Source organism: Leptodactylus fuscus, chromosome 5 (genome assembly GCF_031893055.1).
Source record: "Leptodactylus fuscus isolate aLepFus1 chromosome 5, aLepFus1.hap2, whole genome shotgun sequence".
Lineage (NCBI taxonomy): Eukaryota > Metazoa > Chordata > Amphibia > Anura > Leptodactylidae > Leptodactylus > Leptodactylus fuscus.
Genome location: NC_134269.1, coordinates 18,177,049 through 18,233,476, shown reverse-complemented (window position 1 = coordinate 18,233,476; position 56,428 = coordinate 18,177,049). Strand labels below are relative to the sequence as shown.

The following is a 56,428-nucleotide window of genomic DNA, read 5'->3' as shown; positions in this document are numbered from 1 at the left end:
TTTGACACTGTTGACCATCAACTTCTCCTCACTATGCTCCGCTCAGTTGGCCTCAATGACACTGCGCTCTCCTGGTTCTCCTCTTATCTCTCAGACCGCACTTTCAGTGTATCATTCGCGGGCTCTGTTTCCTCCCCTCTTTCCCTTGCTGTTGGGGTTCCTCAGGGCTCGGTCCTCGGCCCCCTGCTCTTTTCTCTCTACACAGCCCCCATTGGACAAACAATCGCCAGATTTGGCTTCAGGTACCATCTTTATGCTGATGACACCCAATTATACACATCTTCCCGTGACATCACCCCTGCACTCATACAGAACACCAGTGACTGTCTCTCTGCTGTCTCTAATATCATGTCCTCGCTCTATCTGAAACTAAATCTCTCTAAGACTGAACTACTACTGTTTCCACCATCTAACAGATCTGTCCCTGATATATCCATTGCAGTCTCAGGCCTTACTATAACTCCTAGGCAGCATGCCCGCTGCCTCGGGGTCATATTTGACGCAGACCTTTCCTTCACCCCTCATATTGAATCACTCGCACGTTCATGTCACCTCCACCTCAAAAACATCTCCAGAATACGCCCTTTCCTTACCAGAGATACACTAAAGACACTTACTGTCTCTCTGATTCATTCTCGCCTTGACTACTGTAACTCCTTACTAATCGGTCTTCCCCTCACTAAACTCTCCCCTCTACAATCTATTCTGAATGCAGCGGCCAGGCTCATCTATCAGGCTAGACGCTACAGCGATGCCTCCGGTCTGTGCCAGTCACTACATTGGCTGCCTATTCATTATAGAATAAAATATAAAGTTATTACTCTCATCCACAAGGCTCTCCATAATGCCGCACCTCCCTACATTTCTTCCCTCATTTCTGTCTACCGCCCAACCCGTGTTCTCCGCTCACTCAATGATCTAACACTTACATCCTCTATTATCAGAACCTCCCACGCTCGTATACAAGACTTCTCCCGAGCTGCACCACTTCTCTGGAATGCTCTACCCCGGACAATAAGATTAACTCCCAACTTCTACAGTTTCAAACGCAAACTAAAGACACATCTTTTCAGACAAGCCTATCACAATTCCTAATGCACAAAATTGTCTGAACACTGTATAAGCAATGCCGCCCCTGCTACCTCTTGTGTCACCCCCTCTACCTCATAGATTGTAAGCTCTTTTGAGCAGGGCCCTCAGTCCCATTGTGTGAAATGACGTTCTTTGTTATGTATGTCTGTCTGTATCTGAACCCTATAAATTGTACAGTGCTGCGGAATATGTTGGCGCTATATAAATAAAATGTATTATTATTATTTGGACTGTAGATCAGCCTGGAAGTGTGAAATGCACTGCAGCAAAAAAGAATGTTATTTCTTTGTTTAATTTTTTTTTTAAATTGTGAAAAGTTTATTCAGAGGGTCATTTATTATTCAACCCCTCAAACCACCAGAATTTTGTTTGGTTCCCCTAAAGTATTAAGAAGTAGTTCAGGCACAAAGAACAATGAGCTTCACATGTTTGGATTAATTATCTCTTTTTCCAGCCTTTTCTGACTATTTAAGAATCTCCCCAAACTTGTGAACAGCACTCCTACATGGTCAACATGGGAAAGACAAAGGAGCATTCCAAGGCCATCAGAGACAAGATCGTGGAGGGTCACAAGGCTGGCAAGGGGTACAAAACCCTTTCCAAGGAGTTGGGCCTACCTGTCTCCACTGTTGGGAGCATCATCCGGAAGTGGAAGGCTTATGGAACTACTGTTAGCCTTACACGGCCTGGACAGCCTTTGAAAGTTTCCTCCCGTGCCGAGGCCAGGCTTGTCCGAAGAGTCAAGGCTAACCCAAGGACAACAAGGAAGGAGCTCCGTGAAGATCTCATGGCAGTGGGGACATTGGTTTCAGTCAATACCATAAGTAACGTACTCCACCGCAATGGTCTCCGTTCCAGACGAGCCCGTAAGGTACCTTTACTTTCAAAGCGTCATGTCAAGGCTCGTCTACAGTTTGCTCATGATCACTTGGAGGACTCTCTGGAGGTTCTCTGGTCTGATGAGACCAAGATCGAGATCTTTGGTGCCAACCACACACGTGACGTTTGGAGACTGGATGGCACTGCATACGACCCCAAGAATACCATCCCTACAGTCAAGCATGGTGGTGGCAGCATCATGCTGTGGGGCTGCTTCTCAGCCAAGGAGCCTGGCCATCTGGTCCTCATCCATGGGAAGATGGATAGCACGGCCTACCTGGAGATTTTGCCCAAGAACCTCCGCTCCTCCATCAAGGATCTTAAGATGAGTCGTCATTTCATCTTCCAACAAGACAACGACCCAAAGCACACAGCCAAGAAAACCAAGGCCTGGTTCAAGAGGGAAAAAATCAAGGTGTTGCAGTGGCCTAGTCAGTCTCCTGACCTTAACCCAATTGAAAACTTGTGGAAGGAGCTCAAGATTAAAGTCCACATGAGACACCCAAAGAACCTAGATAACTTGGAGAAGATCTGCATGGAGGAGTGGGCCAAGATAACGCCAGAGACCTGTGCCGGCCTGATCAGGTCTTATAAAAGACGATTATTAGCTGTAATTGCAAACAAGGGTTATTCCACAAAATATTAAACCTAGGGGTTGAATAATAATTGACCCACACTTTTATGTTTAAAATTTATTAAAATTTAACTGAGCAACATAACTTTTTGGTTTGTAAGATTTATGCATCTGTTAATAAATCCTGCTCTTGTTTGAAGGCTCTAACTTATTTGCATCTTATCAAACCTGCTAAATCTGCAGGGGGTTGAATACTACTTGTAGGCACTGTAGGCTTACCATAGTTATAAACGGGATTCTAATGATAGAATCCCTTTATTGGCCAGACCTATAACAACCTTATATTGACTACGCTGTTTTCTTAGCAATTTTGTACACGTGACAATTTTAACAGCCTTAAAGCGATTTTCCGGTCAAAAAAGTTTGTATAAAAAAAATGTACGCATTACTGGGTTAATAGATACACATATATATATATATATATATATATATATATATATATTATTTTTTTTTGTAGATTGTGAGCCCCATATAGGGATCACAATGCACTTTTTTTTCCTATCAATATGTCTGTAGAATCCACGCAAACATGGGGAGAACAAACTCCTTGCAGATGTTGTTCCTGGCGAGATTTGAGCTCAGGGCCCCAGTGCTGCAAGGCTACAGTGCTAAACACTGAGCCACCACATTGCCCCCCCCCCCATATATCTTTAGCCATGTTTTGAGTGATTTCTGGGTGTCTCTGGAGGCTCTTGGTGTCTCCTGAATTTGTTTACTTGCTTCAGCTTCCTGTTATGTAACTTCCTCACTAACCCCTACCACCTTACTCCCCCTCCCATACACCCCTTCCCTGTCTCTCTAGCTATCCTACCCTTCCCTACCTACTCAACCTAACCCGCGACCCATATTATATACTTACTCTCTACGCTTCTTCCTGTGAGGCGTCTGTCTGTCTCTGCGCCCTCTTCTCCTGTAGTGATGATCCGACCTCTACTGCGCATGTGTGGATGTGCAGTAGAAGTGAATTATAGGCAGCAGTGCGCACAGCGCTTAGAGAAGAGAGCGCCCCCTGCAGAATCAGTATGGAAGGAGTGGTGGTATAATGGGGTGCTTGGTGGAGGGAGTAGTAGTGACAATAAATTAATGGAAATGGGGAAAAGGATCGTCTCCAGCTAATCAGAAAATGTCCCTGGGGTGGTCACATGACCAATATGGGTATTAATTATGTTATTTAGAAATTAGGAGGGGGGAGGGTATTTAGATTAGTATAGGGATTTCTAGTTATCCCGGACAACCCCTTTAATGGCCAGACATAAAACAACCTGATATTGACTCAACTCTTTAAGTTTTGCAATTTTATGCACGCGATCATTTCATCAGTCTTAACTTTTTTTTTTTAACAAATTTATTTTCTTACATTTTTTTTTATTTGGGAAAATTATACAAAGTTAAAGTAAAAATATTTTTTTTCAGATGCTTTTAGTCTCTTTAAATGTACAAATGCTGCCAAAATAAATGAATAAAATGGTTTCTTTACAATACTTGGTGCTTATCTGCACAGAGAACTAAATGATCCTGAGCCTTTCTTTTTCTTCCTAGTTGCTGTGACTCCTGGTATCTTTTCTATCTGCTATGAGATTGTATGTGTTGTATGTCAGTGACATCGCTGAAACGGCTTTCATATATTTTTAGTGGACAGAGGGTTTCCTTTCTGAGCCTTGTTGGTGTGGCATTAGGTCAGTAGCCTCGGGGTAACAAGGAGTGCGTCCCTAATATAATAATAATATATACATCTAATAGCAAGCCGCATCAGAAAATGCTTTGATGTGCAAATTTTGATGATAGGTAAAGGTGTAGTGAGAGAATATATGACTACCTATACACTATCTGTACACAGACACACAACAGCACGTTAGTGGAGATGAGCTTAACCCCTTAGTGTTCGGCCGCTCACACAGAAACCTATGGCGGGGAGGTATTCGATCGAATACTACTTGCTCATCTCTATTAGTGTTACGTATCTGTGTTCTCTATATACTGCTTAATACGGGTGTTTTGGGCACGGTTTTATGTATTGTGTATAGTTTGTGTAATGACAGTCACCTCTATTACAATATTGTCTGACCTCTGTATAAGCAATGCCGCCCCTGCTACCTCTTGTGTCACCCCCTCTACCTCATAGATTGTAAGCTCTTGCGAGCAGGGCCCTCAGTCCCATTGTGTGAAATGACTTTCTCTGTAATGTATCTTTCTGTCTGTATTTGAACCCTATAAATTGTACAGCGCTGCGGAATATGTTGGCGCTATAGAAATAAAATGTATTATTATTTATGTATTGTGTTCTGGGACATTTTATATTTTGTAACATAATAAACGTGAAGTTTTATTGAGAATTTCTTTCACCATTGTCTCCAATTAGGTTCTTTCTGTGAATATAAAAAAAAACCAAAAAACTAAAAAATGCCTAAATAAATTGTTATAAACCCCACAAAAATATACGCTAGGACTGTTACACCACCATGTACCAACATGGATAAGATGGGTCTGGTTAAGGGTTAATATAGCCACAGATGCTGTTCCCACAGAGGAGATTATCCAGCTTTCCCAGGAACCTGAACGGCAAATACCCACAGCTACTTAACTAGGCAGATCTGCCATTCAGGAGGCTAAGAAAGCTGGATAATAACTGCTGTGAGAGCTGTGTCCATGTCTATATGGCGCCTGTATTATTTCCAGACTGATCGTCCACTCTTATTAGATCACAGCCCGATCACAATACAGAAGAATGGCTTCGGTTTTGCTCGGTCGCCTCTGTATCTGCAGCCCTGAATGAGTTCATCACTCGGCGATCGACTTCTCAGTCCTTTGTTTGCATTTTCCTTTCTGTCTATTCTTGGCAGTTCGATGCTCCGCTTGTTTCCCCTGGGTGTCTGCTCTATGATTCTGGGATCGCTTAGCCGTTCTGCCTATGTCGCTCGTTGTCTACTCGATGACTCGGCGTTCCTTTCCCTCCGCCCTCTGGGGATGAAGTCTGCTCGATACTCTCGGTCATCCTCTTTTTCCCTCCAGTGCGGGTCCTGAGCTGGCCCCGCTCGGTATTCCATTGTGCGTCCTGGTTAGTCTGTCTGGTGGATGGTATCTGGGATCGTTCTCTCTCCCCTGCCTATGTACCCATAGTCTGGGGCTCCGAGCTGCCGTCTGACGAGCTCCGGTCCGTCTGCTTCTCGCGCTAACGTGACCGGCCTGCTAGTAAGTGCCGCTGTCTTCACCTTTCTCTCCCGTTACCGAGCAGTGCTGCTCGCCGGACGTGCCGGTCCTGTCCGTAGCCTCTTTGCCGTTCCAACCATCTTGCCTCCCGCGCCCCTCCATGTCTCCTCACTTTCCCTCCTGACTATTCCTTCCCGTTTCTTTCCCCCCCGCGACACCTTTTTATTCATCATTTGAGTCTCCGGGCTGCCTCATTCATATAGGTACTCGATTCATCTCCCCTGCTCGTCGCCTCTCCCCCTCCTACTGTCTGGCTCGTTTCCCTCGGCGCTCATCTATTGATGCCTGTCTATCTCTTCCCATAGTCTGGCTCGTTGTGATCGGCGCTCGTTGGCTCTTCCCTGTGACTGTGGTGTTATCGGCGCTCGGCAGCTCTCCCCTTGCTGGCGATGAATGGCCGCTGTTGCTCACGGAGCCGCTAAGACCCGAGCACCGGAAGCGGGAACCGGGGGGAGCGGACCGCGGTGAGAGCAGGAGGACCGACTACACGGGTATGTGGCTCTTGTGTTATGTTGTGTGGGCTGAGGGATGATCCGGCGCCGCCATCTTTATTTACCCCATTCTCAGAGGAGTCCTCGGCTGTACAGTGGGAAAGTCCTCAGAAGAGGGGCAGAGGGTGTAATGTGGAGGTTCTACCATAGAGGGCGCAATGGACAGAGCCGAAGGCTTCATCTCCTGGATTATCATCTATATGGGACCCCTCCCCCAACTATATATAGGGGATCTTGTGGAACTTACAGTATAATGTACAGATATACAGTATAATGCGCTGCCTGTGGCCGGCATCTTTATCATAGGGCCCTGCTGCAAGAGATATCCTTATGTGTGCGCTGTAATATTATACAATATAGTATATGCAGAGCGGCCATGATCCTCAGTACAGACCCCCCCCCCATAATATCCACAAGTCTTATCCTTATGAGTGCACTGTAATATAATATATATATCTAGTGCGGCCATGATCCTCAGTACAGACCCCCCCGCCCCCCCATAATATCCGCAATTCTTATCCCTATGTGTGCGCAGTATATAATATATATATCTAGTGCGGCCATGATCCTCAATGCAGACCCCCCCCCCCCAATAATATACATAAGAGTTATCCTTATGTGGGCGCTGTAATATAATACAATATACTGTATGTAGAGTGGCCATGATCCCCAGTACAGACCCCCCCCCCCCCAATTTCCACAAGTCTTATCCTTATGAAGGCGCTGTGTATAATAAATATATATATACGGCCATGATCCTCAATGCAGACCCCCTCCCCATAATATCCATAACAGTTATCCTTATGTAGGCGCTGTAATATAATATAATATATCAAGTGCAGCCATGATCCTCAGTACAGACCCCCCCCCATAGTATGTGTAATAATTATCCTTATGAAGGCGCTGTAATGAGATATATATATATATATATATATATATATATATAATATTATATTATATCTATCTCTAGAGCAGCCATGATCCTCATTACAAACCCCCCCTCATAATATGCGCAAGTGTTACTCTTATAAAGACACTGTAATAGAATATACTATATGTATTGTGGCCATGATCCTCAGTGCAGACTCCCCCATATTATCCCTAATTGTTATCCTTATGATGGCACTGTAATATAATCTATATGTAGAGTGGTCATGGGATTTCTCCCCCCGCCCCTGCCCATAATATCCACAAGTGTTATCCCCATAAAGATGCTGTAATATAATATATCTAGAGCGGCCATGATCCTCAGTACAGACCCCTCCCCTCCATATTATCTATAGGTATTATCTATATGCCTTTTGAAGACCCTGTGATACTATATAATATCCAGTGCGGCCATGACACTTTGTACAGTACAGTGCCCCCTACCCTTTTATCCAGAAGTAATCCTATAATACAGTATTGTAGAGCAGCTGTGCTCCCTAGTACAGGGCATAGTTGGGAGAGGCACAGTATAGCTTGTAGACCATGGTGTACCCCTCCCCCATTTCTCAGGAAGCTGCAGTAGAGAAAGTAGGTGGACTTAGGCGGACCCCTGCAGATAGTCTTTATAATCCAGATTAGGCCTTTTAGAGGGGGTTGGAGAGGTGGCCCTTAGTCCTCAGAGAGTAGCTAAACTTATAGACCGGGTGTAACTATCTGGCGGCAATAATAAATGATAATAATAATACATTTTATTTCTATAGCGCCAACATATTCCGCAGCGCTGTACAATTTGTAGGGTTCAAATACAGACAGAAAGATACATTACAAAAAAAGTCACTTCACACAATGGGACTGAGGGCCCTGCTCACAAGAGCTTACAATCTATGAGGTAGAGGGGGTGACACCAGAGGTAGCGATGATGTGATATGCGGGATGTGGAGGGGTTTGCCAAGCCACCGACTCGGCGCCTCAGACTGACCCCAACTCCTTCACAAGTAGAGGACAGTCCTGATCGGTCAGAAGAAGTAAAAAATCTCGCTATTAATTCCTATGAAAGTGAATCTGTAACACATTCTACATGTAATGATATTAATAGAATGTCAAATGAATTCTTCATGTTATCTTGAAGTTGAACTGGGATCTTTCTTCCTGATTCTGACTCCACAGTCCTGGTAATATACTTTATTAATACATTTAGTCTCCTTTGTGTGACGTCCTGCCTTGTTTCTGTACAGAGAGCTGTCACTGCTTCACTGTCTACGGGCTTGTAGATAAGAGGCTATAGGGTGATCCGGTAAGGTTTGTCACATGGCAAAGCCATGCGTTTCTATGGTGTAGCATGCGACATGTTGCACTGCACGAAACTCCTGACTATGTTACATGCCATTGTTCATGTGACCATGTGGTCCTAGCCTTATACAGTGATAAGGGTGGGGGAGGGTCACTGCAAACTGTCAGGGCTATCTGTATTACTTCCAGAGGTATCACTGGTTGAAAATAGTCTGGATTGAGATATTTATCTACAGGAAGTATCTATGCTCACAATGGCCGGGGTATAACTGTATGAAGTGCCCCCCTCCCCCACATTACACATAAGTCTGTACACAGTGAGGAGCAGGGGCAGCTCTCAATAGAGAAGCCAGGGGAAGAATAATGAAATGCAGTGACCACCTCTGGCTTTCATATAAAATAATACTTTTCAATGATATTATGAATATTATATAATTATCCACATGTATAGCGTGTTACATATTTACTTCCATAGGATTCGATCCCTGTCTTTATAGGGAATTAGAGGATTTTACTCCTTGTGACTGCTCCTGGTCATCCGGAGTGAATGGTTTGGCCTCCTGACTCCGTAGCCCTGCTCTCCGGGTCTGTAGCCCCTTCTCTCCTATCCACAGGGCAGGGTCTGACCAGTCATGAGTCTGGGGTCCTCCTCATGGGATGGATCATATTCACATGAGATCAGAGTTCCTTCTGGGCTACATTCATCTCTATGAGGTCTGATCTGATATAATGGGCCGGCTCTATAATTATCAGATCGCCATGCTTGGTCCATGAAGCCTTACTGTACAATGTGGCTGCATACTGTATATATGTATACTGCTGTGTGTTATTATAGACCTATGGGCTGTGAAATCTAAGCATATCTGCATACAGTGAGCCTCGTGGACCTGCCCCGTCATTGACTACTTCTAATTTACTTTGTGCTTCAGGTTGCCATTTTGACTACCTTCTGTTTGTTGTCTGTGAACCAGAATCTGGTCTATATAATGCGTAGAGGCAAAAGCAGATCTCTCCATGCCCTGTGTAAGGATAGGCTAGGGTTAAAAAAACAAATCCTGGACAACCCCTTTAACCTTTCCTGCCCCCGGGCCTATCTGGTGTGGGCCTCTGCTATGAGACACCTTCGGGTCCTGACTAGTGATGTAACATACAATAGTTATGGCTCATAGACTGCCATGAGGAGAATGTTAACCCTTTCCGGGGTTCTTGGGGCCACAAAGGGGGGTTGTCTGACCCTTTTAAACATTTGCCACATAATAGGAAACCCAATAAAACTAAGTAAACATAGGCCTCTCCTTCTGTAGGTCTTCCCATTCTAGAGGATCGGCCCCCACTGAAGGTGATACGTGTATGTGACGTTTCACTGGCCTGTGTGCGTGAGCGGCCTGTGACCACTGACATCATGTTATGTCATAATGGCCCCCGATCCTGCATTGCTGGATCGGTCGGGCGCTTAGAAGTTGTGTTTTGGGGTTTTTTTTTGGTCCCCCCCCCTACTATGAGGCAAACATGCAAAATATTGGACACCCCCTTTAAATGTCTAAAGGAAAGCTTCATATTTTAAGAATAGAGCTGTCTGGACTTAGAGAGATTTTCCCATCTTAAAGGGGTTGTGCAGGATTAGAAAACATGGCTGATTTGTTCTTCTTAGGAACGACATGTCCTCACGTACATTGGTCACATGAGCTGCAGTACGGCCATGTGACCAATGGACATGATATCAGTTCAGCCATGTTTTCTTACCTTGTATAGGCCCTTTAAGCATTTATGGATATCTTGAGTCCTCACTGGTGCCCTGGTATAGTGTTGGTCAGCCTGACCTATTGTGGGACCCCTGCTGTGGCCCTTGACTCTATCGAAAGGCCACACGTCTGATCTAGGTATAGGCTAGAAATCCGAATGTGGATCTCCATACAGCCCTCCATGATGTATATCCAGCATGCCTAGTTACTGGCCACCTGTCTGTAGCCACAGGGGCTTCACCTTCCTATTTTCTGGTGTCTTGCTCTGTTTTACACCTTGATCTTGTGCCCAAATTTAAAGAAACCTCTGGTTGTGTAAGTGTTAGAGCAGAGCTTGTGGGTCCATTGTCCGCCATGTTACTGCACAATGAGAGGGATGGTGGGGGATTGTAGGGGAAAGCCAGAAATGATCATACACAGACCTGGTGCCCAAGGTGGTGGTCCTATAACGGCTAGTATGGCTGACGGGAGGTAGTCACTGCCTTGTGGATGGATAAAGCGATCAGATGTAGGACTGGATGATGATGATGGAGAGCTGAGTGCGTCTACTGTCACATCCAAGGAATTGTCTGTCTTGGGTGCCCACGAGTGGCATTAATGTAGACTGAGTAGGGATTGCTGGTCCTTATGCCTGGCACCATCTCTATGTCTGCTGCCATATAGCCCTTTAACTAGGATCTGAAAACTTTGTAGTCCACAAATCAGGCGGCGTACAGGCCAGGACTGGCATCATGAGGCGACCATAACAGTGGTGGGCACAAGATACAAAGAGCCTTATGGAGCCAGATGAAGGGCCTCACCAGGATAGACCAGGCCACCCTATAGGTCTGCCGATCACCCTATAGGTCTGCCGATCACCCTATAGGTCTGCCGATCACCCTATAGGTCTGTCTTATCACCCTATAGGTCTGTCTTATCACCCTATAGGTCTGTCTTATCACCCTATAGGTCTGTCTTATCACCCTATAGGTCTGTCTTATCACCCTATAGGTCTGCCGATCACCCTATAGGTCTGCCTATCACCCTATAGACCTATCAGGATCTCTGCTTGATGTCAGAATATGCTAACTTTTCTTTTCAAAGCTAAAAACCTGTTCAGACCTAACGCTTCACAGCTGAGGGTTTGTTACAAATGTATCCAGTGCAGTGCAAGCTAAGGCCCGATTCACATCTGCATTCGGATTTCCATTCGGAGGGAACCTATATGCATTAAAAAGTGTTTACCTTCAGCGAACCCGCAGACCCCATAGACTATAATGGGATCTGTGTAGTTTCTGCTCAGTTTTCGCACAAAACATGCAGGACTTTTCTCTCCGCATATTTTGTGCAGAAACCACACAGATCCTCCACTATAGTCTATGGGGTCTGCGAGTTCGCTGAAGGTAAACACTTTTTAATGTCTATAGGTTTCTGTTCGGGTGGGGGGTCCCCAAGCAGCCTCCCTGAACGTAAACCCAAATGCAGATGTGAATATGGCCTAAACAAGTCAACAGCACAGAAGTATCCTAGCCAAATTGTTTGCTACAGTGTATCAGTGCACTTGGGTTCATGTGTGTTGTTTAATACATTTTGGGAACAGGAGAATGGACTAAACATTCAGATGGATCTGTCTGACAGACAGTACAAGCCTTCCTATATTGTGTCCTAGAAGTTGTTTTGCTGCTAATAATTGTTTTATGGCTGCAGCACATTTTCCCTTTGTCTCTGAAGCTTTGAGCATGTACAATAAGGAGCCGTCTGCCCCCTCCCCTATTTATTACTGATAATGTTCTGCCAGGAGAAACTGTACAAATAACTGAGAAAAGCCCAAATGACTATAATATAGGAGATCCAAGAACAGCGAACTGTGAATATAGGGAAATTATATGCAGGCACGACACTGGATAAGAACAGTCAGTAAAGTTGTTGCTGTCTGTGGATAATATCCTATCTGTACAAGTAGCCACATACAAGTACATGGAAGACTTTACTTATGCGCCTCCTCCTTCCACTTATTGTAATGCTGTCTTGCTTTGTAATGTATCTATGGACAGGCCTTACTTAGTAACAAGGAGTGAACGGCAAATTAGCTTGAAGGGAGACACCTAATGGCGGGTTTTTCAGGACCAAATCAGCCACATTTTTAATTACATTTCGGTCCAGAATAGTATGATACATGAAATGAGATTAAGGGCAGGTTCACACCAGCGCCCGATCTCCGTTATGCAGGTTTCCGTTTTCTGCCGGCAGAAGATTGAAACCTGCATTCACTGACGGCCCATGAGCGTCTTCTGGTCTCTGCAGCGAAACCGTTTTTTTTTTTTTTTTAATCGGACACAAAGTCTTGCATGTCCAACTTTGTGTCCGGTTAAAAAAAAAAAAAACAGTTTCGCTGCGGAGAGGCAGAAGACGCTCACGGCCGGACACTTTGACAACTGACTGCCGGGTTTCCGTCTCCTGTCCAGTTTCTTGGGCAGGAAATTGAAACCTGCAAAGGGGAGACCGTGCGCAAGTGTGAACAAGCCCTAACCCATTTATGCCTGAGGTTGGATTGGATTTGAGTTCTAATAATGAAACTCTAGGCATAAATGGGTTAAGTTGTCTGAAAAGTTATTGACCATGCCATGAAACCTGTTCATACTCTATCCATAGTATACAGTAGAAATGTTTATTGATGGGGGTTTGACCAACGAGACCCCCACTGATCCTGAGAATAGGGGGTGTGTTACCCACAGGACACATCTGCGTACACTTCAGTCGGCTCTATGACATAGTTTGCACCTAGTTTCATCCTTAATCATTCGGAGCCATACTTAACATCCTTTAATCTCATTTTCTGCCAGATTTGCATCTTTCTAGTATTTGTAATTTCTCGTGTAAAGTGAGCACGGCCTTCATGGTGCTGAGAAAGTGATGAAATATTAGTGACCTAATAACAAAACCAAAACCTTTCTAGATGCAAAGTCTATCTCGACCCTGACGTAAAGCACTAAAACGTTGCATGCTGAAAAACTTAGAGGGATCTTATCATTAAAGTCAAATTTTTTTTTTTGTCCCTAACACGTAGGAATAGTCTTAAGAAAGTCTATTCTTCTCCTACCTTTAGATGTCTTCTCCGTTCCACCGTTCCGTAGAAATCCTGGTTTTCGCCAGTATGCAAATGAGTTCTCTCGCAGCACTGGGGGTGGGCCCCAGCACTCAAACAGCATCCGTCTTCTTCAAGAACGGGTCTTCTTCGCGTCTTCTTCCGGCAGTGGCTTCAAACTTCTAGGCCTCTGGTGGTCAACTGCGCATGCCTGCCGGCCAGAAGAAAACGGTCGCTTACAATACTGTGTAAGCGGCCATTTTCTTGTGGCCAGCGGGCATGCGCAGTCGGCTAGGCCCGAGGCCTAGAAGTTTGAAGCCACTGCCGGAAGAAGACGTGAAGAAGAAAATGGAGGCGGCGCTGGAGATTTTTCTGACAGCATTGGGACCGCCCCCAGTGCTGTGAGAGAACTCATTTGCATAACGGCGAAAACCGAGATTTCTACGGAATGGCGGCGCGGAGAAGACAACGAAAGGTAGGAGACGAATAGCCTTTCTTAAGGTTCTTAGGGACAAAAAATTTGATTTTAATGATAAGATCCCTTTAAGCAATTTTTGCGAACCCAGCGAGGAGCCGACTTTAGCGCAGGACGAGCTGCTACTGCTGGTGTGTTTTGCTCACAGAGCATTGTCCCCCCTTTCCCCTTTTTATTTAGTTCCCACCATATGATGAACCTTCATGAAGATGGCGCCTGCACAGCGGCTGAGCCGTCACAAGAGGCTAAAAGTAGAAAGTCTTTCTATCTTCTTATATAAGTGTATTTTGTTTCCCTTCTTCTCCCGCAGCCTCTATATCGTCCGTCTCTCACTTCCCCCCCCCCGATTTAGCATCATGTCTCAGACTCTGCAGATGGAGATCCCTAACTTTGGGAATAGCATCCTGGAGTGTCTGAACGAGCAGCGCCTCCAGGGCCTGTACTGTGATGTCTCCGTCGTGGTCCGCGGACACCAGTTTAAAGCCCACCGGGCCGTCCTGGCTGCGAGCAGCTCCTACTTCAGAGACCTCTTCCACAACAGCAAGAACCCTGTGGTGGAGCTGCCCGGATCGGTCCAGCCTCAGTCCTTCCAGCAGATCCTCAGCTTCTGTTACACCGGGCGGCTCAGCATGAACGTAGGAGATCAGTTCCTCCTCATGTACACGGCCGGATTCCTGCAGATCCAGGAGATCATGGAGAAGGGAACAGAGTTCTTCCTGAAGGTTAGCTCGCCCAGCTGTGACTCCCAAGGTCTACACCCTGAAGAAGCTCCCAACTCTGAACCTCCCAGCCCAGCAGCGGCAGCAGTGGCGGCAGGAGCCACAGCGGTGGCCTTACTGTCATCATCATCGTCATCTTACTCTACGTCTAGACCACCCCGGGTGAAAACAGAAACTCAAGAGTCAGATTCAGTGCAGTGCACTCCGGTGGCCAAGAGACTCTGGGACGGGGGGCAGAAGGAGGCCGGAGGGGTGAATAGAAAGGTGCCACGCTTCTCTCAAGGAGCGGCTGGTGGGCCATCGGGGGCTGTGGCCCCACTCGGATCAGAGAGGACGAGCCCGGGAACATCCAGTGCGTACACAAGCGACAGCCCTGGATCTTACCATAATGAGGAGGACGAGGAAGAGGAGGTCGGCGAGGACGGCACTGAAGAGCAATACAGGCAGATCTGCAATATGTATACAATGTACAGCATGATGAACGTCAACCAAACCGGTGAGCTCTGTGTGTGTGTGCTGTCACTATATATCGCCTCGGGTATGTGAGTCTCTCCATGATTTGTTATACTCCAGAGCTGCATGCAAAATTCTGTTTACAACGGACTTGCCTTTCTTAGAGAAAACCCATCCCAAAACAGGTCAATGATAATACACAGGCGCCATAGGATATGATAATAGGTCAGCACAGTGACTATGCACACGGTTGTGTATCTAGGGCCTAAGGCTGCGGCTACACTGCCACTTTTTGTTTATGTACACAGTGACTGCACCAGCAGAATAGTGAGCGCAGCTCTGGAGTATAATACAGGATAAGTAATGTAATGTATGTACACAGTGACTGCACCAGCAGAATAGTGAGCGCAGCTCTGGAGTATAATACAGGATAAGTAATGTAATGTATGTACACAGTGACTGCACCAGCAGAATAGTGAGCGCAGCTCTGGAGTATAATACAGGATAAGTAATGTATGTACACAGTGACTGTACCAGCAGAATAGTGAGCGCAGCTCTGGAGTATAATACAGGATAAGTAATGTAATGTATGTACACAGTGACTGTACCTGCAGAATAGTGAGCGCAGCTCTGGAGTATAATACAGGATAAGTAATGTAATGTATGTACACAGTGACTGCACCAGCAGAATAGTGAGCGCAGCTCTGGAGTATAATACAGGATGTAACTCAGGATCAGTAATTTTTTTACTCGGGTAACAAGGAACATGGATTTTGGTTATGATTGGTACCAGGTATACCCAATGGCAGGTGTTACAGTACTGTGCATCATCTCTAGGGTGGGGGGTGTCTGTCGTGGGTTATGTATTACAGTCTTTTCAGCTTTGTAATATAACGTGTGCCTGTCCTCTTGTCAATAGAATATTCTTTGACTTCTTCAGCCGAGAAGGTGGAGGCTCTGCCGGACCCCGTCTTTTCGGACTCCAGGAACCGCATGCGTGTGAAGCAGGACCTGGCCACCCTCCCAGCGGAGCTTATCAGCCAGATCGGCAATCGCTGTCACCCAAAACTCTATGAAGAAGGAGACCCTGCTGAGAAGATAGAGCTGGTGACAGGTACTTCTGCAGGGCCTTGCTTAATCCCTCTGCACTGCTGTTTTGTACAGTTCAGATGCTCATGTATGTACTATTGAGAATGTCCATTTTGGGTCTCTGTGTACTGTCCCTTTTCAAATGCATTAACAAAGTCTTCATGACCTGAGACAGGTCCAGCTTCTTGGCTCGCCTCCAAGTTGTCCTGATCTCCTCCGGTCTGTGCCCATGTTCAGACTGTGGTGCAGTTACACAACACCTCTGGTCATGGCTGTCTGGGACTAGGATGTCACCTCTTTGTATAAGTGATTGCATGTCCGTGTACATAAGGTATTTGCTTCACTGACCTGCAGAAATGGTAGGAGAAGGGCAATGGTTGGGACCTTACATAGGGAGCATCAAAATTGGGTCCCTTGGGGTATGTAGAGATCAGAAGAGGGGGGTCTAGACCTTGTAATTGCTCCAGGCTCACTGCTGTATATGCCCGTGTTATCCTCAGCCCTCTGTCGCCTTGTTCCATCTCATGGCTGCTGGTTACTGATCCTTTTCCTCTGGTTTCAGGGACTAACGTGTTTATCACCCGCGCTCAGCTCATGAACTGTCATATCAGCGCCGGGACGCGCCACAAGGTTCTGCTACGCAGGTTGCTGGCTTCTTTCTTTGACAGGTAAGAAGTGGGAAGGGTTAATGATAGAGACCCACTTTGTTATGAATGTGTGATGTTACTAGTATCCTGAGGAGGTATTAAAGGGGTTGTCCTTAAGATTAGCTTACTTGATCTAGCAGACCCCCGTGATGGGAACCAGCGCTCCAATCTCCAGATCACTCCATCCTTCCCTCATCTCCTCTGTGCTATGGGGGCTGGCTGATGGTCCGCCATAGCGTTACCTGTGAGATCAGGGAAGCGGCGGAGCGACTCAGGGCTGATCACATGACCAAGGCTCGGAACTAGACCGGAACCCCCAGGTCTATAATCAAGTAAGCTGATCTTCAACCCCCTCCCAGACCACCCCTTTAAGGGGTATTGTAAATCACATGACATGACTTTGCTATTATCCTCCACGTTCCTAGGAACACTCTGGCGAACAGCTGTGGCACCGGAATCCGCTCGTCCACCAATGACCCCAGCAGGAAGCCTCTGGACAGCCGGGTCCTGCATGCTGTGAAATGTAAGCTTGCTCTTTTGCGTGATTGCTATAAGCTGTTTCCCCTCTGCCCCCTGTAGTCAGCCATTTTGTTGTTTTCTGGTCACTCACTCACATTTTTCTGTGTTTGGCAGACTCGCGTACATTGATTTCTATTCTTGGCTCAGTACAAAAGGGGAATGCCGTCCTACATTGAGGTCGGGGCATCCACATATATCTGAGCTGTAGATGTATACAGTGCTGCCTGGGGGGGGTCATAAACATAAAACCATTACTCGCTTCTCCTCGGGCCTTTATTACCAGTGGCAGCAATTCAGCCTTCAGTTTACAGGTTCCTGGGCTTAGTGTTGGGTGAGCGCTGCTGCCAGGTACGTGTCAGCAGTCACATCCTTAGAAATGGCAGGTGACTGTTGTGACATGGCTATTACTGGGGCCAGTGATTGGCTACAGCGGAATGTCACTGGTAACACCAGTCGGGGGGACCTGTATACAGAATGGAGCCACCATCACTAGAAACAGAAGCGTGGGGAGAGGTGAGTAATGTTTTGTTTTTTAAGTTCATTGCCCCGCAGCAGCCTTCTTAAATAATGAAAAGCATTAGTCAGAACACCCCTTTAAAATCTTCAAACGGTTTCCCCTCATCTCGCCCAGTTGTCCCCTATCGGTTGCAGATTGTTTGTCGGTCTGATCACTCAGACGTCCTCGGATCAGGAGAAGGGAAGTGTTTGTGCCCAGTTGTGAATGGAGCTGTATTTGGGCAGTGAGCACCGCTCCATTCACTTCAATGGGAGTGCAGGGTGCTGGACAAAACATTCCTGTTCCCCTGACTGGTGGGTTTGAGCAGTCGGACCCCCACCAGTCTGCAAATTATCCCTTGTACTATGAGGTAGAAGGCAACATGTTGAGATGGGGGAAAAAAAAACTATTTAGGGGTAATCCGATTTCTAGGATTGATGGTCTGTCCTTGTATTAGGTTTGCAGGGTCCATCACCTGGGACCCCCACAGACCACCTGTACCGAGGTGGCATGGGTCTTGGTGCAAACTGTAGCGGTGAGTGTAGATATTGCAGTGTTGCCCCAGTGAAGTCTATGGGACACTCGCTACTACAGTCTATGGGACACTCGCCACTACAGTCTATGGGACACTCGCCACTACTGTCTATGGGACACTCGCCACTACAGTGTATGGGACACTCGCCACTACAGTGTATGGGACACTCGCCACTACAGTGTATGGGACACTCACCACTACAGTCTATGGGACACTCACCACTACAGTCTATGGGACACTCCCACTACAGTCTATGGGACACTCACCACTACAGTCTATGGGACACTCACCACTACAGTCTATGGGACACTCACCACTACAGTCTATGGGACACTCACCACTACAGCCTATGGGACACTCCCACTACAGTCTATGGGACACTCGCCACTGCAGTGTATGGGACACTCGCCACTGCAGTGTATGGGACACTCACCACTACAGTCTATGGGACACTCACCACTACAGCCTATGGGACACTCACCACTACAGCCTATGGGACACTCCCACTACAGTCTATGGGACACTCACCACTACAGTCTATGGGACACTCGCCACTGCAGTGTATGGGACACTCACCACTACAGCCTATGGGACACTCACCACTACAGCCTATGGGACACTCACCACTACAGCCTATGGGACACTCCCACTACAGTCTATGGGACACTCACCACTACAGTCTATGGGACACTCACCACTGCAGTCTATGGGACACTCACCACTGCATTGTATGGGACACTCGCCACTGCAGTCTATGGGACACTCACCACTACAGTCTATGGGACACTCACCACTGCAGTGTATGGGACACTCACCACTACAGTCTATGGGACACTCACCACTGCAGTCTATGGGACACTCACCACTGCATTGTATGGGACACTCGCCACTGCAGTCTATGGGACACTCGCCACTACAGTCTATGGGACACTCACCACTACAGTCTATGGGACACTCACCACTACAGTCTATGGGACACTCACCACTACAGCCTATGGGACACTCCCACTACAGCCTATGGGACACTCCCACTACAGCCTATGGGACACTCACCACTACAGCCTATGGGACACTCACCACTACAGCCTATGGGACACTCACCACTACAGTGTATGGGACACTCACCACTACAGTCTATGGGACACTCACCACTACAGTCTATGGGACACTCCCACTACAGTCTATGGGACACTCACCACTATAACCCTGTACGGCATGTGAGGACTCCGGCTGACTGTATATAAATATTACCGAGAGACGCCCTATCTCAGTACAAGTTATCTGCGGGGTCTTAGGTGTCGGACCCCCACAGATGTAATATTTGTATAGGCCTAGACTAGAAATCGGATAACCCCCTTTAATACTCCTCACACTTCCGAGCCTGTAAGCCATTGACCACCCCTCCTTCTGTCTTCACAGTCTACTGTCAGAATTTCGCGCCCAACTTCAAGGAGAGCGAGATGAACGCCATTGCGGCAGACATGTGTACGAACGCCCGGCGCGTGGTGCGCAAGAGCTGGATCCCGAAACTGAAGTTGCTGATGGCCGAAGGAGACGCCTACACGTCCTTTATTAATGACACCGGCAAAATGGAGCCTGATTTGATGGGAGGAGGCACCCAGGGAGATCATAATACAGGCTTCGATGGCGAGCCAGGAGAGGGGATGCCCTGATGGTCTTGCACGATCCCCCCTCCCCCCTCCATTAAAAAATATGTAAATAACCCTCCCCCTCTCCCTGTTTAGCAAGGAGGGGCGGGAGGACGGACAATATGGCACTCAGGAGATGGGCTATCATCTGTATGCCGTAGTAGGTGGTGCTACGTATGACTGCACGAGCTAGGGGGCGGTGCGGAGGAACTCGGTATCACTATACACTGCTGCATGAGATACTCGGTATCATTTATACAGCGCCACCTCTCCATTATCAGTATGCAGTTATACTACGCCGTGTCATTATATAGCGCCTCCATTATCAGTGTATAGAGATACTCGCCATTGTCATCCAACTGGAACGGACGTTCCATTCGCTGGGGGAGGGGGGGGAAGACTTGTAAATATTCTGCATTTTATGGTGCAGCCGGGGTAGAAGCTCCATAATCTCACCGGCCCTCTGATAACCCAGCTCCTGCGTCCTGGGAGGAAGAGAGACATTTTCTTTTCTTTTTAGTAACTTTGCTAAAAAAAAATTTTAAGACTCCCCCACCCCCGTTTTCCCGCCCCCTGCTGGAGAGGAGCGCTGCTTACCACCGGAGCGTAATAAGTTATAATTCCCCCGTATCGTTCGGCAGATGGGAGATCAATGCTTTAGATGAATTGGGGGGAGATTTGTGAAATGGGTAGGAACCAATGGCGACGCTGCTTTCATTCTCAAGAGCACTATATAGAAATGAAAGCCGCGTTGTCATTGGTTGCTCTGGACCGTTTTCATAAATCTGCTCCAGTAGGTCCTAAGCAACCAATCAGAGTCTTTGTTTTTCTAGAAAGTCCGATCTGATTGGCTGCCAGGGACAACTTTATTTGCACAGCTACTAATTGCACATTTTTTTTTCTATTATTTTTAATGTTTCCCCCCCTGTTTCTGTTGTTGTGTATGTAGGGGCTTCACCATTTTTGGGAATTGAGGTTTCCCTTAGGTTTTTTCTTTTTTGTACATTTTGCATGGTATTAGAAGGTTGTAGTTTACGGAGGGCGGCCATTTTGTTGGCAGGACGTGAGGCGCCATGGAGGGGTCGAATAGGTTAAATCAATCCTAGACTCTGAAGGCCCCTATATTGGAGGGGCCGTAAAGTCGTCCATTGTTACATGGGTAATATAATGGTCTTGTCCTGTTAAAGGGGTTGCGGGGGATCGGAGAACATGGCTGATCTTTGTCTCTGGAAGTGACTTCATGGTCACATAGCCATGTTGCAGCTCAGTCCCATTCATAAGGGACATGTCCCCTCTGTTCCGGGACATAAGGTCACGTCCTCAAAGCGGCCATGTTTTCCATTTCTTTACAATCCCTTTAATTATACACAGTGACCCCCCTAACGGTCGTAAAGGACCCAAAATGGCTGCCCTCCATTGTAAAGGACAAGCACACTGTAATGCTATCCTGATGGAGTCGGGAGATTGCCCCCTGGTGGTAGTTTCTCATATTACAGAAGTTTTTTTTTTTTTTTTCTTAATTTTTTTTTGTCTAATTGGACTTACTTAGCATTAAATGGCTCCTTAAAGTGACGGTAGCACAAGACGGATTTCTAGAAGTATTGATTTTACTGTATTGGACGAGTCACACTAATTGCGATGTATGTAGAGCGGCTCACATACATGTAGGCAGGCGCGTCCTGCGTTTTGACTGTTTTTAGTATTCGGCTATGTCAGCGGTGGTCCGATCAGGCCACTCGGAGAGATGGATTTAGTCAGGGAGTTCCAGCGAGATAGGCAGACATAGAGTAAGGCGCTTCCATTCATGCCAGGCTGAGGCGCTGTGCCCCCAACTATGACGCGCTCTCCCATAACTCCTGTAGTAACGCATGAGCCCTGGTGGGGGCTGTGTGTGCCCGTCACACATTGAGATTTGCAAAGCACAAAGTTAGTATTTGTGATTGAACCTGTATACAGCAGTATTGGGCTGTATACACACTATGGGTATGTATAGGTTGTGATGTAAGGCCACGAGCGACTTACTGTGATTTCCCCATGTCCTTACACATTAGACATATCTGCAATACCAGACACTGCCACAAGAGTGGTGCTGTGAAGGGGGTGTCCTGCTTCACCCCCCGAGGCTCTAGGCTAGGTATAACCTAGGAGTGTTCCTTTAATTCCACCTTTATCTTTTCCTGCTACATTTGATTTCTAGTAGAATCCCCCATTTCTGTGCCCATTGGGTCATAGATTGGGGGCCTTCTCTATGTCTGAGGTTCGCTCTGTACGAGCGCCCAGGGATTAGAACAATGGCCTTTCATCTAAATCAGTGGTTCTCAACCTTATCAAGTCAAGTGTCCCCTAGTGAAAAAAAAAAAAAAAAAGCCCCAACTGAGCGCCCCCAAAGTAGGGACCACCTATAGATTAACTTAACCAAAGCTGCCTTTTATTATGTAACCCCCCCCATGTGGCATACTGTCCCTCAAAGTAAGTATGGCCCCACCTGTGAAATTCTGACCATCAAAGGGCCCCTACACTCAGTGATGTGATAGGCTGCATCCATTACTTACCCCGGGGGCAGATTAAGGGGCCTTAGGCTGCTTAGAAAACATGCCACCCCCTCTCTATTCATACCAAAGATCCCTCCACACAGTATAATGCCCCATAGCCGCCCCTCCATAGAATATAATGCCCCACAGCGGCCCCTGCACACAGTATAATGCCCCAAAGCGGCCCCTCCATAGAGTATAATGCCCCACAGCGGCCCCTGCACACAGTATAATGCCCCACAGCGGCCCTTGCACACAGTATAATGCCCCACAGCGGCCCTTGCACACAGTATAATGCCCCACAGCGGCCCTTGCACACAGTATAATGCCCCACAGCGGCCCTTGCACACAGTATAATGCCCCACAGCGGCCCCTCCATAGAGTATAATGCCCCACAGCGGCCCTTGCACACAGTATAATGCCCCATAGCCGCCCCTCCATAGAATATAATGCCCCACAGCGGCCCTTGCACACAGTATAATGCCCCATTAGCAGCCCCTCCATAGAATATAATGCCCCACAGCGGCCCTTGCACACAGTATAATGCCCCACAGCGGCCCTTGCACACAGTATAATGTCCCACAGCGGCCCTTGCACACAGTATAATGCCCCACAGCGGCCCTTGCACACAGTATAATGCCCCACAGTGGCCCCTGCACACAGTATAATGCCCCACAGTGGCCCCTCCATAGAGTATAATGCCCCATAGCGGCCCCTCCATAGAGTATAATGCCCCATAGCGGTCCCTCCATAGAGTATAATGCCCCATAGCGGCCCCTCCATAGAGTATAATGCCCCATAGCGGCCCCTCCATAGAATATAATGCCCCATAGTGGCCCTTGCACACAGTATAATGCCCCGTAGCAGCCCCTCCACAGAGTATAATGCCCCACAGTGGCCCCTCCATAGAGTATTATGCCCCATAGTGGCCCTTGCACACAGTATAATGCCCTATAGTGGCCCCTATGCTAATAAAATAAAAAAAATTAACAATTTTGCTCCCCACAAACTCTTCAAACCCTTGTTACTCACCTCCTCTGGACTCTGCTCTTCTTTGGGCCTCTGGGATGATGTGAAGGTCGGCTGACACCTGTGATATGAGCTCAGCAGTCCTTGACATCACAGAGGCGGCCAGATGAGGCCCAGGGGAGGTGAGTAACACTTATACTGATTATACTGAGGGTATGGAGAGACCCCAGCGTATAATAGTAGTTTGTAGGTGGCAAACTCCACGAACCATGGTGATGGTGTGGGGGGATTTGTCACCGCAGTATGTACCTCTGTGGATAGCTGGGCATACCCCAGGGGTACATGTACCACAGGCTGAGAATCACTGATCTATATGGTTGCCAGGTGTCAGATACAAGGTACATGGCCAGACAACTTCTTTAAGTCGTGCTAACCCCACCAACACTTCCCGTAGAGTTGTATGGGAGAGCTGTAGTGTCCCTGCACAGCGCCCCCCGCTGGGCGTGCAATTCCGTGTTTATTTTGTAAATAGATGTATAGCTTATCCTGTAGGAGGACGGTAAAGCCGGTAGTTTCTAGTTTCTGTTCAGAGGACGAAACTGGGATAGAGAGGGAACTATAAGGATAACACTGTAGTCTAAGGCTGATACACTGATGTGACGGAGAGCGCCGGTTGCTGTGTAAACCGGCTTATTCATATTCTTGGCAACGACAGACCCTCCCCTCCCCCATCCCATGATTCATACGTCCTCCCCCTCATCTTCCCGGTTCCCAGCATCACGTATAACCCATACATTGTGTTCATACTGAGGAATACGGTCTGTATGGAGTATACGGGGGGGGGGGGGGGGGGGGGGGGGGGGTGTTTTACCCATCCTCAATATGCAGTGACGGATGAATCGAGTACAAGGGCTGCCGCTGAGTCTGAGCTATATCTCGCCAATGCGTGCTTGATATCAGTGTACATATATATGTGTATATATATATAGTGACCCCTCTCTTCCCACGTAAAGGCTCTCTGGTCGTAGGGCGACGCCGGGCTGTCATGGGATGTAAATATTTGAAGTAATATTTTTGCAGGCAATAGGGGGTGGGAATGGAGAGACTGAAAGAAGCAGCCCTTGAAAAAATCCGTTGTGTGTATGTGTATATACAGAGGTGCGTGGGGTGGCACAATGTATATACCCCCTCTTCCTTTTATTTTTTAGGCAGATCTCTTGTTTTAGCTTTCATATTTGTAGGATAATATTCACATTCTCACCATTTCTCGTCATTATTAAGGGAGATTTCACCGATTTTAAATTCATATTTTATAGGCCTGTTCCCCCTCGAAGAACCTCTCGTCGCTGTAGTACTAGCTTGCGGACGCTAGGTGGTGCTATTTAGCTTTACGTAGATCTTAGTGCACCACCTACAGGCCGCCGCTGGGTACTACGTTCATTTGAAATTCCCCTTTTTACCCCAACCTATAAAATATTGTTTTGATGAAGGATAAAAGTGATTCCTCCCTTGTTAGCGGGCAATACTAATGGCATCTTCACAGACAGACTGGTAAACTCGTAGAACGATACACTAGCAGAGAGGAGGGCTGCACACTTTCCGCTGTTTTTATTTCCATGCCCCTGGGGCTGGTGACTTTTTTTTTTTAATAATTTTATTTTTTAACGGTAGAAAATTAAAATTGAAAAAAAAATAAAAAAAATTAAAAATAATCCATATTTCCTTCCGCCATAAGAAACTTCTCACTACTTTGCACACTTGATTGTGATTCGCAGATTGCTTGACAGACCCTCCCCCATCCGCTTGTTCACTGCGCAGCGGGATGGGGGATTTTTTTCGCAATTTTTTTTTTCCAAATCGCTCACTTTACATGTCCCCTCCCCTTCTGCTCTCTTAAGTGCCAAGATATCGCTGTGTGTTCCCTTAACTGTGAGACAGGAGCATTGCACATTATGGAAAAAAAATCTGAAAACATATTAATAAACGTTTTTAACAAAAAGGGAAAATGTCTGCTTGGATTTTATTTCCTGTCACCGCTATTCCGGATGTCACTACTACTCCTGTCATGTGGAGGAAAGTGGCACGATGTCACTACTACTCCTATCATGTGGAGGAAAGTGGCACGATGTCACTACTACTCCTATCATGTGGAGGAAAGTGGCACGATGTCACTACTACTCCTATCATGTGGAGGAAAGTGGCACGATGTCACTACTACTCCTATCATGTGGAGGAAAGTGGCACGATGTCACTACTACTCCTATCATGTGGAGGAAAGTGGCACGATGTCACTACTACTCCTATCATGTGGAGGAAAGTGGCGCTGATTCTGGCACGGTAACTCGCGTAAGAGTCAGCGCTGAAAAACAGACTCCCATTGACTTCAATGGGTTCCATTTTCCGCACAGAAGCCATTGAAGTCAACGGGAGTCTTTTTTTCAGCGCTGATTCTTACGCAAGTTACCGTGCCAGAATCAGCGCCCCTTTGCTCTGTGTGAATGGACCTTTAGGTTCCCCACAAATCCCTTGTTGTGGCGTTATAGACACGTATCCCTTGCCCTGTAGATAGGGGATAAGTGTCCCACTGCTTAGTCTCCCAGTGATCAGGAGGGGAGATTGAAAGTCACCCTAAACGCCTCCTTATGAATGGCGTGTCAGTGCACTTGCATGATCGGCGCTCCATTTGCTTCTAGGAATAATCTCTGGCCGCACTTGCAACCCCGTGGATGTGAATGAAGCATCAGTCACGCATGAGCCCTGGCGCTCCATTCACAAGGACTTTCATCAACTGACCAGACACTTCTTCCCTGTCCTGTGGATAGGGAATAAGTGTCCATGACTGAACACCCCCTTTAAATAGTCAATTAATTTTCAGACAACTTAGTCTCGTTTCATAGATTTTCATTCTGGACGAAATTGTAATGCACTTCTTTAATTAAAAATGTGACTACCTTCTGCCTGAAAAACATCTCTAAAGTACCTGCCACTAGGTGTCTCCCTTCTAGCTAATTTGCTGTTCCATTCCTGCTACCAGGGAAGTTTGTCCATAGATACGAGATCATAGGCAAGATTGAAAGCTAGTGAGTGGAGGGGGAGGTGCTTTCCATTCTTTACACAGTGAATGTAGAGGGGAGGGGCTGATTCTCCTCACAGCTGGCCTCTGTGCAAAGGACTGAACATTCTGCAAATCTTATGCTCTCGGTCATTCAGGTCTGCTGTTTTAGCAGTTACACCTGAACACCGGGAGACCAGATTGACTATAATGGGGTCCGTTTCAAAAGTGAAATCGGCAGAGAGAAAAGTCCTCTATGCAGAATTTCTCTCTCTGTCACATGTGAACCCAGCCGTACAATGTGTGAAGTCTTGTACTTGTGGTTTCAGATGGGATATTCGGACAGCAGTAGCTTTACTGACTGCTCATAATTTGCTTCCCCTCCCCCCTTGTGTTTTATCTGCTCGGCTGCATGTATCTACGTTCAGTGTTCCTGCATCGCCTAAAGGCAGACCAGTGTCAGTAATGGATAGAGGGGGGACAGACTGCTCCTTATTGTCCATTCCCTCCGCTATAGAGACTACAGTGAGAAAACCTCTCTGGTCCTCCATCACTGGCCATGTTCGATTCCATTACAAATCTGCCACCTATTACAAAGGGTAGGTTCGCACTACTGTGTCTGTTCAATGGCCGTTGCTCTTATCAGTCATGGGATGTACTAGCAGTAGTGTGAACATGGCCTCACACTGTACAGTCAATGGGTGGTGGAGAACACCCCCTCCTGTCCGTATGTACCCAGATGACAACCAATATGACCACGTGTACCACTCTTTTTGATTTTGTCCTTTGGTTTCCCGGAGTCCTGAACTGCAAAACTGATTGCAGTAGATGTGTATATAGCATATTTGTAGATCAGGGCTCTGGGAAAGCTGGGTGGTGACACCTGAGGGATCATAAAGCCACAAGTAACTGATTAGATTCTCAACTTTATAGACGTAATAAGGTCTTAAACACACAAAAATATCAAAAATTGATTTTAAAAAAATTGTATTGAGCGCAGTATAAATCAGGTAAGTGGCTTTTGTTTGGCAGCTTACAGAGAGGCACGTTCAGTCTTCGTCTTCCAGGGAGGGAGACCTCCTTCCCCTATGTAACTCGTAGTCTCCATGTATACAGCATCGGGCTGCTCAGATCCCTCTTGTCCAGGAGTCCTTTCATTAGGGTAATGTGAGCAGCAGTATCAGTACAATAAAGAGCACAACCACCAGGGCGGCGATAGCACACCACTGCCGGCGGTCTGTAAGAGAGAGACACGGTGTTATTCCAGTCCAGGAGGATGTTGTCTCATTCATCCAGGACAACTCTACTGCTAATAGTCCATTCTAGAAATTCAGAAGCACATTTGCATGAAAGCTGCTGCTGCAAAAAAGCACCTGAATGGGTATTTTTTGTGTCTGCGCTGCTTACAATCACTGCATTGCATAGGAGTAAACCCACAGCAGAAACTGGCATGTGAATAAGTGTTAAGATGTCATCCACCATGTTGCCACTTTACAATGCAGTGGATTAGTCACCAGCGTCTCCCCTGACAAACTAACATACTGCATGTGCAACCCGTGTGGACATGGCTTACGTTACCCCCACCCCCTCTATGGATGAACGTTACTGCTAATATGGCCCCTGACCTTGGGGGCCCAGTAGAAATGTACGAGGGGGGACCCAAAAGTTTCCAGAAAAGTTGTTTTTGAAGCGTGTATTTATTTTTTTGTACAAAATTCCTTCAATCTCCTTCCCAGTCCTCTCCTTTAACGGTAATACACTTGTCAAATCTTGTCTGCCATTGTTCAAAACATTTTTTTAAACTCATCTACTTTGATGTGTGCAAGCGCCTTCGTTGTTTTCCGCTTCCCATATCGGGTGAATAGGATGGGTGGGGCAAGACAGCCATGCCGTTTCTTGCCATGAAAGTGGTCACCGAGATGGCGGTATGGGCTTGGGGCATTGTTGTGGTGGAGAAACCAATCACCAGACTGCTACATTTCGGGCCTTTTTTGCCGCACACTGTTGTGCAACCTCTTGAGAACTCCCAAGTAGAAAACCTGGTTGACGGTCTGACCTGTTGGAACGAATTCCGAGTGCACAATCCCTTTTGCATCGAAAAAACAAATGACGATTGTCTGCACATTGGACTTCACTTGATGAGCCTTTTTTTGCGCGGGGTGAGGATGGCGTCTTCCAGTGGCTTGATTGTTGTTTGGTTTCCAGGTCGTAAGTATAGCACCAAGACTCATCTCCCGTAATAGTTTTAGAAAAAGATTCTGGGTCAGTTTCGGCATGTTCTTTCATGGCACAGCATGTTTCGATGCGACGCTCTTTCTGTTGATCAGTCAACAGCCGCCGCACAATCTTTGCAGCGAACCGTGACATGCCCAAATCCTCCAATAAAATGCACTGAATCGAGCTCCAACTCACTCCAGACAACTCTTCGAGTTCCTCAATGGTCCGTCGTCGATCTTCACGCACAAGCTCGTTGAGTTTTTGGACACTTTTGTCCGTTCGGGAAGTTGACGGATGTCCAGAACGCGCTTGATCATCAATTGACATTTCACCATTTTTAAAGCGGGTGAACCACGAGTAAACTTGAGTTTGACACATAGCGTCATCCGTGTAAGCGGTCTTCAGCATTTGAACAATTTCCGATGCTTTTTTCCCGAGCAGAAAGCAAAACTTCACAGCCGCGCGCTGCTCATAAAACTTCTCCATGAACAAAAATGACGGCTGGACAAATCAGCTCTTGCAAGAAAATTCACTGCGGGTAGACGAAACCTTCCGCATCAACGCCACTTGGCACACTGACTGAGAAGATGTGGTTGAACTAATAACTAGCTGCAGAATCGCGTACTACGAAAACTGCGCGCGCAGCAGCCTCATTCTGGAAACTTTTGGGTCCCCCCTCGTATAGGGGTCCTGTCAGGCCTCACTACCAACAATGCTGATCCCCAAATGGTGGGTCCCTCAGCAGTGACTCCTGTCAGGGGAGCCTGTAATGACAAGAAAGGTATCCAAACCGGGCCCTTCCCCTGAGCTGGAACCAGAAAACCTATGAATGACTGACTATGGTGGAAAGTGAGATTAGGAGAAACCAAAAATCAGACCAGATTCTGAGCCGCTGGGACATTTACGTAAAGGGGTTATCTGGAGAATAATAATTTACTAGTCCCAGGGATCGCTGATGAAAGATGTCACAACCACCAGGTCATATATTTGGAGGCAGCACTTTGTTCCCCCTCCTTCCTCAATATCACAGGTAATAATTATCTGTAAGAATGGGGAAGGAGAAGTGGAGCGACCTGGGGTCAGAACACTGCTTCGGATCACACAACTTGGTCCACCATCAGCGACCCCTGGAACTAGGTCAGTACATTACTACTACCTGGACAACCCTCTTTATCTGGAACTCAGACTTTCAATGTATCCCTATGGCTATAGACACTGATCTCCAGCAGCGCTGAGGGCGGTCACGAGGGGAAATATATCTGCAAAATAATACAACTAGTAAGGTTTAAAACACTTACTAGTATTAGTGTAATATTGACATATATGATGTTTAAAGAGGTTGTACCACCTATCCTACGGGGCTGACTACGGGACCCCCACAATCACTACAATGGATGCCCAGGGCCCCATTCACATGAGGTTTGAGCAGAGTGATAGTTGAGCAAGCACGCTGACACTATTCAGATATAGGGGACTGACAAAAAAACTAATCCAACTTTACCCGGGGGTCCCTGATGTCCACAGTATAGATAATAAAAGATCTTTGTGACATTACCCCTTTAAGATCCTATAATGCTGCCTTATGATGAGCAGCCATCGCCCCCTGTCCTATATTCTTACCACTAGTCATATGTGACACTTTGGCCATTCTCTTGAGGACTGTGTCCATGCGGCTTTGAGTATTGTCCATCTCATAGGAAAACTCATCAAGCATCCTGCGGAAGACATAAGGGCACAAGCGGTACATCCCGGTTTAGTCTTGTGTGTATACATGTAAGGTACCATGCACATGACCATGGGAACTGGAACGGAGAGCAAAGGATGGCATCCATGGACCTTATCAATACAATAGACCAGATTGAGCCACAATGTACAGGACCTGCAGCACATTTTGTGGCTCTTTTCTACAGCCCAGACACTAAGAGTATATGGCGCCATAGAAATTAATGCATCCCCATATAGCAACATGATGGTTGTGTGCATGAAGCCTTATATAAACGTATATAGTAATACAAGGACAGTGACTCACACAGCCTGCTCGTCCAATTCATCTCCAATCTTCCCTGACATGTTCTTCAGGACCCGGATACTGCCCGACACCAGCTCCAGCTCCTCGTCCTGAGCATTCATAATCAGCTGAAGAGAGAACAGACAAGTAATGTTTTATGTCACCTGTGGGTGGCGCTCAATCCTCTGTGCACATGCCGGTAACGTCTATGCTGCCATATTATAGTGCATCTACCATTCCCACATCTGATACTACTCACTTTCTTGGTACAAACCATTGCAAATCAGGATGTAAAATCTCAAGAAACATTTCATACCACTAGGGGGCGAGCTTGAGCAGCTATACATGGCTCCTATTAACCTGGATAGGATAATCCTATAGACAGGTACGTAAGAGAACAGAGTCGTGGCTGACGTCACCCTCGCCTTACAGTTGTCTGAAAATTCTCAACCAACAGGGTCTATAGTGCCCACTAAATGGAAAAATCAGGGCGCTAAGTACGGCGTGGCAAACATGTCATCTCTCTGCAAGCCGTCTAGCCAAGCTGGATAACCCGCTGGTCTCCTACAGATAATAATGGCGGACAGACCTGCTGCTGTGCTTGTTGCTCCTCAATGTAGCGCGAGTTTCCTGACATGATCTCCTCGTCCAATCGAGAGAAGCGATCAGAGGTCAGAGGTTGAGAGACGCCCAACGCCTGAGAGAGGAGAGAGCAGAGATGAGAGTGCCGAATGTATAATGTGACAACCCCATAAAGAGATCCCCTTACCTCTCGGTTCTTCCGTTCGGTGAAGGCTTGAGCTCTGGGACTAGAGATGTGATCCCTCATTTCCTGAAAATATACACATGGTAATTGCGTAAGAACAGAGAGATGGGTCCGAGAGCCGCCATGACGGTGCCCAGGACTTGTATTCTGCTGTTTGTTATAAATCCATTAATAGGACAGATGGGTAATGCCTATGTGACCGCTATACCAGTGCCTAGGGGTACATGTAAAAGCCCCTGCGCTCAGCTTTTGTGCCACATTCCTGGACCCAATGCAAAACCTGTACCAAGCCCCCAACTATAATGTATTGTTTATAAGAAGAGGACCAGAGGTCCGTTATGGAAGAACCGCGCTCTCTGGTATACAGAAGAGGATGGAGGACCAAGATCCAAACTTTAATTTTTTATTGTATAACACACAGTACAGCACGACGCATTTCAGGCCTTACAATGGCCCTTTCTCAAGTGCAAAAAGGAAAGCTGATAAAATTCTCGCAGTCAATTTCTTTGAAGGTTTTCTGTTGTTGCCATGTGGAACCTTTGCTTGCTTTTACATTACTTGCAGCTCCTTCTTTCACTTATTTACATGCAGTGAATCTGTGGACAAACTTCATTTCCCATGATGCATCTGCCATCTGTGCGCCCCTCCTGTCTCCACTCTCACCTGGTTTCCTCAGCCAGGCATGGTAGCAGACAGCCAGAAGTATAAATGATGCTCTAGCTAGAGGTCTCACAAGGCAACAACAGAAAACCTTGAAAAAAAATTGGCTGCGAGAATTTATCACCTTTCCTTTTTGCACTTGAGAAAGGGCCATTATAAGGCCCGAAATGCGTCGTACTGTACTGTGTGTTATCCAATAAAAAATTCAAGTTTGGATCTTGGTCTACCATCCTCTTCTGTATACCAGAGAGCGCGATTCTTCCACAACGGACCTCTGGTCCCCTTCTTCTGTCGTCTCTCTAATTTGGATTATTAGATGAGACTCCATATATGCTCCATCTATAAGTTAATATACAATTCTTAAAGGGATCCTATCATTGGATACCCTTTTTTTCTCTCCCTCCAACAGGTAGGAATAGACGTAAGAAAGGTTATTCTTCTCCTACCTTTAGATGTCTTCTCTGTTCTGCCGTTTGGAAATCCCGGTTTTCTTCAGTATGCTAATGAGTTCACTCGAAGCAACGGGGGTGTCCCCAATGCTGCGAGAGAACTCTCCAGCAACGCCTCCATCTTCTTCTGGAACGCCCTCTCCCTGCGTTACTGTGTAAGCGGCCATTTTCTTGTGGCCTGGGGCCTAGAAGATTGAAACCAAGGATGGAAGAAGACACAGAAGAGATGACGTTCCAGAAGAAGACGGAGGCGGCGCTGGAGAGTTCTCTCGCAGCATTGGGGATGCCCCCTGTACTGTTTGAGCGTTGAGGACCGCCCCCAGTGCTGCGAGAGAATTCATTTGCATACAGAAGAAAACCCGGATTTCTACTGAACAGCGGTGTAGAGAAGACATCTAAAGGTAGGAGAAGAATAGCCTTTCTTTAAGGCTATTCCTAAGTGTTAGAAAAAAAGGGAATCCAATGATAGGATGCCTTTAAATATCACCTTTAAGGAGCTCCGCGTCTTCTCCACAAACTCCCTCCTCTCGTTCAGTTCAGCCTCCGAGATCTTAAACTTCTTCTGATTCGATTCAACGATGCCCAAGACATGAGTGAAGGAAATAACAGAATAGGGGTCTGAGATAGAAGAAATGGTGGGAATTGGGGTCAAGCGGGGCAGACACTACGACAACGCCATGTTAGGATACTGATCGTCTCTTCCAAGTCCTCCAGGTCCCATTCGATGCTGCGCAGAGAATTCCGAAGTTCATTGGTTGTCCAATCAAATTCTTCCACACTGGTCACCTGACTCTCCTGAAGAAGCTCGCACCAGCGCTGGTATAGCCCCCGGCTGGTGTTCAGAGCCTTCTGCACCTCCCTGTAGAATACAAGTGGTGGTAAAGGGGAGAGAAGAGGGCAAGAGGAAACCAAGATGGCAGCCAAGAGCATGCTAGGAGTTGTAGTGCAGCAATATCAGGGGAGCCACAGGGTAAATACTATCCCCCGCCACATCTCGGTTCCCCCGTCTCTGCATACTGGCCCCCATGTTAGCACCGGCGTGGTCATTGCTGGAGGCGAGTATATAGAGTCCGAGGGAATGGATGGGGGTCACAATGTCTACTATTTTTTTTTTATAATTTAATATAATCCTAATCCCTTTAATTATAATATGAGACAAAACATAAAATGAAAGGAGACGATTAAAGAGGAAGTGCAGGGACGGTTTGGGGAACTTTTTGTAGATTGTCTACATTTGGTTTTCCGGTGGAAAAAAAAAATCAGAGGCGGCATTAAAAGGGATTTCTGGCCCATCAGTAAATTTCATACTGATGACCTGTCCACAGGGTAGATTGTCAGTATGTGATCTGTGGGGGTCTGACACCTGAACCCCGCACAGATCAGCTGTTCATGCAGCCTCTGGGTGGAGCGCGGGAACCTGGAAGTGGAATGGGCGAGGTGAGTGTTACTATTTTATTTTTTTGTTTGTTTATGTGATCCATTATACTGTGGGCGCACCAGGGAGGGGACATTATACTGTGGGCGCACCAGGAGAGGGACATTATACTGTGGGCGTACCACGAGAGGGGACATTATACTGTGGGCGCACCAGGGAGGGGACATTATACTGTGGGCGCACCAGGGAGGGGACATTATACTGTGGGCGCACCAGGAGAGGGGACATTATACTGTGGGTGCACCATGGAGGGTACATTATACTGTGGGCGCACCAGGAGAGGGGACATTATACTGTGGGCGCACCACGAGAGGGGACATTATACTGTGGGTGCACCATGGAGGGGACATTATACTGTGGGCGCACCAGGAGAGGGGACATTATACTGTGGGCGCACCAGGAGAGGGGACATTATACTGTGGGTGCACCATGGAGGGGACATTATACTGTGAGCGCACCACGAGAGGGGACATTATACTGTGGGCGCACCACGAGAGGGGACATTATACTGTGGGTGCACCATGGAGGGGACATTATACTGTGGGCGCACCAGGAGAGGGGACATTATACTGTGGGCGCACCAGGAGAGGGGACATTATACTGTGGGTGCACCATGGAGGGGACATTATACTGTGAGCGCACCACGAGAGGGGACATTATACTGTGGGTGCACCACGAGAGGGGACATTATACTGTGAGCGCACCACGAGAGGGGACATTATACTGTGGGCGCACCAGGAGAGGGGACATTATACTGTGGGCGCACCAGGAGAGGGGACATTATACTGTGGGCGCACCAGAAGAGGGGACATTATACTGTGGGTGCACCACGAGAGGGGACATTATACTGTGGGTGCACCAGGGAGGGGACATTATACTGTGGGTGCACCAGGAGAGGGGACATTATACTGTGGGCGCACCAGGGAGGGGACATTATACTGTGGGTGCACCACGAAAGGGGACATTATACTGTGGGCGCACCAGGAGAGGGGACATTATACTGTGGGCACACCACGAGAGGGGACATTATACTGTGGGCGCACCACGAGAGGGGACATTATACTGTGGGCGCACCAGGAGAGGGGACATTATACTGTGGGCGCACCAGGAGAGGGGACATTATACTGTGGGCGCACCAGGAGAGGGGACATTATACTGTGGGCGCACCAGGAGAGGGGACATTATACTGTGGGCGCACCAGGAGAGGGGACATTATACTGTGGGTGCACCACGAGAGGAGACATTATACTGTGGGTGCACCAGGGAGGGGACATTATACTGTGGGTGCACCACGAGAGGGGACATTATACTGTGGGCGCACCAGGGAGGGGACATTATACTGTGGGTGCACCACGAAAGGGGACATTATACTGTGGGTGCACCAGGAGAGGGGACATTATACTGTGGGCGCACCACGAGAGGGGACATTATACTGTGGGCGCACCACGAGTGGGGACATTATACTGTGGGCGCACCAGGAGAGGGGACATTATACTGTGGGCGCACCAGGAGAGGGGACATTATACTGTGGGCGCACCAGGAGAGGGGACATTATACTGTGGGCGCACCAGGAGAGGGGACATTATACTGTGGGCGCACCAGGAGAGGGGACATTATACTGTGGGCGCACCACGAGAGGGGACATTATACTGTGGGTGCACCACGAGAGGGGACATTATACTGTGGGTGCACCAGGGAGGGGACATTATACTGTGGGTGCACCACGAGAGGGGACATTATACTGTGGGCGCACCAGGGAGGGGACATTATACTGTGGGTGCACCACGAAAGGGGACATTATACTGTGGGTGCACCAGGAGAGGGGACATTATACTGTGGGCGCACCAGGGAGGGGACATTATACTGTGGGCGCACCAGGAGAGGGGACATTATACTGTGGGCGCACCACGAGTGGGGACATTATACTGTGAGCGCACCACGAGAGGGGACATTATACTGTGGGTGCACCACGAGAGGGGACATTATACTGTGGGTGCACCACGAGAGGGGACATTATACTGTGGGCGCACCAGGGAGGGGACATTATACTGTGGGCGCACCAGGAGAGGGGACATTATACTGTGGGCGCACCAGGAGAGGGGACATTATACTGTGGGCGCACCACGAGTGGGGACATTATACTGTGAGCGCACCACGAGAGGGGACATTATACTGTGGGTGCACCACGAGAGGGGACATTATACTGTGGGTGCACCACGAGAGGGGACATTATACTGTGGGCGCACCAGGAGAGGGGACACTATACTGTGGGCGCACCAGGAGAGGGGACATTATACTGTGGGCGCACCAGGAGAGGGGACATTATACTGTGGGCGCACCACGAGAGGGGACATTATACTGTGGGCGCATATCGTGCGGAGTATAAAGACAAATGGGTGGAGTCAAAGTGGAAGTGGGTGGAGCTAGATGTGTTGTGGTCCACAATAACATGGACCTCGATGTAGATGACATACGTGACCCAGTGAATACTCACCCTCGCACCACGGAAAACGGATCCTCCAGAGACATGGCGAGCGATCTCTTCTCAGCACCCGGTCACGACAAGGAATACGATGACTTTACGTATCTAGAGCTGCGCCATACCCTTCCATATACTACTGCGCCTATAGATACGTCCACGTACAGATACAACACAGGCGTCGGCCTCGTAGAGATTTAAAGAGACAGGCTGAATATAAAATTACAATGTGACGAGAGGCAACTTTTACAGCAACATAAATAGTCACGTATATACAAGCCCTATGAGATGTAAACAACAGCCCCTCCCCCTCTGCCTAGAGCAGCCCCCAGACCACTATAAGAGCTAGGTGCATGAGTTATCATCTATAGGCTTAGTTATTGCAATGTTTTGGGGGGGGTTTACCCAGCCCCCTCCCTCTGCTGTCGAGTAATCTCTTCCCTCTCACTTGTCAACCTTCCTTCTTCCCACCCACACCCCCACAGGCTCAGATTTGCACGTGTTTCCGGCTTTGCCCGCTAAGGATCATGGGAGTTGTAGTCTCTCCGGTCCTCCACTGCTCACTGCCGGCTTTCCCGCCCATTCCGCTCTGGCTCCGCCCACCGCCCTGAGGCGGGAACAGAACTAGTGACGCAGTCAGTTTCAGTGACAGAGGCGGGAGAGCCTGAGGTAAATCCTGCGGTGTGTGAGGAAATCGCTTGTCCTCGTCACCTTCTCTAATCTCAGGGGAAATGTGTCTGTGCTACACGGGATTCATGTGTGAATAGTGACATGGAAGTCTAGTCTGTGGCCATGACCAGTCAGAGAGATTTTTAGTCAGATTTTGGCACAGTATTAAAACCTATCTGAGGTAGGATTTGACCATTTTTGTCATTATAGTCGCACAAGGGTGTATTACATTAAAAAATATTACAAAGTGATTTTTTTTTAACTCATTTCCCTCAGACGTCTGCCCCAGCTAAAGCCATGTTCACATTAGTGTCCTGTCAGTTCTGCGTTGTGTCCTTCTATGGTGTTTTTCCCCCTCGGTGGTTTATTTTCAGCATTTTTTGTGTTTTTATTTCTTTTTTTGTAGTTTTTCTTCCTTATAATGAAATCTGTAAGAAAGTACCTGAAAAAATTCTCCAGAGCCTACAGCGTTGTGTAAAAAATACCAGAGAAATTGCAATGAAATGTACAGCCAAAAAAAAAATAAATTCCAGTGTGTATAAGGTTAAATAAATAACTTCTTATTGAATAGCTGGTAAGGCCGTATTCACACTTAGGCTCTGTTCTCACGGAGTAACGCCACTCATTCTGACACGTAAACACGTGTCAAAGTGAGCGCTGTAAAACAGATCCCTTTGACTTCAATGGGTTCCGTCTCACCCGCGCCACACATTGAAATCAATGGGTTAAAAAGCCTCCCATTGATTTCAATGTGTAGCGCGTGTAAGACTGCACCCATTGAAGTCAATGGGATTCTGTTTTACAGCGCTCACTCTGACTCGTGTTTACGTGTCAGAAGGAGCATCGCGTTACTCCGTGGGAATGGAGTCTTATGTTGGAGTCTCCGTACAAGAGTCCACTGCAGAATCCCACCTGAGAGAAAAGTCCTGCAAGGAGGAAACCCATTATATCTATGGGGTCCGGGAGTTTCCTTAGGTAATCACTTTTTCTATGCGCATAGGTTTCCATTCAGGGGTCCCTGAATGCAGATGTGAATTTGGCCTTATATACCTCTTTGGAGCGATTCCCTGCTTTCTTTGGCGCTTCTGCCTGACGTCAGGGAGCACATTGGTCACACGTGGCGATATCCTATTCATTATTATAGAATAAAATATAAAGTTCTCCCCCTCCTTCACAAGGCTCTCCATAATGCCGCACCTCCCTACATCTCCTCACTCATCTCTGTCTACCGCCCAACCCGTGTTCTCCGCTCACTCAATGACCTAACACTTACATCCTCTATTATCAGAACCTCCCATGCTCGTATACAAGACTTCTCCTGAGCTGCACCACTTCTCTGGAATGCTCTACCCCGGACAATCAGATTAACTCCCAACTTCTACAGTTTCAAACGCAAACTAAAGACGCATCTTATCAGACAGGCCTATCACAATGTCTAATGTAAACCCTTCCGTACTATAATTAGAATCCCCAAAATGTAACCCTCCTCTGTCTCCGCTCCCACATTTCCCCACATGATATGATGCCATTTCAGGCTAACTCTATATGTCCAAGCTCCATCCACATGTTACAGGACATGTGTGAAATGACTTTCTGTCTGTATTTGAACCCTACAAATTGTTCAGCGCTGTGGAATATGTGAATAAATAAAATGTATTATTATATCAGTCACACCAGAGCCCAGGAATTCACACTACGTAAACGGCAGTAAACGTTTTACGTTCAGAATAAGCTGCTGTTTACGTAGTGTGAACTCACCCTTAAAGGGGCTCTATCAGCAAAATTATGCCGTATGTGCCCCACATATGCCTGAAAGAAAGATTATGAATGATAATCTGTTTTCCCTTAGCCCAAACAGCAGCACAACTGGGTATTTCTGCCCCTATGAGCTGTTAGGACAGGTGGAATTTTTAATTACCTAACAGCTTTTGACCTCTATAAGAGGCCGGAAGACCTGCTCCTCCCTTGTGTTAGTAACAAGAGCAATGTATGCCAAGAGCTACACACACATACACAAAATCTGTACAATAGCACCTCTTAGGGAGGGAGCCTTGTGCTGCTGTTTGGGCTAAGGGAAAACAGATTATCATTCATAATCTTTCTTTCCCCCTACGCCCAACAGCAGCACAACTGGGGATTTAGCAAGTATTATCTCCCCTAGGGCGGGACCTCCTGGCAGGCTGATGCCAAGACGGAGTGCCCAAATGCTGTAGCATCGGCCGTACGCCAGTCCAATCTGTAGTGTTTGGCAAAAGTCAGCTGTGAGCTCCAAGAGGCTGCAGCACATATCTGCTCTAGAGAGAGGAACCGTGTCTCTGCCCATGATGTCGCCACTGACCCGCGCACTGCGCATGTGCGGCGGACCCTGTTAGACGGCGGACCGGAGGAACCTGAGAAAGGTTCCTAGGTCTAGCGTTCCTAGGGTAAAGCCCCGACCCGGCGCCCCAGTCGGACAGGAGCGTGCACGAGCCGGCAGGGTCCCCGCCGGGAGAAGGGGACCTCTGCTGAAAAAAGAGGATGTCCAGAAAAAGATCTTCTGCTGTCAGGTACCGGTGGGGGAGAGTAGTGGACCCCTATAGGAGGTCAGAACATCTGCTCCCCCCCTGACCACCTGTCCTGTCCCACAGGACAGAAAAAAACACAAGGGAGGAGCAGGTCTTCCGGCCTCTTATAGAGGTCAAAAGCTGTTAGGTAATTAAAAATTCCACCTGTCCTAACAGCTCATAGGGGCAGGAATACCCCAGTTGTGCTGCTGTTGGGCGTAGGGGGAATAGCCTTTTTAAAGGCTAATCTTATTTAAAAGCTCCCCCTGTTTTTAAATAATACCCTAAAAACGATTATAAAATCATACCCGTGCTCAGTGGGCGGTTCGTGCACTGGTGGACGTCATCTTGCTGGCACGCCTTCCCCTTCTTTCTTCTTCCAGCAACGTCCTCGCTCTTCCCCGCCTTCATCTTTTTTTCTTCCGGAATGAAGAAGTTCGCAAGCGCTCGCATAGTTCTAAGAGGAACTTAGAACTACAACAAAAATGGCGCCGGAACGTGCGCAGTAGCGCTCCGGAAGAAGGGATACTGCACACATGCGGGATTTGAACACAACCTGCCGGAAGAAAAGAAGATCAAGGCGGGGAAGAGAGAGGACAGGAGGACGTCGCTGAAAGAAGAGGAAGGCGTGACAGCAAGATGACGTCCACCAGTGCACGAACCGCCCACCGTGCACGAGTAAGTGTGATTTTATAATCGTCTTTAGGGTATTATTTAAAAACGAGGGGGACTTTTAAAATAAGATTAGCGGTGACTGACTAGCCTTTTTAAAGGTTATTCAGGCATATGTGGGGCTCATACGGCATAATTTTGCTAATAGAGTCCCTTTAAGGGCGGGTTCACATCTGTGCCTGGTCTCCACTTTGTGGGTTTCCGTCTTTTGCCGACAGGAGACGGAAACCCAGCAGTCAGTGTCCGCCCGTGAGCATCTTCTGGTCTCTGTGGCGAATCCGTTTTTTTTTTAACCAGACACAAAGTCCTGCATGTCTGACTTTGTGTCCGGCTTAAAAAAAAAAACCAGTTTCTCCGCGGAGAGGCGGAAGACGCTCACAGGCGGACACTTTGAAAACGGCCAGTTTCCATCTCCTGTCCAGTTTTTCGAGCAGAAGACGGAAACCTGAAACCGGGCGCAGGGGTGAACACGCCCTCCCCTAATTTTTATGCTTGCTCACCTCCCCTGGGGTCTGCAGGGTGTAATAGTAGTCTTGATTGACCAGTCTTGATTTACCTTGACCAGGCAAACCTTGCGAGTTTCATCCCCACATGTAGTCATAAAGTAAAAGGAATGTGACCTAAATAATCACCATTAATTGTAATTGAGGTAAGATGCTCGATTAATTGAGATTTTGTAATAGGTCATGGCCTGGAGTAGGACTGGGTGTTAAAGGGATTAGCCTTAAGAAAGGCTATTCGTCTCCTTCCTTTAGATGCCTTCTCCGCGGCCACAAGAATAATGGCCGCTTACAAAGTAAGTAAGCGGCCATTTTCTTGTGGCCTGTGGGCATGCGCAGTCGGCTCTGCCCAAGGCCTAGAAGTTTGACCGCCTGCGCCGGAAGAAGACACGTGAAGAGGAAGTTCCTGAAGAAGATGGAGACTTCGCTGGAGAGTTCTCGCGCAGCATTGGGGACACCCCCAGTGCTGCTAGATAACTCATTTGCATACTGACGAAAACCGTGATTTCTACGGAACGGCGGCGCGGAGAAGACATCTAAGGCTATTCCTATGTGTCAACCAGAAAAAAAAAAGTGTTTTAATGGTAGAATCCCTTTAAGGCCCCATATTGAGGAAACAGTGTTTTTGGTTCTGTGGAAATGTAGCACTGCCTTCTACATTACCAGCAAAGTGAATGATAATCTATTTAAAAGAATTGTCCAAGAAGTGAAAGTAATAGATAGGTCATTAGTATCGGTTAGGTTTGGGTCTGACACTGACCCTGCACCACTCAACTGTTGTCATATATTAGGTATATCGCCAGAATAAGCCTTTTTCTATTTAAGTGTATGGGAGGGGGCTGCAGTTCCTCAGTGCCACCACTAGTGAGCTCTGCACACTGTATACTGCAATCTGTACACTAGTGGTGACACCTAGAACTGCAGCCTCACTGTAATTCACTTCAATAGGAGCAGGGCTGCAGGATACTGGCAACCACCTCAGTGGATAGGTCGGGGTCAGACACCCAGCCCTGCACCTATTTGTTTTATTTTTTTCAAAATATGCTGCAGTTTTTTCCTGCATTGTGTGGATAAGATTTGTTGAAATCTCGCACATTTCCTTTCTGGCGCAGAATCACGGGCTGGAGCCTCGGATCATTCAGACTTTATTAAAACCAGCGCTGGAAACCTCTGTCGTCATAAATTCCTCCCATTCAGTTTTTGTTGCATATTTTGCTATGGTTTTTTTTTTTTTTTCTTGAGTCAAAGGTTGGAGTGGCAAAATAAAGTTAGCATTTACACTTCCCCATCCTGCTAGATCTGTTCCTGGCTTTGGCTCAAAAATGCAGCTTTTACGCAATGTGTGGCCTTTGTCTTGGATATTTTATTTAACACTTAGGTCAACAGATATGAAACGTGTCTAGTAGAAGCTTAAGGCTACGTTCACACACAGACTCCATCATAGTGTGTATCCAAAAAGTCCTGCAAATCTGATTTTTTTTGTCCAGCAGCTTCAGTTTAAAAGAATGGTCACTCACAGATCCCATTAAAGTAAATGGGGTCCATCGGGGCTTCCTATGTGACCGCTGTTCTAGAGCTCTGCCCATCTTGGATGTATACAATGCTTTATATTTTTATTTATTGCACTTTAGGTGTCGTATTAGCAATCTATATAACACTAATCTGCAATGTGGCCATACACAAGAGCAAGGCCGAGGTCCCACATTGCAGAAACACCGCGTGTTTTGTTGCAGATGTTCCTATGTTTTTTAGAGCCAAAGTCAGGAGTGGCTTGAAAAGGAATAGAAAAGATAGAGAATTTTTTAGACGTTTCCCTTCTGTTAAAACCACTCATGACTGGCTCAAAAAAACGCTGAAAAATCTGTAATAGAGATGTGCGAACACTGTTTAGATCAGCCGATCTGAACAGCACGCACCCATAGAAATGAATGGAAGCACCTGTGACGCCGGCCGGACGCCGGCAAAGTCAGCGTCACAGGTGCTTCCATTCATTTCTATGGGTGCGTGCTGTTCGGATCGGCTGATCCGAGCAGTGTTCGCTCATCTCTAATCTGCTCCAAAAAAATGCAACTTGGGGCCTCAGCCATATTAGGTGAATTTACTAACTTTTTCCCAGCAGTTTTCTGGTGTGGAAGCCGCTGAGTTTTGTGCTCCTGGTTATCTGTGCCCAGCATGTCCCTTTGTATATTCTGTGTATTGTATGTAACCCCCAAATGTAAAGCACCATGGAATTAATGGTGCTATATAAATAAATAATAATAATAACTTTATCCATTTTCAGACAAGGTTGTCACGTTTGAGAATTGTAGGTGCAGCAGGGTGGGGATCAAGGTGTGCTGAGGACAAATTTACTATATACCTCACAATAGAAAGCTGGCAAGCGCTATAGATGAAACCTACGTCAGTTCTTGGCTGCCAAAGATTTTAATTCTGACGTAGGTGACCTCCCGAGATGTGCCAAAATTATTAAAGTGAACCCGTCATGTGAAAAGTACAGAGTAATGTGCCATGTTGTATAGCAGGGGAGCTGAATAGATTGATATATAATTTTGTGGGGATAGACTCATTTATTTCTATGCTGAGGAGTCAAGTAGGCGGTCCTACCAGTGATGAACAACCTCCCCTCTGTGACTATGGATACAAAGATAGCTGTCAGTCACTGATAGGACCGCCGACGTGACGTCTCTGTATAGAAAGGGCAGAGATTTCAATGGTTAAAATACAACTTGTACTGAGTCTATATATTGAACTTCTTCTGCAGCCACCAGATTAGACTGCATTTTTTATGTGAAAGGTTCTCTTTAAGAGCTTCTTAAAAGGATCTTACAGGCTTTATCAATTGGTCACCAATTGAAGATAACCAGGGGTCTGACACCTGGCACCCTTGTGGATCAGTTGTTTGAAGTGCTAGTGGCGCTCTCACTTCACAGACCATGTGACATCACCTTCCTCACTCATGGCTTGTTCAAAGCTCAGTCCCATTCAAAAGCTGCCAAGCACAAACATTGTAAAATAGATAGTGCCTTGTTCATTTAATGTGAAGAGGGCGCACATGTCTCTTCAAACAGCTTATTCATTGGGCCAGATTCTGGTGTGTGAGCCTGGAAACCGCTTTAATAAATCTGCACATCTAGCACCAGCATTCACCATCTTAAAGGGGTTGTCCAGGGTGAAGCTTTTTAAGGCCTCTCCTCAAGATACCTGCCATATGCCGTCAGTAGGAGCTGATCTGTTGTGACAATGCCTGGCCGCTATACGGGTTCTGGCACTGCATAGTGTATAGGATGGATTCTGGCAGCGGCTCTGTACAGGTGTTTGGTCGGTGGGGTGGTTGTTGGTCCTCCTGACTGATCAGATATTCATGGCCTATAACCTGTTGTGGGGAATCGCTCAGGTAGATGCTAGTAGCAGTGCAGGAAACAGGGACACAGACACTGGATTGCACACAGGTGCAGGCTTTATTCACATGTAGCGCATACACTGCTTTTGCAAAGCCACAGGATAAACAAAAACAAACAAACTCCTTCTCGGCTGAGAAAACTAACTTAAACGTAAGGAAACTTTTCCCTGACTATACAGGAGACTGGCTACCAGTCTCCCACTTTGGCAACAACAACGGGTGACACAGTACCTGCTTTGGAGGTCCGGTCTGGACAGGTCAGCTCTGTCAGTGTGGCGCCACCCTGCTAGTCTTCACACTCAGACTGTTATTAGGGCCTGATTAGTCAGCTGACCTCCCTGGTGTGAATCCTTACCATACACCCTTTAGCTGCCTGGCTGGGACATACCTGTCTTCCCAGACCACACCCTTCACTCTCTCACACTGTACAATATATATCTCACAATGTATGTATCTAAGTCCACAGCAGCAATACAATAGTACAACCATAAACTGTATCAAACCCTCAGCTGTGTGAACAGGACTAGGTTAGGATTTTACTCCTAAATGTCATGCTATGTCCTCATCCATTGTGGGGGCAGACTGTGGCAGGAGGATGTTGTATATGGTACTTTCCAACCCAGACTTGTCTGAGGTTTCCTGAGCCAGCTTCCTCTGTACATGTGTGACAGGAAGGAAAGTGGCACATGACACAGATGGGTGACACCCCCACCTACAGATCTGTGACGTAAAACAGATGAGTGCACCCCATAAATCTCACAGCAAATGTCAGTGAAGGAACAGTAGGTGCCTGGATCAGAAAACTCCTATTCACTGCCATCAGTAATGACAGCAACTTTGAAGGCAGGAGTAGGCAACCTTCAGCACTCCAGCTGTTGTAAAACTACAACTCCCAGCAAGCACGGTTCCTTTGCTGTTCTTGAAACTCCCATGGAAGTGAATGGAGCATGTTGGGAGTTGTAATTTTACAGTAACTGGAGTGCCGAAGGTGGTTGATCCCTATTCTAACGCATTTGACTGAAGGATGTGGCTTCTTCTATTAGCCCATTGACTTCCTGCAACACATTGGTGGGGTGCTGATGGGTTACCATGGCATCTGGGGGACATGATGATGTCGGGCTGTTAAATACATTTCAACAAATTATGTATTCTAAAATAGTACCGAGAGAAGCTACAGCTTGTCCTGCAAAAAAAAAAAAAAAGCCCTCATACCACAATGTTGATTGAAAATAAAAAAAAAGACATATAATTAATAAATTTAATTAAGAATAAATAATATAAATATAATTTTGTGGCAAGCACAGACACAGCAATGAGAAGTGAACTAGCTTGGAGGTTAAGCCATTAGTTTTAAGAAGGCAGATAACGCCTTTAACCTCTTAAGGACTGAGCCAATTTTCGTTTATACATTTCAGTTTTTTCCTCCCCAAATTTCAAGAGCCATTATTTTTTTTACATTTTTTTTTAGATCACAGAGTCACATGATGGCTGATTGTTGGCGTCATTCAAGATTCAGAATGAGGTGGAATTGGAAAAAAAATTGCATTTGGGTCAATGAAATGTGTTTCATTTTTATGGCATTCACTAGGTGGGAAACATGGCATGTTACCTGTATTCTGCGGGTCAGTACCATCAGGGCGATACCAAATTTCTATAGTATTTCTAAAGTTTTGATACCTATTGAAAACTTTCTGTGTGTCGCCATATTGTGACAACTGTAACTTTTTATACAGTACAAGATGTAGTTTTCATTGTTACCATTTTGGGAAAGCTCTGATGGTTCATTCGCTTCTTATTAAATTTTTTTAGTAGGCAAAGTGATGAAAGAAATCGCCATTTAGCTAGTTTGAATTTTTTCCCCCAGTATGATACTCAGTGAATGGGATAAATATTTTAATAGTTTGGGCATTTTTGAGTAAGAGCAGGGATACCCAAAGTGTTTATTTTTAGATGTGACCTCTCTGTGCTATAAGTGATACCTGTTTTTTCTTTCCCTTTTTACAACTCAGGGATCTGATGGTATAGAATCTCTAAAGGAAGAGCACCCGGATTAAAGATATGGTAGGCGAGAAAAACGTGACCAGAACAAATAACTCCCCGTGCTTGATTTATTCATGTAAAATATTTTTCAGCTGCATTTTGTGATTTTTTTTTTAAAACGTGTACTTGCTATAACCTAGCGCAAACATCCAGTGACACAATCACTTTCCACAAATGAACAGTACATGTGATTAAAAGAACAGTTGTAATATAGCTTATTAAAGAAATCTCCTCTGTTTACCAGGTTACCACTAATAGCATCTGTATCCATCTTCAGCCTCACACACAGAAGTCTATGGAGAGTGGAGGAGGAGGCTGCCTGCCATTTAATTTATGTATTGCCTCATTCTTCTGTACTGTTAGAGCCTTATCCCTCATTCTTCTGTACTGTTAGAGCCTTATCTTTGGTAGATCTAGTGTTGTCACTCTCACTCACAGTGTAGCAAAGCTTAGTAGCTGCAATATGTGTGTATTTTCCAGCAGCCTCCTCCTCACCCCTCCATAGACTTCTATGTGAGTAGTAACTCTGGTAAGTGGGGAAGGAAATATACTTCTTTAATAAGATATATTAGAAAGTGTATTGTATTCCCCTATATTGTTCATTTATAAACAGTTGTGTGTAATATTATATATCTGGCTAATAGATGGGGGTCCCGCACAATAGACCCCATCTAATAACGTACAGGGTTGGGATAGTCACAAGTTCATAATAGATTGTAAATGGTTTACAAAGTACAGATGAATGAGACAATACAATTCTGCAGCCTTTTCAGGTCACTTGCTGTGTTTTTAGAGATAATTTCTATTTTTATGACTTATGACACATCAGTGAAGTATGATATATAGAATAGTGCTCAGTTGTCACAGGCAGGTGTAAAGAGTAAACTACACAACCGGTTTGTTGGCATACCACTATGTGTTTCTAGCCATGTGAGAGTTCAGTCTCGCTTGTTTAGGTTTTATGTTTCAGGGAGAGAATTGTCCTATTGATTGTCTCAGTCCACACATGTTATGTCATTGCAAGTCAGGAAACAGACGGCTTAGCAGTTGTTTATTAGGATCCGGTCACTGGAGCCATCTCCTGAACACCGGATCTGAGAACTTATTAACTAAGATCGCTGACGGATATACTGTGGGTGTCAGGCTAGTGGAGAGCGTTATATAACAGCTGGATACCTGATAATTGTATAAAAGCCATGAAGCAATTATATAACATAGAAATAATCAGGTTTATTATACTACTAGCTTTTACCCGCGACTTCGTCTGCGGTGATTTGAGAATTGGGCGGACACAGACGTGTGAAACTGTAAAAGTGCTTTAAAAAGTTTGGTGGGCTAGCAAATGTGATGTGATGTGTTATATTGTGTATCTAGTGATACAGACAATGTGATGTGTTGTATTGTGTATTTCGTGATACAGACAATGTGATGTGGTGTATTGTGTATGTCGTGATACAGACAATGTGATGTGTTGTATTGTGTTTGTCGTGATACAGACAATGTGATGTGTTGTATTGTGTATGTCGTGATACAGACAATGTGATGTGTTGTCTTGTGTCAGACAATGTGATGTGTTGTATTGTGTCAGACAATGTGATGTGTTGTATTGTTTCAGACAATGTGATGTGTTGTATTGTGTATGTCGTGATACAGACAATGTGATGTGTTCTATTGTGTATGTCGTGATACAGACAATGTGATGTGTTGTATTGTGTATGTTGTGATACAGACAATGTGATGTGTTATATAGTGGAAAGCTATATGTAAAATGTGAGTAAGTAGAGTGAGGGATACTCCTGAGGTGACAGTAAGGGTGCATTCACACTGAGTAAACGCTTGCTTATTCTGAACGTAAAACACGTTCAGAATAAGCGGCGTCTAAAGCAGCTCCATTCATTTCTATGGGAGCGGGGATACGAGCGCTCCCCATAGAAATGAATGGGCTGCTTCTTTCACTCCGTGCAGTCCCATTGAAGTGAATGGGGAGTGCCGGCGTATACGGCAAGCTCTGCTCATGACGGAGCGTACACGCCGGCACTCCCCATTCACTTCAATGGGACTGCACGGAGTGAAAGAAGCAGCCCATTCATTTCTATGGGGAGCACTCGTATCCCCGCTCCCATAGAAATGAATGGAGCTGCTTTAGACGCCGCTTATTCTGAACGTGTTTTACGTTCAGAATAAGCTAGCGTTTACTCAGTGTGAATTCACCCTAAGGAGTGTGCAGGCAGGTTGAGGCAGGAAATGCCAGGCAGTGTGTGTGAGTCTATAGCTGGGGCTAGGAGTCCTGCTTTTGTGAGTCTCCTGCTAGGAAGCCATGTTGTTTAGTGGCACCAAAAGTAGCCTGTGACTCAATCCTAAGGGAAAACTATGTTTGTGGAAAATTGCACGCAAATCCGTCCAGGCGTTTTAGCGTGATTGAGGAACAAACATCCAAACTCACAAACATCCAAACACAAACTTTCACACTTATAATATTAGTAGGATAGATATCATAATATGGAAGGAGCTAAACCCTGGACTATGCTGCAAAGTAAGAGGAGCGCCCTTACCTATTCTTCTGAATTGTCCCAAATAAGTGGCTCCTTACGCCATGTAGAGAAGTCACCTCTGCTAAAGGCTTCTGGCAACCATCACAAGGGAAGATATATATATTAGCATCTGCCCGCGACTTCGTCCGCGGGTCGGTGTTGTTGTTGAGCCACTGTTATGTAGCCTATCGCTGGTGCAGATGATACCCCCACTTGTGCGTGTTCGCTCTGTTCCATATATCTGTTACTGCGCTGTATACCTAGGTGTGCCACGGAACCCCCTAAACTCACCTGGGGTGCCGCCTCCCCTCCTGCGCGCTCCCGCTATGGCCCCCCGTCTGCTTTTTAAGAATTATTTAAGGAAGAGCTTTCATGTCCTCCTGCATATTCGGTTTTATATACTGCTATAATGCCGACAGTGCGATGAATTGAGGTATGCGCTCAGGGATGGAGATATCAGTACCATTCATTTCGCCACCAATCTCTCCCCACTGTCAGAAGGGCGTTCCTGATAGCCTAGCTTATTGTTCCTCAGAGCTCAGTGTTATCACTAGGTGGTAAGGAGCGCCCCCTGTGACAGTACAAGTGTATTACTGGGGGGGGGGCAACTGGAGAGGCACATTATAATATACTATAAGGTCTAAGGGGCCACAGGGGATGGACAGGTTAATGTCAGAGGCGCCATGATGGAGGGGGACAGGATAAAATGTGATGCATGTAGAGGCATTAAAGTTTGATGGGCCACTGAGAGGCATTTTATTGTATGGGTCCACTGGGGTGCATTATATTGTATGGGTCCACTAGGGGGGCATTATATTGTATGGGTCCACTAGGGGGGCATTACATTGTATGGGTCCACTAGGGGGAATGATAATTTGTGTGGGTCAAGTATTTCTAAGTGATGTGTGGGGCCCGCTTATTAAATCTTTGCACTGGGCCCACCAATGTGTTTTTACCCCATACCTTCTGTATTCCAGTGATCCTGGAAAATCCCTTTAATAACCCATCATTTGAAGCAAGGAATTATTTGTAACCCACATATACTAGACATACAGTATATACCTTGGGTTAGCCGTCTGAGAACAAAAGCGGCGTCCTAGACCTCTGGTTGTTACAAAAAAAAAAAAAAAAAAGAGGTTTAGACAGGGCCGGCTGCGTGGGCGTCTGTAGCCGGAACCAAATCTTTCCGCCTCTGCTCCTTTTCCTTCCTCACACCCACGCATTATTTCAGTAGGCAGGGATCTCCCAGCACAGATGACAGGGGCATGATCTGCCTAGATGTGGGGGAGGGGGAGGAACTATGTGAGGGCTGATATGTGTAGAAATAACATATACAGACAGAGTAATAGGACAAGAAGTGTGACAGACACTGTGTAACACGGTGAAGGTCACTTCTGTCCAAAACCAACCCTACATTGTATTACTGGGGCTGTGCTGGCCTCTGACCAGTGACCCTCACACCAGCCGGTCTGCTAGTAGTAGCTCAGTAATAATCCTCACTGTGGGGTAAACTCATGAAGACTGGCATATCGTGTGCCAGTCATAATAAATGACCCAACTGGTGCCGGGACCAAGAGATGTGTGAAGAGGTGGGTGGGGTACTGGTGCTGGGATGCCTGGGCATGGATGTGCCCCTATGTGAGCAGGAGACTGTTCTGTCAGAAAAGATTTTTTGGTAGATTTATTTATAAACAGTGGTATAACAGGTTGTTATACCCAAGGCAAGGGGGCCACAGAAACAGGTCATATTGTGTCCTCTTCATTATGGTCAAGGGCCACACTGCTATGGAACGTATCACTGTCTGGTATGTAACAGAGGGGCTGGGGGATATGTGACCCTACAGCTACTGCCCATCCATAACTCATACTTACATTTTAGGGGAAATTTACACTGTGTGACAATCCAGCTAAAGCTCTACATAGTGAAATTCAGTAAAGAAATAAAATGTTGTGACAACACATTGCTTCTTTCTGCAGCGTTTCTTATTGAGGTTTGGCTGCGCTTTTCTCTGTGTGTTTAATTCCCCTGTTAAATCTGTAGGGAAATGCTGGCGATGCTGCAGGTGAAATGAACGGGCTGCGCGTTTCAGCGATGTGAGGCCTATATGTGAGCAGTAGTCAGACATCTCAATAGGGCCACTGGAGATAGCCGAAGTATATACTTCTCGCCTGTTGCTGGCACTCTCATGGAAATGACTGGAGCAGGGCTGGGGTGGGGGATCACTGGTATATGGGTAATACCCGTTAAGGCCCCACATAGCGGGCTGAGGGAAAAACCTTTTCACAGAAAGTCCCCCGAAGTTTCTACTGACTTCCATTATACCTACAGGGAGACTGCTGGAGTTTCCATAAGTATAATTGACGTGTTGCAATTTACAAAGCTGCAGCGTGTCCGCTGTGGGTATTTTTCTGCAATGTGCGAATGGGATTGTAGCATCTACCTTCCACTTTACAGTGACTGTAGAGCTCTGCTGGGTGACCCTGCCTTCAATGCAGCGGACAGGCTCCCTGTAACATGATGACAGTACGTGTCTCATGCCCGCTTCACACTAGCTTTTGGATTCCGTCCTGAAGGAGTCCGCATGAGGACCCCCCGGACGCAGTGGCGTAACTACCGGGGTAGCAGCTGCCACAGGGCCCAGGACATTAGGGGGCCCGGCAACGGCCGCTACGTTTTTTTTTTTTTTTTTAATAGGTTGTTACCGGCTGGAGTTACTCCAGACAGTAACGGGCCCTACTTACTTACCGATCCTGGCAGGGGAATAATACTGTGTGCAGTGGCCACTATGGGGCATAATACTGTGTGCAGGGGCCACTATGGGGGATAATACTGTGTGCAGGGGCCACTATGGGGGATAATACTGTGTGCAGGGGCCACTATGGAGCATAATACTGTGTGCAGGGGCCACTATGGGGGATAATACTGTGTGCAGGGGCCACTATGGGGCATAATACTGTGTGCAGGGGCCACTATGGAGCATAATACTGTGTGCAGGGGCCACTATGGGGCATAATACTGTGTGCAGGGGCCACTATGGGGCATAATACTGTGTGCAGGGGCCACTATGGGGGATAATACTGTGTGCAAGGGCCACTATGGGGCATAATACTGTGTGCAGGGGCCACTATGGAGCATAATACTGTGTGCAGGGGCCACTATGGGACATAATACTGTGTGCAGGGGCCTCTATGGGGCATAATACTGTGTGCAGGGGCCACTATGGAGCATAATACTGTGTGCAGGGGCCACTATGGGGGATAATACTGTGTGCAGGGGCCACTATGGGGGATAATACTGTGTGCAGGGGCCACTATGGGGGATAATACTGTGTGCAGGGGCCACTATGGGGCATAATACTGTGTGCAGGGGCCACTGTGAGGCATAATACTGTGTGCAGGGGCCACTAAGGGGCATAATACTGTGTGCAGGGGCCACTGTGGGGCATAATACTGTGTGCAGGGGCCACTATGGAGCATAATACTGTGTGAAGGGGCCACTATGGAGCATAATACTGTGTGCAGGGGCCACTATGGGGCATAATACTGTGTGCAGGGGCCACTGTGGGGCATAATACTGTGTGCAGGGGCCACTATGGGGCATAATACTGTGTGCAGGGGCCACTATGGAGCATAATACTGTGTGCAGGGGCCTCTATGGGGCATAATACTGTGTGCAGGGGCCACTATGGGACATAATACTGCGTGCAGGGGCCACTATGGGGGATAATACTGTGTGCAGGGCCCTCTATGGGACATAATACTGTGTGCAGGGGCCACTATGGGGGATAATACTGTGTGCAGGGGCCACTATGGAGCATAATACTGTGTGCAGGGGCCACTATGGAGCATAATACTGTGTGCAGGGGCCACTATGGGACATAATACTGTGTGCAGGGGCCACTATGGGGGATAATACTGTGTGCAGGGGCCACTATGGGGCATAATACTGTGTGCAGGGGCCACTATGGGGCATAATACTGTGTGCAGGGGCCGCTGTGAGGCATTATAATGTGCGCAGAAATGCAAGGGGGGGGGGGGGGGGGCGCAGATCTTTGGCAGTGGGGGAGGGGGGAGGCAGCCTGTCAAAAGTTCACCACGGGACCCCGCCATTCCTAGTTACGCCACTGCCCGGACGGAATACAATCGCAACTACAAGCGCTGAACAGTTAAAGCACACAGAGCTCATAGATTATAATGGGGTCCATGTGCTTGCCACGCACTGCCTGCACGGTGATTCGGGCACTAGAGGCCGCAGTGTACAGTAGATCAGGCTGAGGTCTCGGTTGTGTTTCTATAGAATACAATACGATCATTTTACCTGCACATTTGCCACATTTCCTTCATTGCTTTGTAAAATGCAGAAGTCAGCAGAAAAAAAATCAGTAGTTGTTCCTGCGTTTTGTGGCCTTAGCCTAATATAATGACTGACTGCCGACAGTGCCCACCATCACATTACCGCTGAGTGTGCACACGGCTGACCGCACTCACCCAGGATTTGTTTTTCCACCTGACAGTTTCCAGGGCAGCCATTCCTCACTCCTCCCCCCTCCCTCTCTGCCCTCTGCCCATATATGGGCAAAGGAAGCCGCCGCTCAGCTTCTTTCTGCGTATTTCCCCTGGTGACGCCTCCTGACGTAACATGGACCAAATATAGTCATGGAATCCGACACTATCACAAAGTGGGCGGGGCCTGAGGGCACAACAACATTAACCCGTGCTGCGCTGTTTACCACTACTCACTAACAGACCATTCCCGCGCTAATGAAGCCTTTTCCTTTAAGATTAGGCCACACCCCCTCCTGTCCCCGCCCCAGTGTCAGTGGGGCATATAAAAGTGTCCGCTCGCAGGCGGCCGTCATACATTGTTATAAGGGGCTGACAGAAGGTTGTCGGAAGTCTCACAGACTGAGGAGTCGCTGTACGTAGATCGGGACATGGAGGCTCACGCTCGGTTCCTGGCCCAGCAGGAGGCGGTACATAAAGAAGCCCAGCGCATCGCCTCTCTGTCCGCCATGAAGCTCTTCCGTTCCCGGAATCAGCGGGGAGGAATGCGGCTGCACCGGTCCTTACAGCTGGCCATGGTGATGAAAAGCGCCCGGGAGCTCATCATATCCTCCGCCCAGCCGGTACCTCACACCAAGCCGGTGCCCGCCGCTGCCGTACCCATGGAGGTCACCCGGGAGAGCCGTAAGAGGAGGTCGTGCGGGTCCCGGATACCGGAGCCGGTGCTCCCCAGCAAACGCGCCTGTCTGTGGCAAGAAACCCCCCATCCTCAGCCGCAAGGTGGCGCCTTCCCTGGCCTGGCAGAGGTCTTACAACAGCTGCTTCTCCGGACTGTCCCGCCGCCTCCTCTCCCCGGGGGCTGCCGGTCTGTAGGGGCTGAGAACATAAGCGGAGTCCACACGCGACCCCTGGAGGCCTTCTGAGGAGGTGTACGGACCAACATGGCTTCACTAGGTGCCAAGTCACTGACTGCTGCCCACAGCGGAAGGGAGATGCCCGGGCCACAGCGGGCACTGCCCCAGGCAAGAGTGGGCTCACCCTGCCAAACCGCACAGGCCGGCTCCTTCCCGGAGATGGAGGTGACTCAGGAGAAGTTTCCAGTGAGTCACGGATGAGTGGACATTCCTCTGCCATGACTGTACGATGTGTCACCTGACAAGAGGTGATGATGAAAGCCAAGACCACGAAGACTTGGTCTAGATCTCCTTCTGTGAAGGACTATCACATGGTGATGCTGCTGCTGATGATGGACTTCATCTGTTTTTATACTTGTTCATGTCTGGATCGTGTTTTTTGTATCTTGTCAGTATTAAATGTCATTCTGGATGGAACTTTAAAAGCTGTTGTTCATCTCTACATTAGTGTGAATGAAGTGTCTGGTGTGGTACATGCTCATGACCATAGTGTACAGTGTCTTCCGTTTAGGCAAGCAGTTTTCAGGAGTCCATATCTGGTTTGGTTTACATCCAGTACCCCGAGAACAAGGTCAGGTTACTGCCTTCTACTTTGCTCTTGGTCTGCTGTATGGTCCAAGACGCTGAAGTACAAACTCTTACTATGTGTATTGTTCAGGGGTGGACAAGTGATAGTCTTCCTTAGGCTGGAGCACCCCGTGACATAAATGCCACAGTTTGGCAGCATTTTACAATCTGTAGAGAATCCCAACCACACATTGCAGAAAAATCAGCACAGCGGAAATGCTGCGTCTTCCAAAACAGTTTTTGGACGTTGCAGCAGGTCTATTATACATAAGGAAACCACCAGCGTTTCTGTAGGTATAATGGAAGCAGAAAGTCCGCAGTGGATCCCTTCTTGTGACTAGCACTGTGATGCGTTTCTGCTGTTTTTCCTGCAGCACTTTTTCGCTATGGACTGCTACATGGGGCCTTACCCATGGTTCATATCTGTGCATGTGTCTTTGTTGTTTGGGACCACAGGGACCTGAACAACCGAGATCAAGGTTGCTAAAACAGCGATTATCCGCGGACCCTATAGACCAGGGGTAGGGAACCTTCGGCTCTCCAGCTGCTGTGAAACTACAACTCCCATCATGCTCCATTCACTTCCATGGGAATTCCAAGAACAACAGAGTAAGTATGCTTGCTGGGCATTGTAGTTTTGCAACAGCTGGAGAGCCGTACGTTCCCTACCCCTGCTATAGACTATGGTCAGGTCTGTTCTGTTTTTTATCTTGAACCAGCAGAGAGGAGTCTTCCATGCATAACTTTTGTCTTATGATTTTTGGTGGTTTCTGTGAAGGAGAGGCTCTAGTGCAGATGTGAACCTAGACTTGCTGTTTTTGACAAACAGGCCTGTCCACTCTGTCCCAACTGGAAACTTCATTTTTAGTATAGATTTATATCCATGATTACTGCAAGGACCAGATGTTTAAAGTATTGTCACCCAGCACAATAAGGGTATGTTCGTGCAGGAATTTGCTGATTTTGAAGCAGATTCTGCCTCAAAGTAGGCGCTAAATTCATCTGTGTAGCATTGTATTCATTGGGGGGCAGTGATCAAAGCAATATTCTGTGTACAGATTCAGATTCTGTGTTATGAGCCACTCCTCTGACTAGCACCATTCATGTGAGTCAAATCGGTGAGGAATGTGAGGTGGACGTCCATCTTAAATTCCTGTTCGAGTGTGAATACATCCTAAGAGTGCTCATATTTTTGCTTCATATGGTTAAGGTATGTCCGTATCCACATGGAATGCAAATGTCGCAGCTTTGCATGTGACGAATTGTCAGTAGCAGTAGGAGCGCAGGACTTGAGGGGAGGGGGGGGGATAGGATTACACATCCGCACAGAGAGAATAAAGGCCTGAGCAGATGACGTGTAATCTTGAAGGCACTGCTGGCAATAAGTCTGTGTATACAGAGCCTACGTCTAGAACAGGGGTAGGGAACGTACGGCTCTCCAGCTGTTGCAAAACTACAACTCCCAGCATGCATACTGGCTCTGCTGTTCTGGGAACGCCCATGGAAGTGAATGGAGCATGCTGGGAGTTGTAGTTTCACAGCAGCTGGAGAGCCAAAGGTTCCCTACCCCTGGTCTAGAAACTACTATGATGACAACATATGAAACCACTTGTGT

General features: G+C 47.1%; 3 protein-coding genes across 5 annotated transcripts; 2 read left to right on the top strand and 1 right to left on the bottom strand.

Moving 5' to 3' along the window:
• Positions 1-5,359: 5,359 nt before the first annotated feature.
• On the top strand, positions 5,360-25,414 carry NACC1 (nucleus accumbens associated 1). 2 transcript variants are annotated; one of them, XM_075272519.1, is made up of 7 exons: positions 5,360-5,794; positions 6,118-6,303; positions 14,112-15,016; positions 15,914-16,087; positions 16,625-16,730; positions 17,135-17,232; positions 19,679-25,414. In XM_075272519.1, exons 3-7 carry the CDS (start codon positions 14,158-14,160, stop codon positions 19,930-19,932), a joined length of 1,491 nt encoding a protein of 496 aa, XP_075128620.1. In that variant the 5' UTR covers positions 5,360-5,794; positions 6,118-6,303; positions 14,112-14,157; the 3' UTR covers positions 19,933-25,414. The 2 variants fall into 2 exon arrangements, with proteins under 2 accessions (XP_075128620.1, XP_075128619.1); XM_075272518.1 differs by having other exon boundaries at positions 15,893-16,087.
• A 2,016-nt stretch (positions 25,415-27,430) lies between these two features.
• STX10 (syntaxin 10) lies at positions 27,431-36,941 on the bottom strand. Of its 2 annotated transcripts, XM_075276049.1 has the most exons (8): positions 36,490-36,941; positions 33,250-33,419; positions 33,048-33,142; positions 31,455-31,517; positions 31,275-31,382; positions 30,707-30,813; positions 30,298-30,392; positions 27,431-27,697 (listed from the first exon to the last, which is right to left on the bottom strand). In XM_075276049.1, the coding sequence occupies exons 1-8, from the start codon at positions 36,522-36,524 to the stop codon at positions 27,618-27,620; spliced, it is 753 nt and encodes a 250-aa protein (XP_075132150.1). In that variant the 5' UTR covers positions 36,525-36,941; the 3' UTR covers positions 27,431-27,617. The 2 variants fall into 2 exon arrangements, with proteins under 2 accessions (XP_075132150.1, XP_075132149.1); XM_075276048.1 differs by having other exon boundaries at positions 31,275-31,517.
• A 16,763-nt stretch (positions 36,942-53,704) lies between these two features.
• IER2 (immediate early response 2) lies at positions 53,705-54,671 on the top strand. The gene has a single exon (XM_075272508.1). It carries the CDS (start codon positions 53,764-53,766, stop codon positions 54,253-54,255), a length of 492 nt encoding a protein of 163 aa, XP_075128609.1. The 5' UTR covers positions 53,705-53,763; the 3' UTR covers positions 54,256-54,671.
• The last annotated feature ends 1,757 nt before the right edge of the window (positions 54,672-56,428 follow it).

Coding starts and splice junctions, on each gene's coding strand:
- NACC1 (XM_075272518.1), top strand. CDS start 14,158: ATGTCTCAGACTCTGCAGATGGAGATCCCTAACTTTGGGAATAGCATC. Junction 16,088..16,624: donor GAAGATAGAGCTGGTGACAG/GTACTTCTGCAG, acceptor CTCTGGTTTCAG/GGACTAACGTGTTTATCACC. Junction 17,233..19,678: donor GGTCCTGCATGCTGTGAAAT/GTAAGCTTGCTC, acceptor CTGTCTTCACAG/TCTACTGTCAGAATTTCGCG.
- STX10 (XM_075276048.1), bottom strand. CDS start 36,524: ATGTCTCTGGAGGATCCGTTTTCCGTGGTGCGAGG. Junction 33,420..36,489: donor CCGTTTTCCGTGGTGCGAGG/GTGAGTATTCAC, acceptor TGTATTCTACAG/GGAGGTGCAGAAGGCTCTGA. Junction 31,518..33,047: donor AGACGCGGAGCTCCTTAAAG/GTGATATTTAAA, acceptor GTATATTTTCAG/GAAATGAGGGATCACATCTC.
- IER2 (XM_075272508.1), top strand. CDS start 53,764: ATGGAGGCTCACGCTCGGTTCCTGGCCCAGCAGGAGGCGGTACATAAA.